The 72,089-nt window shown below is 39.6% G+C and overlaps 1 protein-coding gene across 1 annotated transcript; it reads right to left on the reverse strand.

Moving 5' to 3' along the window:
* Nucleotides 1–6,824: 6,824 nt before the first annotated feature.
* On the reverse strand, nucleotides 6,825–52,810 carry LOC149139078 (G-type lectin S-receptor-like serine/threonine-protein kinase SD2-5). Its single transcript, XM_089450585.1, has 3 exons — nucleotides 52,723–52,810; nucleotides 8,151–8,389; nucleotides 6,825–8,108 (listed from the first exon to the last, which is right to left on the reverse strand). Exons 1-3 carry the CDS (start codon nucleotides 52,808–52,810, stop codon nucleotides 6,825–6,827), a joined length of 1,611 nt encoding a protein of 536 aa, XP_089306711.1.
* Nucleotides 52,811–72,089: the final 19,279 nt, after the last annotated feature.

Genomic DNA, 72,089 nt, shown 5'->3' on the forward strand with positions numbered 1-72,089 from the left:
TGGACAGATTGTTCAAAAAGGTTACAATTTTTTCTTTGAGAATGATGTATGCACCATCATGGATAGAGCATCCAGCAAACAATGCATTGCTGAAGTGAAGATAACAAGGAACGGGATGTTCCCTCTTAGAATAAGGGTAGATTTGAAAAATAAAGAAGAAATTGCAGCAGTTACCCAAGAGGCTTTCCAAAGCCAACCAAAAGATGAAAATTGGTTGTGGCACTTGAGATTTGGACATCTCAACTTTGGAGGTCTTAACTTGCTGAGCAGAAAAGGAATGGTAAGGGGATTACCATTGATAGAGAAACCTGATAGCCTTTGTGAAGGCTGCATATTGGGGAAACAACATAGAGAAAGTTCTCCTTCAGGGAAAAGCATAAGGGCAAAGGCACTCTTAGAAATTTTCCACTCAGATTTGTGTGGATCGATGCAAAATCCATCTTTAGCTGGCAACCGATATTTTCTAACATTTATTGATGATTTTACAAGAAAGACTTGGGTTTATTTCTTGAAAAACAAAAGTGAAGTGTTTGAAAAATTCCAAAATTTCAAAGCACTTGTGGAAAATCAGAGTGGGTTGTGCATCAAAGTTTTGAGAACAGACAGAGGAGGTGAGTATATCTCCAAGGAATTCCTACGGTTTTGTAGAGAAAATGGAATACACAAACAGTTTACAGCAAGGTACACCCCACAGCAAAATGGAGTTGCTGAAAGGAAGAACCGGACAATTATGGATATGGCGAGGAGCATGTTGAAGGCAAAGCATTTGCCAAATGATTTTTGGGCTGAAGTTCTAAACTGTGCAGTATATATTTTGAATAGGTGTATTACAAAATCTATGATGAACAAAGTGCCGAAAGAAGCATGGAGTGGGAGAAAGCAAGGAGTCACCCACATGAAAGTTTTTGGCTGTGTGGCTTATGCACACATTCCAGATCAGCTAAGGAAGAAGTTGGACAGCAAAGGGGAGAAATGTATCTTCATCGGATACAGTGAGGAATCCAAAGCTTACAGGTTGTATATCCCATCTACCAAGAAGTTCTTTGTGAGCAGAGATGTTCAATTTATTGAGGAGGAAGCTTGGGATGGAAGCATAGAGAAAACAGTTAATGTTAAAAACTGTTTGTCTCATGATGAAGATGATGAGGAGATCGCTGAAATACATCCCCAAATAGCAGCGCCAACAAAAGGACAGCAAGGATAACCCTTGAGGAGAAATGAGAGTGCTTCTCCAAGCACACCACAAGGAGGAAATTCAAGTGCATCTTCAAGAACTTGCACACCAAATTAAAGAGGTAAGAAATTTAGAAATCTAAGTGACATTTATGATGAAGGAATGAATTCCTTGTTTGCCTTGTATTGTCATGTTGATGATCCTATTCATTTCGAAGATGCTATTAAAGATAAGAAATGGATAGAAGCTATGGATGAAGAGATGCAAACCATAGAAAGAAACAAGACATGGGATTTGGTTGAGCTACCAAAAGGTAAAGAAGTTATTGGAGTTAAATGGGTCTATAAGACCAAGTGCAATGGTGAAGGCAAAATTGAAAGACACAAGGCAAGGCTGGTTGTCAAGGGATACAAGTAGCAGTATGGGAGAGATTATGAGGAGACTTTCGCACTGGTTGCAAGAATGGAAACCGTGAGAGCAGTGTTGTCCATTGCAGCACAGAACAAATGGAAAGGTTACCAGATGGATGTGAAGTCGGCATTCCTAAATGGAGTGTTAAAGGAGGAGGTTTATATTGAACAGCCTCTAGGCTATGAGAAGAAAGGCCAAGAACACAAAGTTTGCAGATTGAAGAAAGCTCTTTATGGGCTGAAGCAAGCAGCAAGAGCATTGTACAGTAGGATAGATTCCTATCTACTGGAAAATGAATTTGACAAATGTGAGGGAGAACCCACTGTCTACATCAAAGAAAAGGATGGTAAGATTTTAATTGTAGTCTTGTATGTTGATGATGTTATTTTTACAGGTAATGATGACTACCTCATTGAAAACTTCAAATCAGTCATGAAAGAGGAATTTGAGATGACTGACATGGGTTTGCTGAGATACTTCTTAGGAATAGAAGTAGATCAAAATGAAAATGGAATTTTTATCTCTCAAGCAAGATATGTAAATGAAGTGTTGGGAAGGTTTAATATGCAAGAGTGCAAAGCAGCAATCACTCCCACGGTAATGGGATTAAAACTCAGCAAAGTGGACAGTAGCAAGGGTTTTGATCCTAGCTTATATAAGAGCATAGTTGGCAGCCTTATGTATTTAATTGCAACTAGGCCTAACATAATGTTTGTTGTTAGTTTGATTTACAGATTCATGGAGAGGCCAAAAGAGGAACATTGGCAGGCAGCAAAAAGAATTCTGAGGTATGTCAAAGGTACAAAAAGATTTGGCATTTTGTATACCTTTTCAGAAAGTTCAGATTTAGTTGGATATACTGATAGCGATTGGGTTGGAAGTGGAGATGATCGGAAAAGCACATCCGGTTATGTTTTTCATATGGGTTCAGGAGCCATTTCTTGGGCTTCTAAGAAACAGCCTATCGTGGCGTTGTCTACAGCAGAGGCAGAGTATATGGCAGCTACAGCAGCAGTGTGTCAAGCACTTTGGATGAGAAGAATGTTGAGGAGCTTAGGCCACGAGCAGGCAAAAGCAACAGTGATTTTTTGTGACAATAGCACAGCTATTGCATTATCAAAGAATTCAGTGTTTCATAAAAGAACGAAACACATTGACACTAGGTTCCACTATATCAGAGAATTGGTAAGCAATGGAGAAATCAGTTTACAACATTGCAGGACTCAAGAACAAGTAGCAGACATCCTGACAAAGCCATTGGATAGGAAGAGCTTTGAATTTTTGAGGAAATGTTTGGGTATGATTGAATGCCCAACAGTTGAAATTAAAGGGGAGTGTTGAAAATGTAATTTCAACTGTGCAACAGTTGAGCCATGTAGCAGCATGAAGACAATAACCATGCGCTTCACCAAGGATCCGAAGGCAAAAATACTCTAAAAATCAAAATTACAGGCTTAATGATCCACTTTAATCTCGGTCGTTGGATCAGGCCGATCAATGGTCTAGATCGCGTCGGCGTATCAGCAAGTCGGCATATCGGCAGGTTGGAGCATCGGAGGCAGGCAGCGGTAGCGATATGAAATATCGTTGATGAGCGATCGCCGATATCGCATCAGCGTATCACAATGGAGGACTTACAAATGGTCTTTGTTATTGTGCGATGAGCGATCGCCGATATCGCTATTGGCACATCGCTATCGGCATTTCCAATGGAGCATGGGCATTTCGCATATATATAGTCGCGATCCAATGAGACAGACCCGACAGGTATTCAACATTTTGTTTAATGTTATTTCAGTTCCGTAAGCGGCCATTTTCCCATGTTTTAATGTCTTTCCAAGCATATCTTATAATATATTGCATCGGTGGATATCGCATCAGCATTTCGCTATTGGTGAAACCAAAGGAGCAAGGCTTTTGTATAAGGCATGTATCCGACCCGATGGGTTTCCAAAGCCAATTTGCATAATGGTTGAAATCCGCTTAAAGGCAAATCTTTGTATTTTGCAGCGTTTTTGTATTTTTTCAAATATATGATGAAACAGAGGATCGGTCGACTGCGATATGCAATGCAACCCGAAAGGCGAACCTGATAGAAAAGTTTTGCAGGCATTGACCTCTGAAGGCAAAGGGGGCAGGATTTCTCAATGGCGCGGAGCCAGTTAAAGCAAATATGGAGCAGTACAGCGCAGCAGGCAACTGCTTTCAATTTACAGTATGGGCCGAGAAGAAGCAAGTTGCAATCCAACACTTACACATTGAATTTTTCAGCTACCGTAGTTAATATACCACTCAGTCAAGGACGAGAAGGACAACCTCGAGCAGTTCTCAGTATGGGACTCCATTTGTGTTCATTAATACCATTCAGATTGCGTATGTAAGTGGTTGTTCATTTTGGATGGTAGTTTTGTCGTTGTTGTCTGTTGACAGTAAGTGTGATAGTGTAGAAGCACAGCAGCGCAAGTGAATGAATGTTTGTAATATGCAGCAACATAGAATGTAATTGGAACTAAACGAATAGAGTAGCACTGTGTTTTCCTTTTGGTGAATCCCTCTGAGTGGAAGAGGAAGAATTTTTGTATCAAGCTTTTCATTTTAATGAATACAAATCTTTTTTATGTGTGTAATACTCTATTCTCGGAAATAAATTTTTAGCCTTCTGCTGTGTCAAGATCCTGGACACCAAAACAGAGCATTGTCCCTGTGTGCTGTTTACGTTGTTTTTGGAATTTTGACAGATAAATCCCCGACAGGATTGATAGGATATTTCATCCCCTGAGCAATTAATTTTTTGCGAACATTATAGTCCCCTTCATTTCTGTCCTCAAGCAATGATATATTCTGTTGCTTCACACTTTGTGCCCCTTCCTTGATGTACTAGAGGTATTTTCTGACATCTTCGATACACTGATATTTTGACTTCTGCAATTTGGCAACCATTTTTCACTAATAGTTCCTTCTCTAATGGATAAAGAAAATGATTTCCTTCTTGCCTCTGCTGCCTTTATTTCTACAACTTCAGTTCCAACTTCAACCATGGGAAGAATGTGAATCAAGAGTGGCATAAAAGAATCAATATAACTCTTATACCCCTCAGCTAGATTTTTTATAACATAAACTACAAAGCTTTCCATTGCATTGGCTGAGCAGGTTTCAAGTAAAATCTGGTGAGCAGTAACTGCTGAAAGATGTCTCTGAATCAGTTCCTGAACCTTGGACTGCAATACTCTCATGTTTGGTATAAGTTCATAGCATCTGATGGAAATGCATCAAAGATCATTTTAAACAAAGTACATAGTGATTTCCCTATATCTAATAGCTTCTTGTTGAAACAAGGTTCTAGTAATTGAGTTATCTACTGAACATTGTTTCGAATAAATAGCTGCACATGCCTTTCTAAAACCTCATTCATGACATCAAGGCCCTGTGCAAGAGCTACTGAAGGATCTTTGTTTTTCCCTGAAGGTTGCAAATTGCTAAGTAAACTTTTGAGATAAATAAACTTTACATTAGTTTTTGGCCAAACATCTAACCCCTGCGATAGGAGCTCTAATAGTTGTTTGTTGGAGACATTTCTTTATCCTTGGGTGTTGTAACTAAAGAAACCCTTATAAGAAAGTTAATAGTCATTTCCTCCATTGCTTCATTTGGTTTGTACTCCTCGTCAGATTGATCAGCTGACACTGGTGTATCGATATTTGGTGTAGAAGTGCTACCTAAATTAGGGAGGCCATTTTCATTTTTAACTCTCTTGATGAAAACATCCTCAAGACTTGAGTCATCAGATGGACATTTGGAATTATATCTCATCTAACCAAATCACTTTCTTCTTCTGGAGTCAAACTTGGCATATCCATGGATTGAACAAGTCCTTCTGTATATGAAACTAGCCTTACCTTTGATTGATGTTGTTTCTCCCATGCGACAATAAGACCAACATAGGAAGAATCAACACTTTATTTGTAATGACTAAGCGCTCCTTTGTCAGTTCCTTGGATCAAATTAAATTCATAGAGTGAACCAGAAGTGCTTGCTTCATTTGAGGATGGTATCCTTTACAACCTCAGTCATATAGAATTATTTTAGAAAAGTGTAGTCAATGTGAGTTCTGACCAAGGAAATTGATAACACACCAAATAAAACACCAACTTCATTTTAATCATGTCTTAGATAACTTAGAAAACACTTGATAGGTCTCTTGCTTTCTTTCACCTATTTCAAGTTGAGACTTTATTCATGATGTATATGGCCTTGTCTAGAACTAGATTTCTGCACGAGAACTAAAACATCAAACGCAGAATGATTAATGTACAACCAATCTGGCGTCAATCTAACCAAAACTAACACCACTAAAATTCCAGCAACCTTAGCTGCCAACTTGATCGGGCAACCTTCAAATATTGCAGAGGAAACTTCGAGGATTCTGTCACCATGTTTTAATAACACAGTTTAATACCATATCAGAAAAAACCTTCCATGATCCATTGCACAATATCCCCCCTTACAGAAGAAAGGTGTAGAATTTGGTTGGTCGTTGTAATTGCCAACATCGCGAGGACTTGAAAATGCCCTCTCTAGCTATTCGATACTTTCTGTAGTATCTTTCAATTCTGAGAGAAGATAGTTTTCATAGCACTGAAATTCTCCAATTCCAGGGAACTTCCAACCCTAACTTTCCGGGTATAATGGATATCGGAATTCACCTGCTGAACCAAGGACAACTTCTATCTCAATTATTGTCCAAGAATCCAAAAAGTAAATGTAAGATTTTTGGGATACACAGATCTAGATCTGCAAAACAATAAACAAGCTTGCAAGAGAAGGAAGGAAGCGAGCAAGAATTGAGAAAAGAATGAAAAATTGATTCTACAATATTAGTTTTAGAATAAATACATAAAAGCAACTAAGTTAAGCTTAGTTGTACATCCAATAACTAAAGCTAACTAAAGCTAAGTGTGCTTTATCTTATGTTAATGTGTACATGTGCCACATGCAAGCAATAAGTTTACTGGAGCTAATCTAGGTGCATGTACACCAACACAGCTAGTCTAAGTGCATGTACACCAACACCCCCCCTTAAGCATAACTTAGGTGAGTGTGATGCAAAATGAATGAGTCCCGGCAACACGGCCATTTTAGGTACCCATATACAATGCATAAAAAGGAGGAAAGAGGGAAAACCCAGTGGGAAGAAACCCCCCCCTCAAAATATAATGCAAAAGTAGAGAAAAGACAATTGCTAGGCAGTCGTGTCCTTCAAAACGCCTTCGTACACAGATCCGAATCCACCCGTCCCGAGCTTTCTGCTGAAGTTATCAGTGGCCTCCTTCAGCTCGTGATACGTGAACCTTGGCGGGAGCCCCGGGAGCGTCTTCAAGAAGGCTTCCTCCTCCATTTCCTCAGGATCTATCTCTTCTTCATCTGTCACCGACTCTCTTATTCGGCTCCTTCGCACGAATAAGATCGTTATCAAGCAGAGGAACAGAGCAGCGGCCGCCGAACTCAACGTGATCCCGGCAACGCTGCCAATGCTCAGGGAATTTCTAGACGCTAAGGTCACGTTACGAGGCAACTTATTGAGGACCTTAATATACGCTTTGTATGTCTGGTTCGCGGCCAATTTCAGGCTCGACAGCGGGCCATATGCAAGGTAACAGGACGAGGAACTGCTGCGGAAGAAGGCGGCTGTGCAGGAGCAACTGGAATTGCACAGGTTCCTGCATTTTTCGACGGTGGAGACGTTTGCTTCAGGCTTCAGGTAGTCGTTCGCATAGTAATCCACACCGTCAAGGCTCATGAAATGCTGAGCTGCAGATGGCTGGCTGCACGTCGGCTCGCCCTGGCTGCTATAACATCCCTGCGTCACATCTAAGTTCTGGATTTGATTGAATTCGTCAACTGTTCCGAAGCCCGGGCAGCTGCACTGGCCATTGTCACAGATGCCGTAAGGTCCGCAGGCTGTAGGCAGTATGCAATTCTTATTAGATGGGTCCAGTTCGAAGTCGGTGCTCCAGTCTTTGACATCATCCTGTCCAGGCTTCGGAGAGAGCCGGTAGACGCGAAGGCTGCCATCGCGATCAAGTCTTAGAAACCTGTACTCGTTTTCATCATGGAAACTAGGAGGAGCCATTGACAGCGATTGATTCCCATTAACGCAGGAAGAAGTAGACGACGATTTGCCGATAGGTCCACTGAGCGAAACCGTCAAATTCTGGCCCGTATAGACAGCTTCGGAGGTAAGAGACGAGGAATTATAAAAGCAGGGCTTGAGAATACCTTGGTAGTCCATCCCTTGCAGCCCCATAGACCAATAAGGCTCCTCGATTGAGCTTGTGTAGAACAAAACCAACCCTCCCGGTTCCATAACCAGCTTATAAGATCCAACACTTGTATTCGTAGCAGATGAATTTGAAACAAGCTTCTGTCCCCTTTTCAGCGCCTGCCCGGGCAGCAGAGTGTGCGTGGGATGATCCCAGTCAACACCATTACTGATATGGCTCCAGTTCGGTGATTGCAACCCATTCTGATTGACAGTTGAATAAGGTATCCTCTATTCGTTTGTTACATAGGAAGCAGCATGGGCGTAAGGTGGACGGAAAACGGGCTGATAATGACGATCTCTATCTTCCACTTTGGTGACAACAGCTTCGGTAGATTTGTTGAGTTCTTGGCCAAATATTTTCCAATCATGGGAAGGCTTTAGAGGTGGAGCAGCCTTGGCATTCACCCTCATTGGATTTGGGGGGAAGGGTACAACTAGAGAACCCTTCACTGCTTGTTGACCTCGATTTCCATCACAGGAATCTGATTGAGGAACAAAATCAGAAAATGTATACAGACGAGATTGATCATTTACCTTGCCAGATGCAATCTTCAAATTGGTTTGCATGTCATAAATGCTCACGGAATCTGGGGTAAATTCCACTTTCCTTCCGCTGCCTGTGTGTGTCATCTGATACACTGAGAGAAGATTCACAGAAAGCCTTGGAATATGCAAGACATTTTCAAAACTTCCATCTTCGAATTGCACTCTTCCTTGTCCAGTTGCTGCAACTGCAGAATTATCCCCCATGAGAATAGGAGGACCTGAGTGTGCATGTAGAGAAGAAAAGGATTCCTTTAAAGAAGCCATATGATGTGAAGGTCCTGAATCGATGATCCATTCTTGTGGTGCAGAATGAAGAGCAATCAAATCATGCCCGTTACCTCTTGGATCTGGTGCTTTTTCTCCAGAATTCTTCTTAGCATTCTCAGGAATGTGGTCTCCAAGATTGTGTTGCTGGAGTGTCTGCGCCATAAGATCTATAGTCTTCTTCATGCATGCAGATTCAGGATGAAAACCACGGTGGCAATAATTGCACATTGATTGCCCTTTCGTTCCTTTCCTTTCCTTTGAGCCAGATGATCCATCAGGGGGTTTGGGATTTGCCTTTCCTTTTGCATGCACAGTAAGTGCATGTGCTTTGGAATTTTTAAGTGTGCCCATTTTAATGAGCTTATCTTGCTCATGCATCAAAGACTGAATAAAAGAATCCAGTGAGGGCATCTTCCAATCTGCACCAGTTGCAGTTTTGACTGTGTGGAATGTAGAGATGAATACTGCATACTCTGGACTAAGTTTTGATAAAATGGAAAGAATCAACTGATTTTGTTGCTTGGATTTGTCGATCCCACATCCTTTCAGCTGAACCAACAAGGCTTTATACCTTGTGAAAAAATCTTGAATGTTCTCAAAGTTTCTTGGATCTAATGAGTTTAACTCATTTTCGAGAGTGTGACCTTGCATTTCATCCTGTTTTCCAAACAATTCTTCCAAAATTTTCCATACTTCATTTGGAGTTGAACATGATTCAACATGAAATAGCAGTTCTGGAGAAATAGATAAACATAGGATGCCGAAGGCCTCATCCATGCGATTGAAATATCTTGTTTTCTCCATTGCTGATGTTGGTTCAACTTTCGTTCCCATGGTTATTTGAAATAAGCCTCTACTTCTGAGATGAAGTTGAATCTTTGGCTTCCATTCGAAATAATTATATGGAGTGAGAATTGCCGATTGTGGAAACTCCAATTTAGACTCCATTCTTTGTTGTTGCTTCAATCTTCTGAACTTGCAAATAAAATTGCTTGTGCACTGAGTAAATCCCAAAAATATATCTAATATAATGCACTGCGTAAATCCCCCATACTTAAATTCAAAAAGAGTCAAGGGATCTCTTCTTGAATGGTTCATGAGGCACAATACTTGCTAAGGTTTTGCAAATGGGGTAGCAAGCTAAGTGGGCTTGATTGTGGGGAAAACTCCACAGTTAAGCGCGCTTGAGCCAGAGGAGTTCTGGGATGGGTGACCTCCTGGGAAGTCCTGGTTACCGGGTGCAAGCCCCGGAAGTGATGATTGATGCTATGTGATTCGTTCTCCACATTTCACTAGTTTCAATCCCACTTCTTCACCCCTGTGAGCATCACCCGATGCAATGAGTGCTAAGTGAACTATTCAAAAATCATGAGAAATTAGTCAGTTACGACTACCTCTCATGGAAATGGTCATACGTTTGAATGACTTACTTAACGCACTTGAATCCCAAAAATATATCTAATATAATGCACTGCGTAAATCCCCCATACTTAAATTCAAAAAGAGTCAAGGGATCTCTTCTTGAATGGTTCATGAGGCACAATACTTGCTAAGGTTTTGCAAATGGGGTAGCAAACTAAGTGGGCTTGATTGTGGGGAAAACTCCACAGTTAAGCGCGCTTGAGCCAGAGGAGTTCTGGGATGGGTGACCTCCTGGGAAGTCCTGGTTACCGGGTGCAAGCCCCGGAAGTGATGATTGATGCTATGTGATTCGTTCTCCACATTTCACTAGTTTCAATCCCACTTCTTCACCCCTGTGAGCATCACCCGATGCAATGAGTGCTAAGTGAACTATTCAAAAATCATGAGAAATTAGTCAGTTACGACTACCTCTCATGGAAATGGTCATATGTTTGAATGACTTACTTAACGCACTTGAATCCCAAAAATATATCTAATATAATGCACTGCGTAAATCCCCCATACTTAAATTCAAAAAGAGTCAAGGGATCTCTTCTTGAATGGTTCATGAGGCACAATACTTGCTAAGGTTTTGCAAATGGGGTAGCAAGCTAAGTGGGCTTGATTGTGGGGAAAACTCCACAGTTAAGCGCGCTTGAGCCAGAGGAGTTCTGGGATGGGTGACCTCCTGGGAAGTCCTGGTTACCGGGTGCAAGCCCCGGAAGTGATGATTGATGCTATGTGATTCGTTCTCCACATTTCACTAGTTTCAATCCCACTTCTTCACCCCTGTGAGCATCACCCGATGCAATGAGTGCTAAGTGAACTATTCAAAAATCATGAGAAATTAGTCAGTTACGACTACCTCTCATGGAAATGGTCATACGTTTGAATGACTTACTTAACGCACTTGAATCCCAAAAATATATCTAATATAATGCACTGCGTAAATCCCCCATACTTAAATTCAAAAAGAGTCAAGGGATCTCTTCTTGAATGGTTCATGAGGCACAATACTTGCTAAGGTTTTGCAAATGGGGTAGCAAGCTAAGTGGGCTTGATTGTGGGGAAAACTCCACAGTTAAGCGCGTTTGAGCCAGAGGAGTTCTGGGATGGGTGACCTCCTGGGAAGTCCTGGTTACCGGGTGCAAGCCCCGGAAGTGATGATTGATGCTATGTGATTCGTTCTCCACATTTCACTAGTTTCAATCCCACTTCTTCACCCCTGTGAGCATCACCCGATGCAATGAGTGCTAAGTGAACTATTCAAAAATCATGAGAAATTAGTCAGTTACGACTACCTCTCATGGAAATGGTCATACGTTTGAATGACTTACTTAACGCAGTTGAATCCCAAAAATATATCTAATATAATGCACTGCGTAAATCCCCCATACTTAAAACTATTTTCAGTTGAACCTCGAGGTAAAAGAATAACGTTTTGGTCTAAAGATTGAAACTGCAAACCCAATTTTGTTCAATATTTTGCTTCCCCACAACAAAAATTCATTGCTACCATTTTAATCTCTAACCCAACAAACAAATAACAATATCCAAGAATATAACTTCACAAAAGGACCCTCTAAAGCGATTGTTGTTGTCCACATTTTTTGGCATAGGTTAGGCTTCGAATTGGTGAATGATTTAGTTTTTATGTAGTTGGCTTAAAATGGCATCAAATCAGTGTTGACAACATAAAATAGCCCATGGACAAGGAATGTTTAGACATTCCTACATAAGAAGATACATTCCAGAGTGTTTCCTCTCTAGGAAGGATATCTCCCAGATGTCCCATGTTTGGAATAGATTCCCTAAGAGGTGGATTGCATCACCAACATCCTCCAAGGTGTCCACTCATCGCCAATACCAAAAAACATAGGTGATGATTCCTTCAGGGGTGGTAGCATATCTAGAAGTTTGTCATCGGTATTAAGAATTTTTATTTGTAACCAAATTATATTATGATGTACACTCCCCTCTATCTAAACATGATTATTCCCACTTCATGCACTTGCCTCACATTTTTTTCATCCCATTAGCCATCATAAATTCAGAAATTACAACCTCTAGCTCCCCTCCCTAAGTTTCACATTATACATTTCTCTCTAATTGTTAATGCATGTAAGAACCTCCCTCTGAAGTAGAGGACCCACCTACATTCTCAATAATCTAACAAGGTGGTAAAATTAACATTATTTTAATTCATTTGGGAGGGACTGTCGAAGTCTAGGTTTCTTAAGATTCATATTCTAATTCTCCAAATTTGGGTTTGTAGCTAAACCTATAGCAGCCATGTGAAGCATGGTCATTTCAATTCTTTCTTGAAATGTGCAGAGGCATGCCTTCATTCAATAATTAAGTATTCCAACAATATGATGATATATTGTAGTGCATATACCCTTAAAAGGATTGCCACAAATATTGCATTTTAATTCCTCATAACCACCACTATTTCTTTTGTTCTTTGAGACTTCTCATAAACCGTGGAAAAGGTTTTCTACAATTGAAAATATTTGAGTTTGGGGTTTCCTATAGCTATAGTGGTCTCATTTCAGATTCAACAACCTGGTCATCTCCCTCCACTTCAAAATTATACCCTACAAAGTTGTGATCATAGAGAAGAATGTTAAGGAAAGAAAAATGCTTGCTACCAGAAATGAAAATGATTTCAAAATGAAAAAAATATTTTCATTTCAACATGGAGGTAAAATAATAACTTATTGGTCTAAGGATTGAAACTATAAACCCAATTTTGTTCAACATTTTGGCTGCCCACAAAAAAAAAAAGCATTGCTACCCTTTCAATCTCTAACCCGACAAACAAATAACAATATCCAAGAATATAACTTCAAAAAAGGACCCTCTAAATATATTGCAATTATCCACACTTTTGGACATAGGTTGGGCTTCAAATTGGTGAATGATTTAGTTTTTATGTAGTTTGATTAAAATGGCATCAAATCAGTGTTGACATTGTAAAATAGCCCATGGGCAAGGAATGTTTGGACATTCTTGCATAAGAAGAGACATCCCAGAGTGTTTCCTCTCTAAGAAAGGCATCTCCCAGATGTCCCCTGTTTGGAAGAGATGCCCTAAGATATGGAAGACATCACGAACATCCTCCAGGGTATACACTCCTCCCCAACACCAGAAAACACAGGTGGTGAGTCCTTCAAGGGTGGTAGCATATCTACAAGTTTGTTATCAATATTAATTCTCTTCATTTGTAATCAAATTATATTATGATGTAAACACCCCTCTATCTAAACCTCGTTATCCCCACTTCATGCACTTGCCTCACATTTTTGTCATCCCATTAGCCATGATAAATTTAGAAATTATAACCTCTAGCTCCCTTCCCTAAGTTGCACATTATACATTTCTCTCTAATTGTTAATTTATGTAACAACCTCCCTCTCAAGCAGAGGAGTCACCTACATTCACAACATTCTAACAAGGTGGTAAAATTAGCATTGTTTTAATTCAATTGGGAGGTATTATCGAAGTCTAGGTTTCTTAAGATTCATTTTCTAATTCTCCAAATTTGTGTTTGCAGCTAAACCTATAGCAACGGTGTGAAGCATGGTCATTTCAATTATTACTTGAAATGTGGAGAGTGTTGGGCAGAAAAGGTATGATTTCTCCTCGTAAATAGCCTAATTTAGCATTTGTCTTCACATGTTTATCTTCATTTTATGGATAAAAATACAGAAAACAACAACAGAAGTTGGATAAAATCGATTAGTAACAAATTAGATAAATCTTGGCATGGAAAAATGATTGTCACTATCATTATATGCAGGGACGCGGATTGGACGATTACTGTTCAATTGAAAGAATAACAACAACCAGTAAAGGAAAAAGACAATGTCCTAAGCATGGAAGAAAGCATAAGACTAGGAGGACCAATGCCATTTTATGATGAAATCAGATCAATTATTGTGAAATCCTCAGTATCCCCTAATCCCGAGGATTCAGTTTTATATATTTACTTTTCAAAATGTTATATGAAGTTGTAAGGTGAACTGAACAACTAGTTTAGGAATTAACAAATTGTAACTATTCTTTTTGGACATATAATGATTTCATCTAGGTGATGCTATAACTCTGTTATTGATTTTAATGAAGAATATTGTGTTTAATTCATAATCGTATTCTGAATATCTAACATTGGGGAATTGTGGAGACTTTGGGCCGAGTGAATAGAAGATATACTATTTCAATTGGGTTGTAATCATTTCTGTTTATTCTTCACTGTTTATTATTGTTAGTTTTCAAAGTTCGTATCATTCTAATTACTATGAGGATTGATGATTCTAATTTGTGTTTGTTGTTCAGTCAAGATTCTAGACTTAGCTGTGTGATTATACATGTGTGTTTCTCTTCATTGAATTGGTTATGTTAACTCCAGATTGTTGTTCATTCTAAGGTAATGCTATCATAAATTTCAAAGCTAGAGTGATTGCTTTCCATAAGATGTTTATATGGTTATTTTTTGTTCAATTATCATAGCTTTCCTTCATGTTGAATGAGTTTGTTTCAATACCAGTTGGATTGTCAAGGGTGATTCTTTCTATTTGCATTCTGATTCAGTTGTTTGCAGAATAGATTAAGTAGATTTGAAAGTGTGTTATGAATTCCTTTCAGAAGTGTTTGGATTGAATTTAGAGAAACAGACACTAGCAATTGCAACAATTCCAACGTAAATTGATTGAATTTAGAGAAACAGACACTAGCAATTGCAACAATTCCAACATAAACTAACTTTTGAATTCATAGCATATATAGTGCTGACACTCTTGAAATAAAAAGACTTGCCCTGGGTTAATAATGAATGTAGGTATTAAGTTTGCTTATAATAAGACATCTTAGTGCACCAACATTTTGGTGTGATTTCGGGGGAGAGTGTTTCAAATTGATTTCCTTTTATCTTGTTGTAAGAGAATTGGGTTTTAAAAACGAGAGGTAAGAACCTGCATGACCAGCAAGTCAAGTGCTTGCTCATCAGCCTACTTTTCAGCAAAAGCATAGAGGTTAAATAGGAATAGTTTTTTTTATGAATGACTAGGAATAAAAAGATAGAAAAAGATCAGAACCCCCCACCTAAATCCACAAAACCCAAGGGATCGGCGAGCCTTGTGAGAACAGCTTTTATAGACAAAATCGTAAGAAAAGTAAAGTCTCAAGCATCACTAGGATTCTAGACTATCTCTGGAAATAATCCCTCATGCAGAAGGCTCACCATTTGCAGCCTACACTAAGATTCATAGCCAAATTGGAGGATCTGTATAGAGTTTTCAGGTTATAACAAATTTACATTCTGATCCTCTACAAGAGGGAAAATCGTGCAACTTAAGAAAAGGAGAGGGAGAAACCAATGGAACTTCTAAGGGAGGACCTCAGCTGTCTAAACAAGGATCTCCTGTGATCCCAGATCTAGGAGGTGCTGCAAATCGAACTCGAATTGTGAATCCTCCACTTACTCAAATAGCACAGCCTGAAATACCTAAAGGATATTGACACATTTTTGACCAAATGGCAAATCTACCACCTCAAGGTCAGACCTCGACATTGGCATACCCCATAGTTGACCAAGTGGTCAATGCCTCGATGAAAGTTATTCCCTTACAAAGCATCCCAAATTTTCAAGGGATAATCACAAACGGTTCGGATGTTTTCTTATTCTAGTTGATGTCCTCTGCAAAGGATATGACTATACCACCGACCCTCAAAAATTAAAATTGTTCCCTTGTACTCTAAAAGGAGCAGATTTGAGGTGGTTCATGGGTCTAGGTGGACATACTATTAACTCTTGGGATGACATGAAAACTTCTTTTCTCACAAGATACAAGGACTTTTGTAAAACTAGGGAATTAATAGATGAAATCTTTAAGATGGTTACAAAGGATAATGAAACTCTAGAAGAATATGACGAATGGTTTCACTATAATTTGCAGAGATCCGCTCACACCACTTTACCAAAAGAAGTCTTGGGAGCTATCTTAATTAAGGGAATGAAAGAAGAATGGATAGAAACTCTAAATTTGATGGGGAAATGAGATATTTATCAAGAATATTATGATGAAATCGTTCACTTGTGTATTAGGTGTTCATGAGGTAGCACATGCACAGGGTTAGGAAGCCGAGATCCTATGACCAGAGGAAGAAAAACACATAGTGGAGGTGTAACAAGAATGGAAATCGGTAACCTCCTGGAAGACTTCAAAATGAACATCCTGGGCACCCTTACAACGCAGTTGGATGTCCTGCAGGCTAAACAAAAACAAACCTTAGCATAATAAAATTTGGCTGTTTTCTACCCACGATGCCAGAAGAAGCAAAACTAACGGGAGTGTCCATTGGACATGGTCTAGACATGCACCATCTTCACCAAGAATCACACCACTAGAAAATGTCCATCACTTCCCAAGCTGAAAATAGTTTTCAAAGAGGCAGAAGAAGAGACAGAGCCAGTATACTTAATGAACCAGCATCAACAGTGGAAAGCCAAACCTACAGGTATGTCACAAGACACATCCCAATTATTTCCTTTTTAATCATTTAGTCAACAACAAAACCTTGGGGTAGCATGGCAAGGCTAGTCACCTTACTCAAATTGGCAATCCCAAGCATTCCTTATGATACCCTGGCCAGCTCAGTCCCTTCTGGGTAATGGCTGGCCAAATTTTCCTTTTACTCCTGTTTGGCAAGGTAATCCATATCCATCCTAGTGGCCTTCATCTACTTCTCAAAATCCAAACTGGTCTCCAAATTGGCAGCGACCTTTGGGGATATCAAATAAACCTATGGGGATAGGTAGTCAACCTCAACCTACATTATCAGCCCCATATCCATTACAGCAAAATCCTCATCCTCTTCTGCGTCCTCAATTTCCGGCTCAACCAAATCCAAATCCCAATAACAAACCAGTTTAGCTGGTGCAAATTGTCAAAAGCTCAGACTATGAGTTGAACAAAAAGAATGTAGTGAACTGAGGTTGAGGTCAAGACATATCATCACCCCTGGGGAAAACAGTGACTAGCCATCAATTGAGCTGGAATCCCCACCTTTACATTGACCATCAACTGTAATTGACACAAAAATAAAACAAGGAGAAGATACAGATCAACATAAAGATCCTGAGAAACTCATAGTGACTTCTCCCCCATTCCCCAAAAGGTTAACAATACCTAAACCAATTGTTTATCTAGATTTTGATCTTGTAGGGGAACTAAAAAGTGTTTTTATTAAAATTCCTTTCCTATAGGCCATCAAGATATTCCTATTTATGCTAAAATGATTAATTAACTATCTGTAAAGAAGCCTGTGAGGAAGCCAAAAACTTCACCCACCATTCATGTTGTAGGGACCTTATCTGATTTACTCTTGGGAGGGGAAACTTTGGTAAAGTATGAAGATCCTGGAAATCCCATAGTTATAGTTCAAATATATCGACGCTCCTTTTCAAACACACTAGTTGATCTGGGTGCAGCGATTAACATCTTAACAAAAGAAACCTATCAGACACTGGGTATTACATCTCTAGAACTAACCACCACCCTGCTAGAACTTGTTGATCATTCGGTGGTAAGGCCAGAGGGAACTTTACATGATATTACAGTTTCCATTGATTCATGGGAGTATCCAGTAGATTTTCTTGTTATAAACCCAAATAGTCGATTGAATGGGCACCCTCTAATTTTGGGTTGACCTTGGCTGGAAACAGTCGATGCTTACATAGGCTACCGAAAGGGCAACATGACTATTGCTAAAGGGGATGCTATAAAAAATATTTTTTTATATCCTCCTACCAAACTAAGTCTACCCATTGTAAAAATATGTAAACAACCACCTGCATGCCTGGAAGAAAGCATTTGTTCACCACTTACAGTAGAAGAGGCACGTGAATTCAAGAATTAGATTAAAGATGACCTCATCAACAACTTTATCAATCAGCTAGCCAATGTGAGCAATGTAAAATGTTAAATGTTAAAAGAAATTCTTGATAATGAAGCCTTGGAAGGTACTTTGAAAGACATTGATGATCAGCATATCTAGACAACTGTTTTTCATACCAGCAAGTCTGTTGAAATCGAACCAGGCAATGTTTTAAACATTAATCATAGCCTGGACAATGACCAACAACAAAAACTCATTCAGGTCTTGTAAAAATATAAAGGGGCTTTTTCCTGGGACTATCCTGACATGAAGGGTATAGACCCATAGTTATGGATGCATCATATCTACCCGAAAAGGATACTCATGCTATCCAGAAGCCTCAGCGGAGATTGAATATGCATCTCAAGGAGATTGTAAAATAAGAGCAACAGAAGTTGTTGGACGTGAATTTCATTTATCCCATTTCGGATAGAAAATGGGTCTCTCCATTAGTAGCTATCCCTAAGAAAAATGGGAAGTGGTGTATCTGTGTGAATTATTGGTAATTGAACAACGCAACATAGAAATATCACTTCCCTCTTCCATTTATTGATCAAGTCCTTGATACTATGGAAGGAAAGCAATTCTTTTCCTTTCTAGATGGCTTCACCAGCTACATTCAGATTCAAATCGCCCCTGAAGACCAAGACAAAACAACCTTCACCTGTCCGTGGGGTACATTCACTTACAGAGTGTTACCATTTGGCTTATGCAATGCCCCAGCTATGTTTCAAAGAGCCATACTCAACATTTTTGCTGACTTGATAAATGAAGGACTTGAAGTTTACATGGATGACTTTACCCTGTATGGGGATGACTTTGATCAAGCGCTACAAACATTAGAGAAGGTTTTGGAATGATGCATCGCTACTAGGCTATGTTTAAGCAATGTCAAGTGTCACATGATGATGACCAAAGGTGTAATCTTGGGACATTACATTTTTGCATCAGGTATACAGATAGATCCAGTAAAGATGCAGGTAATTCTTCTACTACCTACACCCTGCACTCAGACAGAGGTATGTAGTTTCCTTGGATATGCAGGCTATTATAGCAGGTTTATAAAAAATAAATCACAAATTGCTACACATTTATATGATTTAATTGGAAATGTTGACTTTAAATGGTCTGACAAATGTGACACAACTTTTACAGATTTAAAGAAAATAGTTTCAACGTGTTGGGTCCCTATAATACTAGTGATTACCCCATTACTATTGTAGTTATACCCCTTATTTATATTGTTGTGCCCCTATTACCCCCATATTGTTATTTCTGTGCCCCATAGAATCCCTCTATTGTTTTTTTTGTGGCTTTATATTATTATTGTTAGGTTGGCTGGATTATATTGTGACTCCTTAGACTCCTATATATAGAAAGGAGGTTTTGTCATTTGTATCATCCAAGAATTGTTCATTTATGTAATGTAAAGGAGGTTGCCCCCTCGAAGAGGCTGAATTCTAAGGCGTTGATCTATCTTTTCTATCTTTTCTTGAGCTGGTTTCATAACATTTGGTATCAGAGCTTTGGATTCTAGGGTTTCGCTGCTCCAAACAGGTCATCGTGGAATTTTCGCTATAACTTTTTTTTGTGATGTTTCAGAAGTCGCAAAAAAAACCCATTTGAGAAGAAATCGCGCTGAACCTTGGGTCCGAATTTCAGAGCTTTTAGCGCGATATTTGCGGAGATATGATCTGAGGAAGTTGGTCTTTTTGCAGACTCCTGAATTACATTCAAAACAGGTGACCTGGGGAAAATCGTCATAACTTTCTCTCTGGGGATCCGATTGAAATTTCGTAAGAAGGTATAGAAAAAGGACATACTTTAGCTTCTTGTGTGTGTGTTTCAGATTCAAAGGTTGAAACAGTGACTCGTGGCACGTCATACAAGTTCGCTCTACTGAACTAGTCTAAAAACAGTTCACTGTGGGAGATTTCACATAACTCTTCCTTGGAGAATCCAATTTGGCTCAGACTTGTGGCATTGGAAAGAGGACACAGGAGGCTACTACAGGTAGAAATTTTAGAATTGGATGATCCGAAATTACAGAGATACATTAGATTCAATATCAGGATTCTATAAAGTGAAAAAAGGTGTGTAGTTTTTTTTTAAAATTTTTGTGTAAACTTGGTTTAACGAAATTCAAAGGGCATAGTAAATCATTATTATCGGTAAATGATGCCCCGAGAAAAGAAAATGCAAACACCTAGTAAGGAACCTAAAAGCTCTAGCATGACCCATGAAGAAGAGGAAGAAATGCTACATGATATATCAAAATTACAAGAACAAGTGCAACAAATGTCACGCTCACAAAAGCTAACAGAAGCCAAGATAAGTGGCGTGGAATCTAAGATAAATGACGTGGAATCTAAGATAAATGACGTGGAATCTAAGATAAAGGGCATGGAAGCTAAGATGGATGATTCGAAGACAGATTTGAAGAGAGACATGGCAGATTTGAAGATAGATATGAAGACAGACATGGAAGAATTGAAGAAGTTGCTACAAGAAAGGGTCACTAATGGTGAAAAGGTAGTAAAGGAAACTCATGATGAGAACAAAAGAAATGTTAATCATGATTCCATAGACGCTAATGTTGGATCGAAGAATCACCATATTCCAAAAATCGATATGAGGAAGTTTGATGGCAAGGATCCCGCCACATGGATATTACAGATGGAGCAATTCTTCGATCTCAATAATGTGCAAAACACACAAAAGGTACGTATGGCAACTGTATATTTGGAACCAAATCAGTTTGTATGGTATCAATGGCTTTGCTCTCGTAAACAATTTATCACTTGGGCAATTTTTACGGAAGAATTGATAGCACATTATGAAGATACAAAAAGCAACACTTTTTTTAGCCAATTGATAAGTCTCAAACAAAAGGGTTCAGTAATGGAGCACATTGAGGAGTTCCAAAAATTGAACATAAGGGTAAAAGATATTCCAGAGGAGCATAGGATTGATGTGTTCATAGGGTCTTTAAAGGATAATATCCAACATGATGTTCGCCTTTGGGAACCTGATTCATTAGAGAAGGCATTCAGGTTAGCAAGAAAAATGGAAAGCAAAATTATGGCAACCAGGAAGCATACCACACACAACTATAAAGACGGAAGTGTTGTTGCCCCTAGTCTTCCACAACCTATAAGGTTGACACCACAAAAATTGGAAGAAAAAAGAGCAAAAGGGCTTTGTTACAGTTGTGATAGCAAATACACTAAAGGTCATAAGTGTGCTGAGAAGAAATTATTCTACATAGATTGTGAAGAGGAAGAAGAAAAGGAGCAAGAAAGGTCAAAAGAAGAAGATATACTTCAGGAACAAAGCCTAGATGAAGAACAAATAAATCCGACCATATCTTGTAATGCATTGGCGGGAATTACCACTCCTCAAACCATCAAGATAGAAGGACAAATCAAGAAGAAAAAGGTAATAGTGTTGATTGATTCAGGAAGCACCCACAATTTTATTCATTGTAGGGTAGCAAAAGAATTGAATTGCTTCCTATATCCAGCACCAGAGTGTCAAGTGATGATTGCAAATGGAGGAACAATAAATTGCTTTGGAAAGTGCCATAATATCAAGCTATCCATGGGAGAATATGTATTGACTAGCCCAATGCTTTCCATTCCAATGGGAGGTGCTGATGTTGTACTAGGAGTCCAATGGCTACAATCCTTGGGTACAATAGCTTTTAATTTTCAAGAACTTTTCATCAAATTTTCTACGGAAGGAAAGGAAGTTGAATTAAGGGGTATTGCAGGGAAACCAGGAAAGATAATCAGCTCTAATGGTATGACAAAGCTTCTAAAAAAGGAGCAAAGAGGTGTAATTGCACAATTATGCTCGCTAGATGTTTCCACATTGGAATCATCTATTTCTCCAGATCTCCAAAAAGTCTTGGACAATCATTCCAAGGTATTTGAGACTCCCAAGGTCTCCCACCTATGCGTGATCATGATCATGCTATTCATCTGATTCCAGGAAGTGTTCCTCCAAACATCAGGCCGTACAGATATCCCTATGTCCAAAAAAGTGAAATTGAACGTATGGTTGCAGAAATGCTAGAGGCTGGTATAATTCAACCGAGTCAAAGTTCTTTCTCAGCTCCAGTAGTATTGGTGCACAAGAAGGATGGATCATGGCGCATGTGTCGGATTATAGGGAGCTCAACAAGCTCACTATTAAAGATAAGTTCCCCATTCCTGTTATTGATGAATTACTTGATGAATTGCATGGATCAATTTACTTCACCAAGTTGGATCTTCGTTCGGGATATCATCAAATCAGAATGAAGATTGAAGACATTCCGAAAACAACATTTAGAACTCATGAGGGTCATTATGAATTTTTGGTCATGCCTTTTGGCCTTACCAATGCACCTTCAACATTTCAAGGTTTGATGAATTCAATTTTCAAACCATTCCTTAGAAAATTTGTGTTAGTATTTTTTGATGATATACTAATCTACAGCAAGTCTTGGAAGGATCATGTTGAACATGTTGACAGGGTGCTACAACTATTGGAGGAGAAACAATTATATGCAAAAAGATCCAAATGTTTCTTTGGAGTCCAGGAGGTGGAATATTTGGGTCATATTGTATCTCATGAAGGAGTTAAGGTAGACCCTAGCAAAATTAAAGCCATTAAGGAATGGAAAATCCCCACATCCATAAAGCATCTGCGAGGATTTCTTGGGTTGACAGGGTATTATCGCAAGTTTGTTAAGAATTATGGGAGAATAGCAGCACCTCTAACAACATTATTGAAGAAAGATTCATTTTCATGGACTCCGGAAGCAACAAAGGCCTTTGAACATCTTAAAGAGGCAATGTGCCAAGCACCGGTCTTAGCTACACCGGACTTCACAAAAACCTTTATTGTGGAATGTGATGCTTCAGGAAATGGAATTGGTGTTGTTCTAATGCAAGATGAAAGACCCATTGCTTTTGAAAGTCGTCCAATCAAGGGAAAGTTTTTAAGCAAAGCTATTTATGAGAAGGAAATGTTGGCAATACTCCATGCACTTAAGAAATGGCGACCCTACCTAATGGGAAGACACTTCAAGGTAAAAACGGATCATGATAGCCTTAAATACTTTTTAGAACAAAGATTATCCTCTGAAGAGCAACAAAAGTGGGTCACAAAGATGTTGGGTTATGACTTTGAAATCATCTACAAAAAAGGGAAGCAAAATGTGGTGGCAGATGCACTCTCAAGAAAGGATGAGGATGTGGAAGCATTGTTGTGTGCCATTTCTATTATCCAACCAGATTGGATAAACGAAGCAAGGGAGGAATGGAAGAATGACGAAGAAGTGTGGGCACTTATTCGAAAGCTACAACAAGATTCCAGTACTTCTGATACATTTAGCTGGCAAAATGATTCGTTATGGTACAAAGATCGCTTATACCTCTGTAAGAATTCCCAGCTAAAACAAAAGATTCTTATGGAATTGCACACTTCTCCCTTAGGAGGGCACTCAGGATTTTTAAAAACTTACCACAGGGTTAAGAAGGAATTTTTTTGGGATGGCCTTAAATCAGATATTCAAAAGTTTGTGGCGGAATGTTTGGTTTGCCAGCAAAATAAAGTTGAAACAATTAAGACACCGGGTCTATTACAACCTTTATCCATTCCAAGCCAACGTTGGGAGGAGGTTTCAATGGATTTTATCACAGGTTTACCCAAGTCTGAGGGAAAGAGTGTCATCATGGTGGTAGTTGACAGACTTACCAAGTATGCACACTTTTGTGCATTATCACATCCATTTAAAGCCAGTACAGTTTCTACTGCATTTATGGAAACAGTTCAAAAGCTACATGGAAACCCAAAGATTATTGTAAGTGACAGAGATCCCATTTTCACTGGAAATTTTTGGACAGAATTATTTTCTTGTCTTGGTACTCAGTTAGCTCATAGCTCATCTTATCATCCTCAATCTGATGGGAAAACTGAGATAGTAAACAAATGTTTGGAAGGATATCTTCGTTGCTTTGTATCTGATAAACAGACACAATGGGTCAAATGGTTGCCTCTGGCTGAATGGTGGTATAACACTTCCTTCCATACAGCAACAAAAATGACCCCATTTATGGCACTTTATGGGTATCAACCACCATCCATCACATCATATTTAAGAGAAAATTCTAAGGTTCAGGCAGTGGAACATCACATCGAACATCAACAACAAGTCCTCCAACTCTTAAAGGATAACCTCGTGTTGGCACAAAATAGAATGAAACAACAGGCAGATCAACATCGCAGTGAAAGAAGTTTTGATGTAGGTGATTGGGTATTCCTACGGCTACAACCATATAAGCAAATGTCCCTAAAGCAAGCTAAGAAGGATAATAAATTATCACCAAAGTATTATGGTCCGTACAAGGTGTTGCAAAAGATTGGTACTATGGCATACAAATTGGAGCTTCCTGCAGCTTCTCGATTGCACCCAGTTTTCCATGTTTCATGTTTAAAGAAGGTTATAGGTGACAAGCTCCCAATTCAAACAATATTGCCAGAACTTGACGAGGAAGGAAAAATTATATTGGAACCGGAAGCAGTCACAGAAACAAGAACTCGACAGCTACGAAATCGATCAATTTCAGAGTATCTTATCAAGTGGAAGAACTTATCCGCTGAAGATTCCACATGGGAGGATGAGAATTTTATGCAGAAGTATCCAGAACTACTCAAGCGTTGAGGACAACACTTTTTTGAAGGAGAGGGGCATGTTGGGTCCCTATAATACTAGTGATTACCCCATTACTATTGTAGTTATACCCCTTATTTATATTGTTGTGCCCCTATTACCCCCATATTGTTATTTATGTGCCCCATAGAATCCCTCTATTGTTATTTTTGTGGCTTTATATTATTATTGTTAGGTCGGCTGGATTATATTGTGACTCCTTAGACTCCTATATATAGAAAGGAGGTTTTGTCATTTGTATCATCCAAGAATTGTTCATTTATGTAATGTAAAGGAGGTTGCCCCCTCGAAGAGGCTGAATTCTAAGGCGTTGATCTATCTTTTCTATCTTTTCTTGAGCTGGTTTCATAACACAACGACACCAGTATTACGTGGACCTAACTGGGAGTTTCCCTTTTACATCTCCACTGACATATCAAATGTGGCAGTAGGCACTTTCCTCATCCAAGAGGAGGACAAAAAACCTTATGTTATATATTATATCAACAAAAATTTTACTACTGTTGAACTTAATTATACAGTAAGAGAAAAGGAATTCTTTGCTGTCATTTATGCCATAAACAAATTTAGACATTATATAACTAGCTATCAAATTTTTTTGTATACTGATCATTCTTCCATTAGGTACTTAGCCAACAAACCTATTACAAATGGTCTAGTGACTCGTTGGTTGTTTCTTTTGCAGGAGTTTGATATCAACATCAAAGATCATCCAGGGAAGGAAAACCTATTCATCGACTTTATGTTTCGAGTTCCAAAGATAAATGATCCATTGGTAGTGGATGACCAATTTCCAGATGAACATTTGTTTGTCGTAGTAGTCAAAACACCATGGTATGCAAATGTAGCAAACTATCTGGAAGTAGGAAAGTTGTTCGAGCACTTGAAAACAAGGGAAAGGAAATAGATTGTCCAGCGCAGTGCCCGGTTTTCTTGGATTGGCGGATACTTTTTCACACATGGTCTGATATGCATATTCCTAGATGCATTTGTGAGGATGAAATTTATTACATCCTAAAGGCTTGCCATGAAGAGCCCTGCCGAGGACACTTCATAGATCATAAGATAGGGCATAAGGTACTACATATGGGCTATTATTGGCTCACTATTTTTAAAGATGTTAAGAAATATGTCTAGGCTTGTGATAGCTGCCAAAGAATGGGCCAACCTGGTCAATTTGATGAAATTCCACTGCAGCCCTAACTGGTAATAGAACCCTTTGAATGATGGGCATTGGATTTTGTTGGACCATTTCATCCGCCATCAAACCGAAAGGCCTATATACTAGTTGCCACATATTATGTAACAAAGTGGGTAGAAATAATAGATTTGCCAAGAGTTACAGAAGAAGTTGTAATTAATTTCCTTTTTGGGCTATTTGTGCAGTATGGTTTACCTCAGGAAGTGATAATGGGTGGAGGAGGGAAATTTGTAGGACACAATATTACAACCACTTTAAGGAACCACCACATTACACATAGAGTCACTTCCCCGTATCACCTGTAGGAGAATGGGTAGGCTGAAAGCACCAATAAGGTAATCGAAGCAATTCTGACCAAGACAGTCTCAACACATCTGTAGGACTGGGCTGCTAGATTGTCAAAGGCCTTGTGGGCCTATCACACAACTTGGAGAAATACTACTGGATATTCTCTGTACTAACTTGTATTTGGCAAAGAACCTATCTTTCCTATTCAAATTGAAATAAAGACTCTACAAACAACTGAGGAAGTGGGATTGGATCTCACAAAAGCCCAAACCAAGTGACTTCAACAAATAAATGAATTGGACGAGGCTCGACTACTTGCTCTATAATGCACCACAATTATTCAACAACAAAGAGCGAAGTGACACAATGGCCTTATTAAAAATAAGATTTTTCAAAAAGGAGATTGGAAACTTCTCTATGACTCTAGATTCCAAGACTTTCTAGGAAAGTTACAGACAAGGTGGCTTGGCCCTTATGAAATTAAAGAAGTACATAACAATGCTACTCTCACTTTGACTATCATTGATGGGTCTAGCCATTCTTTCAAGGTGAACGGGCATCAGGTGCATCTTTATCACAAACCATTCACCAAAGAATCTTTTTGTCAAGGGTATGTGATGACCCCACTATAAAAATTCTAGTTGCAGGGAGTAATGGCCTGGCAACTTTGCTCTTGTGAAATTATATCTTTCTTTAGCTGTAAATAATGTATATATTCTTTTACGATTGATTGCAATCTAGTTAGGCATCACTATGTAAATATGAGGATTTCTCTTGTCCCTACGTGTGTTTAGTGAGTGTTGTTCAATCAATTAAACGATTGTTATTCAATCAATTGAAAAACACTTATTTTTGTGTGTATGTTGTTGTTCAATCGATTCGACAATTGTTGTTCAATCGATTGAATGATTGTTGTTTAGTCAATTCAAAAACACTTACCTTTGTGTGTATGTTGTTCCTCAATCGATTGAACGGTTGTTATTCAATCAATTGAACATCACTTATTTTTTTGTTTGAGTTGTTGTTCAATCAATTGAACAACACTTATTTTTGTGTGTGTTATGTTATTCAATAGATTGAATGATTGTTGTTCAATCAATTGAACAACACTTTTTTTGTTTTGTTGTTCAATCATTTGAATGATTGTTGTTCAATCAATTGAACAACACTTTTTGTGTTTTGTTGTTCAATCATTTGAACGATTGCCGTTCAATCAATTGAACAAAACTTTTTATGCTTTGTTGTTCAATCATTTGAACGATTGTTGTTCAATCAATTGAACAACACTTACTTTTGCATGTTTCGTTGTTCAATCAATTGAACGATTGTTGTTCAATAAATTGAACAAAACTTTTGCATCTTAGTGTATTTTGATGTTCAATTGATTAAACAATTACTGTTCAATCAATTGAACAACACTTTTTATATTTTGTTGTTCAATCAATTGAACAACACTTCTTTGTATTTTGTTGTTTAATCAATTGAACAATTGTTATTCAATAAATTAAACAACACTTTTGTATTTTGTTGTTCAATCGTTTGAACGATTGTTATTCAATCAATTGAACAACATGTTTTCGTGTATTTTTCCATTCAATCAATTGAACAATACTTATTTGTTTGTGTATATTTTGTTGTTCAATCGATTGAACGATTGTTGTTCAATCAATTGAACAACACTTTTTGCATGTTTTTTTGTTCAATCATTTGAACAACACAATTTTTCTTTTTTTGTATTTGTTGTTCAATCGATAGAACAAATAACTGTGATTTATTTTTGTTGTTTTATCGCCAATCATTCTTTTTTCCATTTTCTTTCTCTTTTATGTTTTGAATAAAAACCATCCGGTTGGACATATGCCTAAGATAAATAGAAAAATAATGTTAATACCATTATGACCTATGAAGCCTTTTGATGGTCATCTTTACTCAAAAGCTGACATGGTGCATCTCTATAATGACTCGCTGAATATCTTCCCTTTGGACACATCATAAAATGATTTATTAGTTTAATACCATGTTGGTTTATCTTTACACTTTCAAATGGATAAATCCCTTTTATATGATGATATGGTGGTAAAAGAATAATTTTTATTGGCATTTTTTTACTTCTTACACCATTCCTGACTCTTAAGGAGTAAATGAGTCTCCCTCTTTCTACAATAAAAGTATCAAAATATGAAAATATAAAAATATGAAAATACAAAAAATATTGTTTTAAAGAGGATAGGGGATCTCAACACGAGCCACCCTACCATGATCATAAGGATGTAACAGGTCACATTCCATTATGGCCACCACACCAAGGTAATGAACTTCTTGATAATTAAAACTGCCAGAAGGACAGGGGGTCTCATCATGAGCCAACCTGATAACTTTCTTATATCCTGGTGAATGGCACTATGATTATCTGGTTACCATGGTAGCATAGTGGTCTCTTTATAGCAAATGAAAAGGGAGAATCATCTAAATACTAAAAAGAGGACTCTGGCTCATTTGTGGAGTTAAAAAGCAACCCTTTCGAGGCTATGAATGCCTACTAGGAGTAGTTGCTCTGCTTGTGGTATTGAGATACTATGTGACACTACCAAATGCTCTTTATTCTATTACCACCCATGGATTCATTTCTAAAGGAAAATTTCCATTTGAATAGAATTCCTAAAAGCCAACATGCATGGTAACTTATATCTTATATTCATTATATCATATTCATCCAATCACTTTACTACCAGTCATTAATATTTATCGTCAGTCATGCGTTTTCCACTTTGCCACCTAAGGTAAAAATCTATTGACATAATGGTATAAATCTCTGTTTTATTTCACAGGCATTTCAAATCTTTTGACATGTATTGCTTTGATTGTCATTGTCATATATTACGCCGCTTTTATTGATTGGTTGCCTACATTTATGATTTATCGGCGCTTTCTCCTTTATTTTCCATGCTTGGCAGGCATGGACTCCCTTTTCTGATTGGAGGGAGGATGGTCTGCAAATGAGCAATGTGTGTGACAATTTATTGATAGTTGTGTGATGATTATTAAATTGATTTTAGGTTAAAGTACTACATGATGATTGCATGTGTGTAATAATTATCAAACCATTTCTGATTGGAGGAAAAAAGGCAACCATTATGGATAGCATGCAAATTGATTATGGTCATGTGCCAAATATTGCCGATGAGACAAATGACTTAATTGTTTGTGATATTAATTCTTAAAACAACATCATTTTCCTATAAATAGCTTTAACGTTCTCTATTGTTGTTCCAAACTATGAAAGAGTGAGAGAAGTGCATGCAAGTGAATCAGCCACAAAAAAATAACAACCATGGGAGGAAAGGCCATTCGAAATGAACCCATAGTTCTCAGGGTATCAGACCAGGCTCCTGCGATTCTTAAGTGCATTGGTTGGCTATAATATATGACTAGATCACAGGGATTTCATGAGGAGATAACACTTGAATTTTTGTAGAATTCATAGAATGGCCACACCATGGTGAGAGGTAGTAACATAATGGTCTTTGAAGCAATCATAGCTGAAGTTACTAGACCTCCAGCGGAAGGACCAATATGGATAGACAAACATGTTCTTCTGCAGGAAGCAGTCATAGTATTTCAGGACCCAAATGAGCAATTGATGTGAAAAGGAAAAGGGGTTCACCCTACAGCTTTGAGACAGCCATGGTAGGAATTGACAACCATTGTGTAGAGGTACATCACATGTGCCAGATGACAGGATGTGGTAAAACCTCACCAACTTAAATTATTAGCCATTTTAAAACAGAAAATTATAATTAACTTGCCATTTTATTTAAATTATGTATTACATGATGTTGCTCGTCGGGTGGGAAAGGGAAAGAACCCACATACAGTCATCAACCATCATGGGCTGATCAAATTAATCATCATTCATGGACGCGCCAAGCAGTAGCTAGGCTGAGATAACCTTGTGAATCCTACTCTGGCCCCACCTGTAGAAAACACAACAATTGAATAGCAAGGGCCAAGAGTGAAAGGTCCAAAATGGACATAGAAAAGGAAGAATCCATTGGCATTATGATACAAGTGTTTTCCTTGATGGCAACTCACTCAGAGGTATGATACAGGTGATGGCAACTCAATCAGAGGACATATCTTAGGACAGCAGGTCAAGAGAGAGATATACGCAGGTTAACCTTGATGAAAGTGTGTATACACGCGGGTGAGAAGAACAAAAGGTGCGTATACGTACACACGCATATTCACAGAATGAAAGGCGCGTACATGTCGGAAAACTAAGTTTTGGTCTATGGTATTTGGTCCATGGTATTTTGGTATCGGTCCATGGTATTTGGTACAAAGTGTTGACCCCAGGTATTGGGTCCAAGGTATTGGTTCAACATGGTTTTGGACCATGGTATTGAGAGAAGCCTAAACCTATATAAAGAGAAGATCATTAGGCCAAGGGGGAAAGGTGTGCAAGTGTTGAATATTTGATGAAGTGTGAGATCTAGGATGATGGCTATGGCTTTGTGATGTGTGCTTGATCTGAATCAAGCATGCACCTATGCTGTTGATGATGGATGATGGATCGGGATCATAAGGCTTGGAATGTATTATCATTATGTGGTTTGATTATGGATAGACTAGATTTGAATTATTGACACATGTTTTATTGTATGAATGTTCTGATCTAGGTATGACTGATGTCTGGAACAGCTACAAAGTTATGAGTAAGTATTTGCAGATATGTACACAGGTTGGCTTTGGTAAAAGCGCACATGTACACTAGTTTGATGTTTCATAGTCACGTATACATTATGAGATATGATATTTGAAGTTGCAGTTGGATCTAGTTATTGTTGCAGAGTTTTATTGTCTGTTCTGTGTTCTGGTTTCAGTGGTTCAGTATTGGGTGATTCAGAGATTGATGATGCAGCTATAAGTTGATGATTGTGTTGCAGTGGTAATTGTTTTGTATTTATGGATCCAGTATGAAAATGTATGAAATGTGGTCCCTGGAAGATCGTAGTGCTCAGTGGGCCGGCCCCTACATACTGGTAAACATATCGGCCAGTACAAGAGCCAGGGGGTTGTAGCTCCCTTCCAGGAGTAGTTGGAAAATGAGTGAAGGTTGGAGCCTTTAGTAGGTCAGTGCCTATGTACTAGTAAATGGATCGGCTAATACAAGAGCTAAGAAGGTTGTAGCCTTCTGTAGGTAGAAGCCTACGTACTAGTATAAGACTGCACCAGTACCATTGTAAAAAGAAGTTTCTTATTAAAGGAAGATAGAGACGAATTGCAGCAGGTGGTTTTCACCCACATTGGGTTTCCACCTTATATCATGGTGTTCATGTGTGCTCCTTATGTGTGATGATCTGTTCTGTTTTACTGCACCTGTTTACTGTTATTATGGTTAATAATGTTTTGATGCACTCATTGAAGATCAACTAACTAAATCATAAGTTTACTGGATATACGCTAGTTTCATTAAACACAGTTGTGTATATACGCAGGTATCCTTAACTGAAGTAGCGTATATGAATCTTAATATGGAATTGAAAAAGTTTTATTGATTTGATAATACTCATTCACCCCCTCGTCTCAGTATTATTTCCAACAGAATCCCTCTTCGGCCTCAAGCACAGCAAAGCCAATATGCTCTGCAATAGTAAAGTCATAGAGACACACCCCAATTCAAATAGACAAGGCAGGGCCATCTCACATACCCCCTCCAAGACCACAAGATGTCTCTCTGCAAGACTATGAGGAAGAGGTTGCTCGAGTGTTGGAGAATATGGGGATATCTGGTGAAGGAAGGGAGAAATACGGGAATTCTAAAGGGCAGAATTATGCCCCCAACCGGTCCGCCCCTACTGGCAGTCCTGGTCATGATTAAACCCTATTGTTTATTGATAATCTCGAAGAATAGAAGGAACTAATTCCTTCTATGGAGGATCCCCTTAAAGTAGAAGTGCATGCAGAGGAAACCATTAGGGAAGGAAATCAAGCAAAAGCTACTGGTCTAGTGGAACCCTCAGCTAAGGAAAACCCTATAGAAGAAACCCTGGAAGGTGAAAATAAACTAGGGAGCACCATTATTATGAATTCCCCAGACAACGAGGTCCATCTTGAAGTATACCCTAAAAATGATAATTTCTCAGGAGACATGGTCCCATTAGAACCCCATCCTGATGTTGACACAATTCCACCTGAATAGGGACCTAAAGTAAATACAAAGCTACCACCACCGGTCAGAAGCCTCACAACAAAGAAAACATACAAGGATAGACTCAGGAAGATGCTTAAGAAGTATAGGAGGAAAAAGAAAACAATTAAGCAGCTAAGACAGTGGTTGAAGGAAGAAATTAGGGTTAAGAAAGTGAAAGCAGAATTGGATACCACAGGGACTCAAACTAAACATTGTGGTTGGGAAGAAGTTGAAACCCAGATTGAGACCCTGTTGCTTTATTCAAAAGAAACCTAAATAAAGCCATGTCTTTTAGAAGACATTGGAATGCAGATAGAAGATACTTGTCTTTGACCCCAGGAAACCCAAACAGACTTCCCCGCAGTTGATGTTTCCATTCAAACTGATACTAAAGAAAACACCCAAGTTGATTGTTGCATGATTCGATAAGCGACTGAGGCTACTGTTGAGACTAACCCTATCGAAACACAAGATGATGAGGTCCAAAAAGAGGAGACACCTACCTACATTCCCCTGATAAGGGAAGTGATCATTAGGAAATTGCAGAATGAACTAGTCAAGACTCAACAGGAATTGACTCGACATAAAGAGGAAGTAGTGCCCTTGCGAGTACACCAGGAGATATGAAAGAAATTTGAGGCACTCATGGTAACAGAGGATGAGACATTTGCTAATTACAAGGAAGAACAAAATAAAGTCGAAAAAGCATAGGTCAAGTTGTAGAAAGCTAAAGAGCAATTGGAGACTGTTTGCTCTCTTTATTCAGATGCCTTGTCATGCTGAGCTCCTGCCACCAACTATGCATTATTCTTACTAGAAAGATATCTCTTATTGAATGTCAAAGCTGTTAAAGATGGAAAGTCAGTGGAAATTAAGACCACCCCAAATTTTGTCAAGTGTTTCAAGCAATATAATGAATAGGTACAATGCTTCCTATGTGAATTGTACATGCATAATCCATTTTTAGAGGATGACTTAGACAACAATCCTAGCCACTTCATAGGGGATATCAAATTCTAAGATTTTCTTTCCTTTTCCATTAACCAGATCGAATGGGCTAAGTCCCATAATACTTTTAGGAAGCGAGAATATGACATAGACTTATGCGTTATGGGAGAGCCTACAAAACCCCTGCGCCTCTCTGTCCAGCACAAACAATTTATGAAACGAATGGGTGATGTGGGCCAATTAGGACCATTGCAAATAGATATCATATAGGCAAGGAAGGAGCACTTCCACGAAATCAAAGAAGAAGCTTTATCTGCAGCCAGTCAGAGATGGGAAGCCTCCAACAATACTATCAGGAACAAAGAAACATTTGGATTCAGGAATTTCAAATTTGCCTCCACTTTCTTACATAAATACAACAACATGGTCTTGAGCATGGTCCCTGAGTGGATAGGGTGCCATTATAGAAGTCTAATTATATGGTATCCCGCAGATGGGTACTACAATGATTATAACTTGACAAATCAACAAGTGACCCAGGATTTTGTAGTGCTTAAAAATAGAAATGGTTTCAATTTGTGTAAGGAGGAAGTAAATCCAACCTATTCCTTAACACAACTACACCTTAACCATCTAATTGCATGAGCACATGCAATAAGGTAAGCAGGGGAGCATGTTGGGTCGAGGAAAAGGTATGTTTTCTCCTTGTAAATAGCCTAATTAAGCATTTGTTTTCACATACTTATCTTCGTTTTATGGATTAAAATAGAGGAAACAATAGAAGAAGCTGGGTAAAATCGATTAGTAACAAATTAGATAAATCTGGGCACAAAAAACTGACTTTCACTATCTTTATATGAAGGGATGCGGATTGGATGATTATTGTTCAATTGACAGAACAACAACAACCAGTAAATGAAAAAGACAACATCTTAAGCATGGAAGAAAGTGGTAGAACAGGAGGACCAATGTTATTTTATGATGAAATTAGATTGAGTATTGTGGAATCCTCAGGATCCCCTGATCCTGAGGATTCACTTTTATATATTTACTTTTCCAAATGTTATATAAATCCGTAAGGTGAACTGAATAGCTAGTTTAGGAATTCATAGATTGTAACTATTCTTTTTGGACATATAATACTTTCATCTTGGTGATGTTGTAACTCTGTTATTGATTTTAATGAAGAAGACTGCGTTTAATTCATAACGTATTCTGAATATCTAACAGTGGGGACGTCTGGAGACTTTGGGCTCAGCAATAGAAGATCTACTACTTCGATTATGTTATAATCATTTCTGTTTATTCTTCACTATTTATTATTGTCCGTTTGCAAAGTTAGTATCATTCTGATTACTTCGGGGATTGATGATTCAGATTTGCATTTGTTGTTCAGTGAAGATTCTAGATTTAGTTGTGTTATTATACATTCATGTTTCTCTTCATTGAATTGGTTATGTTAATTCCAGATTGATGTTCATTCTAAGGTAACACTGTCATAGATTTCAAAGATAGAGTGATTTCTTTCCATAAGATGTTTATATGGTTATTTTATATTCAGTTATCATAGCTTTCATTCATGTTGAATGTGTTTGTTTCAATACGGGTTGGATTGTCAAGGGTGATTCTTTCTATTTCCATTCTGATTCAATTGTTTGTAGAATAGATTTAGTAACTTTGAAAGTGTGTTATGAATTCCTTTCAAAAGTGGTTGGATTGAATTTAGAGAAATAGACACTAGCAATTACAACGATTCTAATATAAATTGACCTATGAATTCACTGCATATATAGTGCTGACACTCTTGAAATAAAAAGACCTGCCCTGGGTTGATAATGAATGTAGGTATTAAGATTTCTTATAATAATACATCTTAGTGCACCAACAGAGAGGCATGCCTTCATTCAATAATTGATTATGCCAAGAGTATGATGATATATTGTACTGGATATACCCTTGAAAGGATTGCCACAAGTATTGAATTTTAATTCCTCATAACCTCCAATATTTCTTTTTCTCTTTGAAACTTCTCATAAACTATGGCAAAGGGTTTCTACAATTGAAAGGCTTTGAGTTTGGTATTTTTTAGTGCAAATACCCTTAAAAGCATTTCCACAAATATTGCATTTCAATTCCTCACAACCACCACTATTTCTTTGGTTCTTTTAGACTTCTGATAAACCATGGCAAAGGTTTTTTACAATTGAAAGGATTTGAGTTTGGGGTTTATTATAGATATAGTGGTCTCATTTCATATTCAACAACCTTGTCATCTCCCTACAATTCAAAATTATACCCTGGAAAGTTGTGATCGCAGATAAGAATGTTAAGCAAAGAAAAATTCTCGCTACCACAAATGAAGATGATTTCAAAATGACAGAAATATTTTCAATTGAACCTCGAGGTAAAATAATAATTTTTTTGTATGAATATTGAAACTGCAAACTAAATTTTGTTCAATATTTTGGCTTCCCACAAAAAAATTTGATTGCTACCCTTTGAATCTCTAACTCGACAGAAAAATAACAATCTCCAAGCATATAAATTCAAAAAATGACCCTCGAAAGCTATTGCAGTCGTCCACATTTTTGGACTAAGGTTAGACTTCAAATTGGTGAATGATTTAGTCTTTATGTATTTGGCTTAATATGGCATCAAACCAATGTTGACGCCATAAAATAGCCCATGGACAAGGAATGTTTAGACATTCCTGCCTAAGAAGAGACATCCTAGAGTGTTTCCTCTCTAAGAAGGGCATCTCCCAGATATCCCGTGTTTGGAAGAGATGCCCTAAGAGATGGAGGGCATCACCAACATCCTCTAGCATATCTACATACTTCATAGTTTGTAACTCATTTTTAATCTTGTACCGTCATCAATCATCTTAGACCATGTCACCAATATGGATCTTATTAAATGTATTCATGATAAGAACTAGAAAACCAATTTGTACGTGACACAGATCATGATATAGGATCCCTAACACCAAAAAATTTGCATCCACATCCACATGCATTGTAATGAGAAACCCATCGACACCCCATAAGATATTTCTTTTGTCTATTCTCTAGTTTTAGGATCCCTTAGGGCAACTTCAAGTTTGTTCCCATCAACTTTGTAATCTGTATAACAATAAACTGCCATCTTCCAAGAGAGCATTGAATCTATAAACTTTATAACTAGGATAATGTGTCTGAGCATTTAAATTTCATGTGCCCTCTTTATTACATGGTTCTTAGATAGTATCACTGTTTACCTGGAAATTCACATGATTCCTTTAGGAATTTTATACAATGAAGGAAACATATGTCTTGCTCCATTCTTATAGGAGATTCCATGTTCTTGGCAAAAAATTCACAACATTAGATCCTATCAATTGCCAACTCTAGACTCATCACTTTCCATTTTCAAGCACCAAATGATTCATGGCATAGGAAGTCATGTGAACAAAAACAACAATCAGCAAATGTGGATCTCGTATGTCCACCAACTTTTAACACAAATTTCTTCACAAACATTTTCCAATATATTACGAGAGCCATGGGTTGACATTGTATTTGACATATCTTTAACCATCCAAGTTATCTCTTAATTTATTGTATTTCTTGTGCAACTTGTTTTATGTGATCTTTATACATAGTTGAAAATAATTATTTGTTGGAGACAAATTGGATATTCACAATGAAAAATCTAATCAAAGTAAATTTTTTAGTCCTATTGGCCACCCTTACTAACCAAAATGACAATATTAAAGAAATTACAATCAAGACATACAATTATAAAGTGCACATGTTTTTCATCGGCTACAAGTTTTAATAGTAGGTTGAATGCTTGTAAAGTGAGATGAAACATTTGAGAGGCCTCTTTAGCATTTTTGTATTTCCTGTCCCAGTTGAAATAGATGATTATTCTTATTTTCCTACTAAATATTTTCTATTTAATTATTTTGACAATGTTTCCAATATAACAATTTATAAAAAGCCAAGACTTTTTAGTATTACAATCTTCTTTGGCATGCACTTTACCTATTCCTCTCCAACATTCTTGTTTGAATTTTCCTACACAATTCCATCCTTTCTTGCCCTAGATTGTGGGAACAAAGAGACTGATTTACGCCTATACCCATCCATATTAGGCACAAATTTGACAGTTTTCCCAACATCAACACCAATGCCAGGTTGAGCATCAAAAGAGGAATTGATTCTAAAAGGTTTTACATAGCGCTGAAACATGTCGAAAGCTTGTCTGATGTGAATTAATATTGGATATTCACCATATGAATAATTGTCATAAGGAAACACAACCTCTGATTATTCCCTCAATCGGCTAAAATCAACTTCACGGTCACATTCACCTCCATGGTTGACTTGTTGAATGCCTAAAACATCATGCACACTTTCTCTCCTTGTAAGTAAATATGCCCCCATACAATTCTCCAATTGATGACCATTAAAACTCATTAACAACAAAACTTCAGAGTCTAAAACAAGGGGTCTCAGCCACTCCGAAAACCCTGCTTTTCCAATGTCCTCCATTTCCCCCTTTTGTCACCTCACAAAGCAGGTGGACCGATGAGGTCAGTGTATACCCATACTTCACATCCAAATAATTATTTTCCATTTTCACCTTATAAAACAAATGACAACAAAACCTAAGAAATCACTGCAACAACTTCAGTTACAAGGAGGATCATGACATGATAGCTCCAACATATAAACCCTTGCCCATATCATTAAGTTTTAGTGTGAGAAAACAAATGATGGAGAAACGGTTTGATTTTTCACGGTAACGAACAAGACCTAATTGTGAACAAAGTGTCGTCAAGAGTTGCTCTGCCATTTCTCCACCTGCAATGCCTCGCTCATATGGATTGGATTTAAATGGATATGTTCCTCCTAAATTTTTTATCAAATTATACTTGTAGATCATCAATTGTACTTCACCATTTGTTGTATCAAAGACCACTTAATTTTATCTCAGTTTAAATTTATTAGTAATAATATTTTTTATAGATAAATCATAGTTGGTGGTAGAGTTAGCACGCTTTTGCTTTCTCTATGCATTGACTCATTTTCATATTTCAACCCTATGTCGTGTAAAGATGAAAAAGTTTTATGTTGTAAAAAAGATTTTAAAATGTTAAATCAATGGAAAGAATATATATATATGTGTGTGTGTGTATATCTATATCTATATCTAGATATCTCTCTCTCTCTCTCTCTCTCTCTCTCTCTCTCTCTATATATATATATATATATATATATATATATATATAGATAGATATATTGAAAATATGCATTATATAGCGTGTTTTTGAACATTAAAAAGCATAGTGTCATAAAGGTCAAGAGTTTGGATCTAAAACACTTTATAATAGTTGAAAGTGGGAATATTATTTTATATTGTAGCTTAGATCCATCGTAACTTAGGATCTACCATGCTTTAAAAATGATCAAATTTCTTGAGATGCAAACTTTATTGAGAGTGAAAAGATATTTGATCCATCTAGATACTTGGTAAATCCAAACTTAAGATGGATATTGGCTAGTTTATATATATATATATATATATATCAAAAACTAGAATATTTTTCCTGAATTTTATTTTATTAATTTTATTTTTATTTTTATGTAGTTTGACTAAGTCAAAATGTTTACATAAAAATAAGAATGACCTAACAGGGTATTACATTATGTCTTCCATACTAGGTTGGAGAGACCCTTTCGATAGAAAAATTCAAAATTATTTAGTAATGTATAAAGTTTCTGGCAACTTGTTAACCAAAACAAAATTTACATTCAAGTACCAGATTAATTTTTTGATTTTGTTGTCGATAAGCCCTTCTTTTCCTCTCGTCCTCTATTCATATGTTAAGATCTAGGAGCACATAGGAACCTCCATGTAGCTTATGCTTTTGCACATGATGATATTCTAGTTCTTTAAGTAATCAAACATTTATTTTTATTTATTTATTTTGTAACTAGGCAGTGCCTAGGCCAAGGTCAACCTTCTTATTGGTTGGAAGAAGACCGATCTCTACCAGGATTGTGTGAGGCTTTCATCAAGCCTGGACGCCCCTTGGGAAGTTTAATTCCCCCAAAGTTTCTTACACTCCTTAGCCCCTTCCCATGAGGTTTGAACCTGTGACATAGCGGAGAATAAACCCTACATAAGCCAACTTGTTTACACCTCATACGTTGTACTTGTTAGTTGGTCATATTTTTATTCTTGGACTATAGTAGTCATTTACGTTAATCGTTTCTAATTTTTTCACTTATTATCTAGTCATGTTTTTTAAAATTTGACTAAACTAGTCATTTAAGTTAGTTTCTTTTAGTTGAGTCACTTAATATCTAGTCATATATTTTATCCCTAGACTAAAATAGTCATTTAAGTTAGTCATTTTTAGTTTGGTCACTTACAATTGCTTAAATTTAGTAGTAATCCACTTGAAATAATTGTGGTGACTAATATTTTTAGTCACATAGTCACTTATCTCTCATTTTGTACTAGTGATAGATTCGAACCCCTAACCTCCAATCCAACAATGAAGTGCCTTACCAATAGGCCCAAGCAATGGTTCTTAATATGCATGGAACCGAACATGTATTTGAACTTTACATTAGCTCTCAATGGAGGCTAGGTTCGGGCTACTAGCCACGACCCCTAGTCGTGTTAAACCATATGACCTTTGGCGTGTTGGAAGGGGGCCAAGGGTTGGCTCTTGGCACCCAGTCATATCCCTAGCCATGTGCCCACGAAGCAATAATAGAGAGGGCTCGAGGTTCAGCCCAACCCAAGGTCACAGGTTATGACACTGGACCATAGGCCAAAGGTTAAAGAACTAAAGGTGTGGGGGATTAGTAAAAGCCTAGCCCTTGGTCACGACCTTTCCACAGGACCATGGCTCTGGGTGGAAGGCAAAGGTGCTAGGAAGTGGAGACCAACCCGATGTCCTTTGGACCCCAACATGACCGCGTGCCAATTTTTAAGGGGCCTGGTGGGAAGGGTGGGTAGTTAGCCCAACCCTTGGACCTGTGTCACCATATCTCACCACATGTCGGAGATTTAGGTTCTCGGCCGACAAGGCTGGCCGTTAAGGCCCAACCCACAGCCTTATGTGCCAATGTGACCCTATTTTCTGGAATTAAGGGTTACTGGAAAAATTAATGTTCTAAAAAGTTTCACTGGTGGAGAGCGAATTTGTCGCCCACTTAGCGAAAAACATGGTGGATTTGTAAGATAGTTAGACTATTGGTCTGATTTGTAGGATAGTTAATAGTAAAACTCATATGAGAGCTTGGGGAGCCATATCTTTCTCAGTTTTTCGACAAATTGAGCTCATAAAGAGTCCACTTAGGGGGTTTTTGGATGTTCTAGATCCATTGGTGACCTCTAATTTTTATTTGAGCACATCTAAGTAGAAATTTTGAAGGTTTGAGACTAAGGGTGTATGGATCAATCATGGTTTGGAAGTAGTTTTGGAAGGTGTTTAAGCATGGAGAAGGCCTTGTAGGGGTTTTCTCACCTTCAAAAGTCTACTGCAACAGATGTTACTTGCAGGGTTTAGATTAAGTTTACTTTTCTCACTATGTTATGTTGAGGGAAGTTTTGTTTATGTTCTTCAACGTGGAATTGAATTTCTCAAATGATCATTTTAACTCATTTCAGCTGGATTACAGAATCTTCGTAGGAGATGTTTTATGTTGTTGTTGAATGTGAGAGTTATTTGTAGGAGAACATTACCCTATAGGGGTAATAGCCACATATCTCCATCAGTAAACATTTATGTACTTCCTTTTTCTACTGAATATATTAGTGGTCTAGCTATGTTGGCAGACCCAAAGATGTGGCCTAGGAGGGGTGAACTTCATCAACAAATATTTTTTTATGCTATTCATTATGCATGTAGGATTTATGTGCTATTATGTTTCTTATGTCAAGTTTACATGTGAATACTAACTCATGACTTTAGGAGACATTGGAAATGCATGTCTTGTATCAAGACCCAGTTTACCTTGCAAAGCATCAAAACAATCCTATTTTTATTTTGTTTGATGGTGGAGAAAAGGAAGAAGACACCTACTCCATTTTGAGATTAGGTTGGTATCAAAGCACCAATTGACTAAGTTGCAAGAACAAGTAGCAAAAAGAGTCTCCAAGAGCTAGAGGAGTAAAATTTGGCTCTTTTGTATGGATAACATAGAGTTGAGAAGGATGCTAGAGATGGATGAAGAGGAGAGTAGGCACATGTGACTTCAGTTACGACATTTATTGGAAGAACAAGTTGCTAAAATTTATATTCGTGTGCCAACAAGAGAAACCTCTAGAATGAAACCAGCATGTGGTCATGGTTCAAAGAATGGTTATGGACCATATGAGGAATATGATGCATGTGCATTTTGCAAGCATATTCAAGAAGCACACCATATGCCAATTGATAAGAGTAGGTGACTAGAGCCATCTATAATATCGTTGTCATCATCATCAGAAGGTGAAAAGATGAATGGAAAGTTTAAGGAGGTAATTAGCATTTCAAGTAAAATTCCTTCTACTTATGTGCATAACACCTCTTTTGCAGCATTTGAGTAACATACCAAAGGCAAAGGTATGAAGTTTCTTTCCAAGATGGGTTATAAAGGTGGAGGCCTCGACATAAATGACCAAGGTATTACCAATTTGATCATGGTTGAGGAGAGATTGAAGTATCAGGGATTGGGATATAGTCGAAGTGAGTTTGGAGAATTCTCTAAATGGCTTGAGGCACATCGACCATATAAGGATGAGATGTCACCACCTTGTGACAATGTTCATTCATCTCCCAAGTGAGATGAATGCTTGAAGGGACCTTTCATGGCATCGTCCAATCCACTCCGTCAAATCTGCAGCCCTAGAGACAAGTATAATTCTCATGGGTTTTTTCCATTACGTGGTAATTTTGACTATGTGTGGAATAAGTACCCTTGTATTTTTTGTGATGCATTTGACCATTGGGTGGTTGTATGTGAGCAACATATGATAATGGTCAAAATAATGGATCAGATTCTACGCATCAAGCATAATGATTCTCATTTTCATGAGAAAACTTCTATGTCGACAAACAAGTTAAACTTCTTCTGTACCCATTACAAGATGCATGGGCATAGCACTGGATGATGTTGGAAGTTACATACAGAGCTCTGTTCAAAGAAAGGATAAGAGATTGTGAAACATAATGCAAGGGAAGAAAGAGGTGGAAAAGAAGACTAGAAACAATCCTAATAAACCTTCAATGCAAAGATGATGCAAAATGAGAACCCATAAGCCTAGGAGAGGCAAAGTTTGGGTAGACTTATTGTAATGTTTCTTTGTAAATTTTGTAATTACTTGTTGTTGTTTACCTATTTATATACTTTTGTAAAGTGAATAATCATTTTCACTATTTTCAACAAGTATGTTTTTTTCATTGATGTATGTATTGGCTTGTTTACAAGTGCACGTGTTCAAGTACTTTCTGTGAATGTACAAGATTTTCGTTCAAAGTTGTATACAAGTTTTTCATGTGTTCACTGATGCAAGTATTCAATATCAAACTTGTGTGAATATAATTTTTATTTCCAAGATTGTACAAGATGACTATGTTTTATAGACAAGGCCGATTATATCATTGCAAAAATTGTAGTAGTGTACTTTTTATATACAAGATCAGTTTGAAGACGTTAAAGCAAGTTTATGTTTCTTATGAACTCCAAGATGGAGTCAAGTTTGTCTTCAACAGTTTAACTTCAAGATGAAGTGTTTTTTGGTCATGCAAAGATGAGATTAAAGAGAATGTTTAGATTCCACTCATCAATATTTTGTTCCTACATCAGTAATAAGAATGTTGGCTCAATTATTAACACGACAGTAGGTCTTCACAAAGAAGATAGGGAAAGTGCCTTGATTGGGGATTGAAGGGAACCAATTGAAAAATATACATTTCAGATTGAGTTTGTGGGTATTATTGAGTTTCAGCCCCATTATATTGACTGGGGAAGTAAACTTTGGGATTCCAAAAGTTCCTAGTGAGGAGGTGTGACGAGGTGATCAATTTTTAGGTAAAAAATGAGAGTTCCCATTAAGTCTTAAAATTGGCGTCAAGTCAACGTTCTCATCATTTTGAATCCAATAACATTCATTTCACCTCAATCTAACACCGTATGTTCAAGTTATCACATGCTGACAGTTTGGCCCAATAACTAAAATTTGAGCAGGTCCATTGACTAGGCAGTTGACAGGGTTGATTGTACTGCTGCGTCAACAAGCTAACTATGTAGGGTATGAGCAAATGAGAGGCTGCTAAGTGTCATCCTCTGGTTTGTTCAAATTTTGGTGCATTTGATTGGTTTTGTGTCATTCTAGGTGGACCAGTAAGATGGTGCCATGTGGCACTCCAATAGTGGAGAAATTTTTTGTTATGGCTTTGGGTGAGGCCCGAGGGATTTAAACCTATGACCTCCAATCCAACAATGGAGCATCTTACAAATAGGCCCAAACAGTGGTTCTTAATATGAATAGAACCGAACTTGTATTTGAACTTTACATTGACGCTCAATGGAGGAAGGGGTCGAGTTTCCAGCCCCAACCCCTGTTCACATTAAACCATATGACCCTTAGTGCATTCAAAGGAGAGGGGCTTGGGATTGGCCCTTGGCACCCGATCATATTCCTAGCCATGTGCCCATGACACAACAGTGGAGAAAACTTAGGCTTCATCCTAGCCCAAGGTCACAGGTTATGAAACCATACCACATGCCAAAGGTTTAAGTGCTAAAGATGTGGGGACTTTACAGAAGCCTATCCCTTGGTCATGAATTTTCCATAGAACCATGGCTCCAGGAAAAGGGTGGAGTGTCTACAAAGTGGGGGCCAGCCTTAGGTCCTTTGGACCCCAACATGACCAAGCAGCAATGTTTAAGGGGCCCAATGGAAGGGGCAGGAAATTAGCCCGGCCCTTGGGACCCTAGCACCATATGTGACCAAACAATGGAGATTTATGTGCTAGGTTGACGAGGGTGGGCGTTAAGGCTCAACCCACGTCATTATGTTCCAATGTGACCCTATTTTTCGAACTTGAGAGTTATTGGAAAAACTAAAGTTCCAACAAATTGCATCGGGGTAGAGTGAATTTGTCATTGAGTTAGCGAAAAACGGGGTGGATCTATAAGACTGTTAGACTGTTGGTCCGATTTGTAGAACAGTTAACAATAAAACTCATATGAGAGCTTGGGGAGCCATATCTTTCTTAGTTTGTGGAAAAATTAAGCTCCAAAAGAGTCACTTAGGGGTTTCTGGATGTTTTGAATCCATTGGTGACCTCTAATTTATGATTTGAGCACATAAAGGTAGCCTTTTTTCCATATTTGATATTAAGGGTGTATGGATCATTAGGGTTTGGAAGCATTTCTAGAAGGTGTTTGAGCATGTAGAAGGCTTTGTAGGGGTTTTCTCACCTTCAGAAGTCTACTTTAGCAACTGTTACTTGTAGGGTTCAGCTCGTGTTTAATTTTCTCATTAAGTTATGTTGAGGGAAGTTTTTTTTACATGCTTCAATGTGGAATTGAAGTACTCACATGCTCATTTTAGGTCATTTTAGGTTGAGTATCGAATCTTCATAGGAGAGGCTTTGTGTTGTTGATGTATGTGAGAGCTCTTTGTGGGATAAGATTATCTTATATGGGTAATAGCCACATGTTTTAATCAGCAAAAATTTATGTACTTCCTTTTTCTATTGAGTATATGAGTGGCCTAGCTATGTTGGTAGACATAGAGATGTAGCCCAGGGGGGGTGAACTCCGTCAACAAATATTTTGTTATGCTCTTCATTATGCATGTACTAGTTATGTAATATTATGTTTCTTATGTTAATTTTACATGTGAAGACTAAATCATGACTTAAAGAGACATTGGAAAAACCTGTTTTGTATCAAGGCCCATTTTACCTTGCAAAGTGTCAAAACAATCCTTTTTTTATTTTGTTTTACTGTGGAGAAAGGGAAGACACCTACTCCATTTTCAGATCAACAGGGCTTATGTACAAGTGTAGTACTTGGAGAACATAAGCCTAAAGAGAGGGAAATAAAGTGGATCAAAGAATAAAGAGGAAGAGGATGCTTATAAGGAGGGTAATAGGAGGTGGAAACAGGGAAAAGATAACACTATGCTAGCCACAACACATGAGTGAAAATATCCTAGCAACCATTGCAACCACTGTAGCATTTATGGTGATATAGAGGACTGAATGTAGGAAGTTGCATTCAAAGCTTAACCCAAAGAATAAAGAAAGAAATATAATAAGAAGAAGAATCTCATGGCCACTAATTCAAGGAATGGGGTTGAAAGAAAATAAAACATGGATGAGAAGATAATTTATATATTAGTGTAGAAGGAGGTGAATCTAGGTAGCCTTCATCAACATGAAGAGAATGAAAAGAACAGGCTCTTCCATATAAAAATATAGGTTAAAGATGAAAATCCCATATCAATTGGGATGGGTAAATAAGGATGCAAAGATAAAGGTACCAAAACAGTGCAAAATTATATTCCTCTTCAATGTTGATTTCATTAATGAAGTAGAAAATACGTAGTTCCCCTTGATGTATATGGAGTGGTGTCTAGAAGCCCTACATGTACATTTGGGATGCAATCTTCATGTGGAGAGATAACTATTAGAAATTCATGAAGGATTGAAAATAATTCTCCATCGATGTGTAGTGTTGTTTTAATCAATCCTAATTGACCATGACTGCAACATTTAATTCTCAACCCAGGGTAGGTCTTGCTGTTTCAATGGAATTCACACTGTTTGTCCTGATACACTACAACCAAGAATGAGAAAATGGAGAGAACAGTGAAAGATGTTGAATCAAATTTCTTAGTCAAATCATTCATATATAAATAAAAACACTCCAAAGAATTGAATCACACTTCACAACAACCAAAGTAAGGGCGTGCCACACAGTGAATAATATCTACTCCAGCCAGTTACTACAATTTTGTTGATTAACTCAGTGTAACAAAATAATATAAATTGGAACACCATCGAATGTAATTCATAATTTTTACATCAAAAGGAAGAAACCATATCACAATTAGTGAAACCAAAATGTACACTACCTCTATCACTACAGTCCCTACAAAAGAGGAGAGCCCTTCCCCCTTACCAGGGCTTAGGAATAACACAAAAGTAATTATAGAATCAGCTAAAGAGTAGTAACAACATCACCGTAATGATTAATATTAAAAATAATTAAGAGTTACAAAAGCAGAGTAACAATATTCTTCTATATGTCGTGTCCTTGTACATACGAAATCAAGTTTCTTTAATAGTTATTACATACCCGAAATTAGAGACAGAAAAATCATGAGAATCTCACAATTCTCATGCTGATAAAAAATAAATGTAGTTACAAGCTATTTCTAAATACAAATATGCATTAGTTAGGATTGCAACCACTTGGGTTCGTTCCTTCCAAAATAAACAATTCCTAATGCCGACAATTGTTATGTGGAATAGTACCCACACTTGCAAGCTCCAGTGAAATAATATCCTACAAGTGAATAGCAGTTTGGGATGTTATGACAATCGCTGGTGAAAACACCCTTAGTGTAACAGCAGACCTCAGTATCAGCGCGTAGTGTAACATCATCTTGTAACAACATTCAATGTGTAACAGAAACCTGTAACAGCATACAAGGTGTAACAGTGAACTTCTCTACCCTGCTCTGTAATTGATCAACACTATCTGTATACTCCATAACCTTGTTCCCACGAGCAACACCTGAAAAGGAGAAGAGATTCCCAAAATACTCCTCCAATGCTCACCCTAGTTAGCCACAAAAAGGAATAAAGTATGGTATTATTCAATAAAATACGGAAAAATAACATGACAGTAGAATAGGCTATAAAAGTGAGAAAAAGGGGGATTAATCATGTAAAGTTCATAGGCCTTGAGGATAAGAGGATCAAAACTGGGGAAAGAAGGTGCAGAAAATAGGTAAAAGGTCACACCCAACATCTCCCCCCGACTGAAGCAACTGCATGTCCCCATGCAGAATCTCAACTTCTCCTACTATACCCCCGATGCAAGTCTGTAAAATTGTAAGAACCAACAATGTCTTCACCAAGAGATTTGTACCCTTGAATGCTCATCAACTAACGTGGCCAGGATTCTTCTTCATAATCACATAGATGGTAGTCTGGTTGATACTCTTCTACTGGCAACCAAATCAAAGGAAATTTAAATCTGAGCCCAATCTAGAACAACCCTAATGTCTACATGGTTCGAGCATACTCAGGCACCTGTGTAACAACGACCAAAAAATTTTTGTATTCAAAAGGATCCCCTTCTTGCAACTCAGCGCTACAGGCCTCGGTGCATTTAAGACATCCTGCTAGCGCTCAACTTTTCATATGTGCATGAAAATTGAGGTAGATCCTCACAATCCTTTTCCTATAAATGGTTGATTATTCCCTAATCTCTGGAGTGCTCAGGAATAGCTTAAACTCATGCCTAAGTTCATAAACCATCCCTAGTTCTGCTTTGACCCACAATGTTGTCCTTTCTTCATTACCATCTGTTGATTTCATGGCCATATGCCACTCATTTTGGTTCCTCATAAACGAAAGGAATGCCCGCAACTCCAAATGTCCCATATATGAGAAGGCACTTGCTACCATTTTTGTGCTGACATACTCACACATGATATTATGCAAAAATAGCTCGCAAAGAAAGCTCTATTCATCAAAATTGCAGGAGCGAAAAATCTCAAGAAAAGTCTGGGTTGAAGAATCAAAATAGGACCTATTCTCAAAAAATGATTTTAATTGAAATAAATAATATCGTTCCCAAAGGAACACTGGATACGACGGGGATGGCCACTTGCATGGTAGTAGGTTTAGGGCAAGGTCACGGAGCTTGGTCTTGTCATTCATCAGGTCCAAGACTTGTTGATGTAACTGATACAGTTGTTCATCCTTCTCTTTCATGGCTTCCTTATGCCTCTGTGCTTCCCATTCTCTCTCCCATTCTTCCTTTAACCACTTCTCCCCAATGTAGTCCATCATCCTTTTGTGTGCCTTGAGCGATATCACCCCCTCTTGTAGAGAGAATGCCTGCTGCTTCCATTTTTGTAGCTCTGGTAACAACAACATCTTTTCAGAACACCATCCTTCATTAGGACCCGGTGTTCTCCCACATGCACTATCAGTTGAGGGTGTAACAACCTCCCGAGGCTGAAACTGCTCCACTTCGGCTGCTACTTCTTTTGTAACAGCAGCTTCACCAATGGATTTTGTTACAGTTTCCTTATCTGTTGGGTGTGGAGCCTGATTATATTCTTTATTTAGAGGTATCGCCACATTGGACCCTAGTTCATAATGTGGTGGCAATGCCTCTCGTAAAATATATGCTACATGGGAGGTCCAGGGGGGTGGCTGCGACGTTTGGGAGTCCCCCTCTGGATGGGGGATCGGGGACAACGCCCCTGAAACTAAAAGTAGATTTAAAATTTCCTTGTAAAATGTTGTAATTTTGTAGTCAATCTAGGCCATTCATTAGGCGGAGATCTGACGGTAGAAGATATGTTTAATTTACGATTTTTTGCCCTAGAAGGAAATCCTTTGATATATATGAGTGAATTTTATTACATCTATGTAGATATGTATTCTGAGCGAGAAGAGAAAGGAGATTGAGCCAGAGAAAAGAGGGAATTACAACATATCTATTGTAGGTTGTATCTCTTCAGTTCGTTGGATAATATAAAAGGAAGGACTGGTTGTTTCTCCGTGGAAATAGCCCAAATTGGGTGAACCACGTATATTTGTGTCCGTCTTGTTTTATGCATTTTCTGTGTTTATATTTCTACAATATTTTATGTGATCCATTGCTCTGTAATATATAATTTTCTAACATTATCTCCGTGATCAGCTTCCATTCCCACTGCTGGTTCTTGTGCAACAGCAATGTCATCCTATTGATGGTGTTGGACCTGCCAACATGTTAAGGGGATCTCCTTGATAAGAAGTCCCAATTAAAACTCAGACCATTTGGTGTGGGATTCCCAACAGTGGGTCGTAAGTTAATGCCTTGAACACGATGTCACACAGAGGCAGGTAAGATAACGATCTCATTAGCAAGGGTGTGATTGTTGCAGTGAGTCAAGGAAGGTGAATGAAAGGTTCTAACACAAGTGGGTTGGGATGAGTGTGCCCCTTGACAACCTGTATCAGTACTCAGCTGGGAAGGGAACACACAAGCGAAGATGCATCACAAGCTGGAAAGCAGATCAGTCGAAAATCCAAAGTGATGGTTAAACCAATAACACATCTGCAACAAGATTCATATAATTGCATACGAAGCAGTTCATACACAAATACATAAGTTAAAAAACAGAAATCATTAAAGCAACTTGATAAATCCAACTACAATAACAACATATGCAACAAAATGTGTTGGCTCTCATTATATAAAGAAGTGTAAGTTCCAATTGTTATCACTCAGGTTGTCCTTAAGCTCCAGAAAGGATACGGCCGAGGTAACCACAAACCAACTTTGGACTGCAGGTTCTAGCCCACCTGCAATTGGAGAGGGCTCTCTCTTTATGATTTAGCTTTATTTGAAAGGATTTTAGGCTAGCTATTGAATTCAGGAGTTTTTGTTTTGATTTTGGTGAGAAGATTGATGTTTTCAGGTAAAGAGGCAGGTATAGTGTGAAAGTTTCAAACCATTGGGCATGGAGTCAAAGAGTAGGACTGTTGGTGCGTTTTCTTGGTCACAAGAGATATATGGAGCAAGGTAACTGCGCATGAAACAATGTTTCAGGTTTAAAGGGTGGAGTGAATGCTAAGTAATGAGAGGCAGTTAAGAATCTCTCAATCAGCTTAACAGAGGGAGGCAACGGAGCTCTACCTAGGGGCAGTAAAGAATCCCTAGATAATTGGCAAACACAGGTGAATTAGGGTAAATATGAGCCAGAAGGAATTCATATTTATTACAAATTCATTCAGATGAAAACATAAAGAAACAACAGAAATTGAGCATAGAGTGTATTTAAACAGGTTCTAGGCTAATCTTTCTTTCTGCTATTTAGATAGTGGTAAACAATGAACAGAGGTAAGATGCACTTATTGTTTCATGTTGCGGCGCAGGAATTCCATCTTTCAGTCTCTAGAAATCATTAATAACACGTCAGACAGTGTCTTCTCCAAGCTTTCAGCAATATTTGATTATAGAAACAATCTCAGGTATACAATGCGAGTCTCTAGTGAGAATTATCAATCAACCAACCCTTAAAACAGTACAGAGGGTGGTATATATAGGGAAGACTCTCTGAATTGCCTTTATTACAACCTGACCTAAACAGGTCTGAGAAATGATTACTTTTAACCTAATCCTATCCAGAAATGAATGCAAGAAAATATCTTGAGCTGCGCTGAGGGCAGCCGTATCAAAACTGAGTAAATGTGTTATCCTCGGTGGCTTGGTGCAGTGTTTCTGTAATAACTGTGCATGGGCTTCTGCTCCATTGTAGTTCGGTGGCTTTAAATGATTTAACTGTGATTTGAGAGCTGGGATGGGTTTGCACAACTTGATTTGACTTTTTTGGCTGCCATTCAATGTAACATGCTTTGGGAACTGAAGGTTTCCATTAAACAATTTAACTGGTACACTTTGCTGCTTCATCTCTCCTCTGATACTCTTTGAAAAATGAATTTGGTTGCGTCTCTCCTTCGCTGTGGGTGAAGTCACAAATTAATGGCCACTGTTCGGCCCCCTGTTTCTTTTAGAACTGTCTTCTGATCCTTTCTGCATGCTTCGCGAAGAAAAACGGGTCATTCGGTGCCTTTTGGGCTTGCTGGGGGCTCCGTAATAAGGGATTTTCCATTTCGGCTTTTTTCCCGTAGTCGCGCATGAAAAACTGCCTCAGAAACTGATTCCGGGCTTCCTAAGCACGATTTTCGCCTTTCGCTCCAAAAATTGATGATGACGTCAGCATGACGTAAGTGGGCGGGACCTGGTACGGCAGATGACGTCAGCATGATGATGTCAGCATGATGACGTCAGCATGTATGGTGGATGACGTGGCAGGGACATGGTGGCAGTGACGTGGCAAGGGTGACTCGGTAGGAGGACAACGTGTGCAGATGATGTGGCGAGGCCCTGGCGCAGTCGTCAGGGGGGGGGAACAGGCAGTTTATGGTTTTCATCAGACCACCTTTGGTACGGGGGCGGTTTCTGTCAGAGTGGCTCCGACACAATAGAAAGCAGACGCGCGTCCTCCTGTACGGGGAGAAAACTGCTACAATATCGAAGGCTAACGTCCGGATGCAGGGGGCGCTCCAAAATCGACGAGAGCCGTCGGATAGGGAGGGGCAGATTGGAGGGCTGTCGGGATGCGATGCCTGGGACATCTCCCCTCCCGTCCCTGTCCACGACCTCAGCCAATGTGTCTAACTCTGGGGTTCTTGCCTTTTCCTTCCCCTCTACTAGTTGTTCCCTTAACTCTCTATTTTCTTTTTCTAAATTTTCAATTCTTAATAGCAAGGATTGAGTTTCCCTCTTACCAAGTGAAGAAGGTTCCTCTGGCTAAGCCTGATCCTCATCCTTCTGCTCTACTACATCTTTGTTCTCCTTTGACATGGATGGGGACTCTGGGTGCCCACTAACACTTATCCTCTGCTTTGGACACCTATCAACAATTGGTTTGTTGACTGGCCTCTTACTAACACTTACTATTGAAGGCTGGAGCTACTCCTTTGTCAGTGCTGGAGCTTTCTCACACATCCCGGCTTGCCTCCCGCGTGTTGTCCTGGCCTTCTTCCTCATGAATTCTTCCCAATTTTTGTCCTCGTAGCTTAAGGCATCCAACACAATGAGCTTTCCCCACAAGAAGTAGGGATGATTGATCAGTTATCGATGCCAAAGGTGATTTAGCAATGAAAAGAGGTAATTGAACACAATTGTTGCTTTTCCCTCGCAAGTAATGTACTTCATGAGGTAAATGGAAACATCAACCCATGGCTGGGGAAGTGACAACCTATCAATTTCCCTCCCTTTCTTTACCAGTGACTCTTCCTCTTGGAGGAAATCCCCCTTCAGGGAGGGGTCATTAACCTTCCTATTAAACCACCTCTTTCCTTCCATTGGTAATCCTGTCACTCGAGAAATCACCTCTTCTGTAACCTCCAGCTTCAACCCCCTAACCTTCATCTGGTTTCTCTCTAAATTATTTTTAAATTCCATGGAAACTTCGCCATCTGATCCCTCCAACCTCTGGAAGAACTCAAACCAACCTGCGTCCTTGAAAATTTGGCATGCTTCAGGGAAATTCTCCAAGGCTTCTGTGGACCCTGGCTCATGCCAAATTGCTGCTCCACCCATTGCTACACAAATTCAGTGTTGTTTTTCTTCCTTTCCCTTTCCTTCAGAAGTTCTGGGGCAGTCGACACACTACTTAGCTATTTCAACCTTCAACTGTTATTTTCCCACCTCTTTGAGCACTATGAATGGGAATGCAATGCTCCAGCAGGGGTAAATGATAAGGTGGCGCAGGTGAGGATTTAAAATTAGGATTTTGCAATCATGGTTCATATTGCACAATAATATTTCCTTATTAATGCTGGGTTATGGGAGGTTGTGTTGAAGGTAAACATCCCCTTTTTGGTATGATCGGGCATTAAGTAACAATAATTACTAGCTCACTATGCCTTAATTGCAGTTTTTTTTTTAATAATCACAGGTCATCCCAAGGTCATGTCGCAATAGGATTCACTCCCCCCAGGCTTAAGTGTGACAATCGTCCTCGACTATAAAAGACATGTTAAGTTTCCATAATTACCAAATAAAGTGAATAAAAATATTACTTTTGTATGACGTACCTGGGTGATGTGTGGAGAAGTCATGGGTGGTGAGGCGTACAAACCTAGATTCAGTGGTGAGACACATGAACTTAACTCCAATGACAAGAACTGGTGGGCTCTAGTATTGTAGCAATAATGCTACAACTCCTGGAGCTTCCTATCTCTAATTTTATCAACCCGGTAGTTCGTACAAACTTGGAAGCGACGGTGCTGTATGCACAAGTACTAGCTCTTGTCGCAGCTGTCACTTGGTCAGCTGGCACAAGTCCGCTAGGGCTCAAGCCAACTTCTATATGCTCACAGACGAATTTTTATGAGTGATGGACGAAAGCTAACTCAAAGGAGGCTAATATACTTGCAGAAAGAAACTGAAAGCCAACAAAGCATGAAAACCCTAGTAAACCCTAATTTGACTAGCTAGGCCCTTACAATGCAAAACTGTGAAGGAAACTTCTACCAATGATGCCATTACTTGTAGTGAGATGAAATACATGCATCTAAGCTACTTGCATCTGAAAAGACATGTTTTTGTATTTTTTCATTAAGTGGTTGGATTTATTGTGATGATGCTTTTGATTAGGGTTTGACTGTGCAGGAGCGGTTCGAATGGAAGGAAAGCATGGGCAAGGTCAGGGGGGCTAGGAGAGGCCCTAGCGGATCTCCAGCATCAGTCCACAGAAGTCTACCATGTTCGGATGCTCAGCCACCGAGTTTGCAGGCTTCTACAGGAAGTCTGCAGGGGATCCTACAGGAAACTCAGGGGTTCTACAGGAAGTCTGTGAAATTCTACAGGATGTTCGACCGTGGGAGTTTTGGGAGATGGTGAAGTGATGGAGTGGTATGGGAGGATAGGTGAGATGGAGATGGAACTGGTGATGGCTCAGGAGCAGAGAAGTCATATGGAGAAAGAGTGCATGCAGTGGGTCGATGGCTGGAAGGATGGGATCAACGAAAGGTTAAGTAAATGGAGCTACGTGAGTAATGGAAGAGCTGGAAGGTAAACGAGCTGAACAGAGGTCGGTTGAGTGGCTTTAGGTGTGGTCGGAAAGAAGAGGAAGGTAATGGAATGGTGTGGAGCAGTGTAGATGAAACAAATTGTCTTTGAATGTCACCAAAAACGAGAACTCTTTAACCTACGTTAACTATGCTATTTTGAACCAATGAACAGTAGTGCAATTTGTGAAAGAAACTCGTGCATGGAAGTGGAATGAAGAAGTAATGATCAAGACCAAAGTGCATGGATGGATCTACGACTAAAGTAACTGTTGCATCTTGCATGGACGTGAAAAGAACTGCGTTTGATTTTGGTGGTTGGTTCAGACTACACCCCAATCCCTAACAGAGATGGCAGTGAGGTCCTTTCAAAGTTTTTCTAGAGCTCCAATGAATTATAAATATCCTCTTCTAACCTAAGCAACTGGAAGAAAATTCACCATAAACGAATCCTATTCAATCTCATAAAAACTAAATCAGCAGATTGTAAATTCGAATTGCATGTCAAAGTAAAGAAACGAAGTGCTGGAACGAAAGGCAAATAACATTACAACACAGAGGAGTTCTATTGCTCTCAGGTTGGGCCCTAACCTGAGAGCTATAGCTCCCTTAGAAACTCAGAATGAGATCAAAATCTGCCTGCCTTTATTCATAACCAAAAAACTGATGTCATGCCAAAACTGGCTTACAACAAGAACCAACACCGAGCTGTAGCTCGTACTTCAAAATTACAATGGTAATGCAAAAGTTCAAAAAATCCCCTATCAGAGGCTACGGCCTCAGTATTTATGCAAAATGATAATCCAACAGGTTTCCTTGATTTGTGGAGCTCGGCTGTCCAACTGAAGGTTAAACTGCTGATCCTGTAGAATAGTTGTAACTGTTGTTCCTGTAGAACGGTTGGCTGCCTCTAAGCTCGGTGGGGAGATTGGTTGGAGCTCGGAGCTATGGTGGGAATCACGAGGAAGGTCCCCAAGACTGTGGACATCCTCTCCTAAAAACCAGCAGTGCCACCTTACTGTCTCCTTGTCTCCTTTTTTGTGGTCTTTGCTCCCTTTTAATGCCAAAAACCTGAAATCATCATGTATTAGTCACGTAGATAGAATGCCTACCCTTCTTCCTACAAACAACACGAATAAACCAAGAAATGAATGCATGAGCAATGAAAGATGAATGGTTTGAGCAAAGCAAGTAGGCCAAATGAGCCCAAATTGTACCAAAAATTGGGGCTCATCACCCCCCAGCTAAACTCTTTGCTCATCCTTGAGCAACTTTGCTCTAGCTCCTCGTCTTTGGCCGAGAACTAGAGCCCGGAGCATGCTCTTCCTTTCCTGTTCTTGGTGGCCCTGCCTTTTCTGCCCGTGGTGGTGACGAGGGTGGCGCTTCTTCCCCCTTTTCCATTTCCTTGAGCCGGGCTTCGGAAGGCGATTGGCCTATTTTTCGTGTCCAGGAAGTTATTTTTGGGCTTCCCCTCTCGGGGGTGGCTGATGTTTTAGAGGGGGTTCTTGCACTGGGTGAAGTAGGGACATCCCCTAAAATGGTTTGGCTGCTGGGTGGCGGCTGCGGCTTGCCCGTGTTTATCCTCTTACTTCTCCTGGCTTCAGATGGTAGAGGGGTCTCCCTCTCTCTCTTCTCCTTCGGCTTTGGAGGTGTACTGAGGGCGGCTAGCGTATCTGCTGCCTCCTTTTCGAGAATACCAGCCTTCTCTTTCTTGCATTTTGCTTTCTCAGAGCTCCTTGTAGAGGGCCCCTTCTTTTCAGATTTCGGGCTTCCTGTAGAAGACCCTGCTTTGCCCACTTCCGGGCCTTCTGTAGAAAATCCTTTCTTTACCAATTTTGGCCTTCCTGTAGAAGACCCGGTTTTAGCCACTCTTGGGCTTCCTGTAGAAGCCCCTGCTTTGGTAATTTTCGGGCTTCCTATAGAAGACCCTTTCTCTGTCTTCAGGCTTCCTGTAGAAGCCTGTTTCTTCTTTCCTGTAGACACAGGTGTCTCCACCTTTGCTTGCTTAGCTGCCTGAGTTTTTCTTTTTGCTTTGGTTGCAGGTGCTAATGAGGTACTTGGGCTGACGTGGACCACCTCAGCTTTGTCCATTCTGCTCTTCAGCCTCTTTTCTCTTGCTGACAAGATAGGTGTGCCACCTTTTTCTTTGTCATCCTTTTCCTCATGCTTCTTCTTTTGTTCTTTCTTCTGCACTATGCTCGGGGTATTCTGGCCTTTTCCTCTCTTTTCCTCGGCCACTGCTTCTTGTTCCTCACTGCTAGAGGACCCCGTTTCTTCGATCAACATTTTAATGTCTCCATCTCTTGTCAAATTCCGGAAGGATTCCCACAAGAGGGGAACCTTATATGAATGCAGCGCATCCTCCACAAGAAGCTTTATCAGCCCATGGTGGGCTATCGGATCTGGTATGCCCTCTTTTAGCTTGGTAGCACACTCCATTAGAGACTGCAATAGGAAATAAGGGATGCTCAGTTTTTGTTCTACAGGAAGATCAATCTGGTGCCTTAATTCAGTGAGCAACCGAAAGTGATATGCATACACGATGCTAAAACGGCCTTCACAAGTTATATATTTCATGATTTGCAAACTGAATTCATTCCATGGTGGCAACAGACTCGTTCTTCGCACCCCATTTTTGTCCTCCGAGAATTCCTCCTCAGGTGGAAAGAATTCTTTCTTTGCCTGCTGGCTCAACTTCCGTTCTTCCTTATCCCACGGCAGACCCATAGGAAGTTCTGTAATCTGACTGATATACTGCGGGGTGAGCTTGAGGCTTAGGCCCCTGAAGGTTACTGTAGCCAGTGTTTTGGATTTCGGCCTTAGAGCTTGCAGAAATTCTTCGGCCACTTCATCATCGTAACCCTGCAATTTATCACAAAAAGATATCCATTGAACCCGTGTGAAGAGTTCTACCACCTCCTGGTTTTCCCTTAACTTGGTTGAATCGGTGGGTTCCCGTCTAATAAACCCACCCGGCATGATGAACACGGTTGTTTTAACTAAAGGTGGCAAATGCGAAAGAGATTTGGTCTATTGAGACAGAGCATGCACATAATCCACAAAATTCAACACAGTCTAATTACACTGACATCCTGTAGAACGACAGTATAGGCACAACAAACAACAATTTCACCGATATCTTTATGACCAGACTGTGGACGATGATCCTGCCACCTTTGAAAACCAATTGCATGAAGAGTTTCAGGGTTACCTTTTTCTGCCACCTTTTTTTACGTGGGGAACCCGCCTTCCTGTAGAACTGCGTCCCTGTAGAGACTGTGTTCCTGTAGAAACTGTGTTCCTGTAGGAGCAGTGCGCAGATTTCGGGGAGGACTGTAGTTGGCCTGCGCTCGAGGTGTGCTTCACCGGCGTTCTGGTAGCCAAAAGCTCGGCGTATCAAAGTGCAGAAGAGATCAGAATAGCCACTCGAGTTTGAAGTGGTGGTTGATAAATGCATGTGCACAATCTAGCCGATTAGATTTTGAATCGGCGCAATCCGTGGCGCGGGGGGTGAGCTGTCCTCGCTGGACCGTTGGGCGACGTCATCCATCATTCACTTGCGTATTCACTTGCTGCCGCATCCATTCCCACAGATCTATCGCCGCCTCTTTCTGTTAAACTCATTGCTTCCGACAGGAGTGTTCTCACGTGTGTGCTGCTCATTCTCTTTGTCGTGGCCGCCACCCAAACATCCAACTATACCATAACTAGCCGACGTGGCCAGTCGACTGGCCATACGGTCGCTCAACCATTCACTTTTACACTGTGCAGACAATTCAAAGTAAAATTCATGCGATTTGATGGAAGGAAGGGTCGAGACACTTACCTGCGTGGCTGCACACGATTTTTCCAGTTTTTGGACGATGGTGAGTGGATCTACCTGCTGCATGCGAACTTACACAGACCCGAAGGCTCATGGTTACAGGCTGCCGACGATGGAGTGGATGCTTTAGTTGCATGCACCCGCGTTTCATTGCAGATGGCGGTGCTGTGAATGGTATCCACTCTAGCAGGTTTAACTGTTACAGGATTCCCGCGGGGTGTCTCGTAACAGTTCTTCCTCCTTGGGTGCATGCTGCACGACGGAGGATCTGGCCTTTCGATCACGCTCCCGGAGCTTCTAATGCCTGTGGTATGAGATCTCAACACTTTTTTATCTTTGAAAATGGCTTTTCCCGCGAGAACTCATCGATCTGCTTTGCTGGTGCAGGGAACTTGGTTGCATGTCGACAAGGATGGTGGAGCAAGGTAACAGCAATGTGCAAGGGTGCCAATCAGAGGCTTGCATGCGTCCAAACCGATCCTTAGTCGCTAGATCTCCTTTTAAAATGAATTCTGGGCCGTCCTAAACTTCTACAGGTAGTTTCCTGTAGAACACAGAGCTTCCTGTAGAAAGTTCGGGCTTCCTGTAGAAAGTCTGCATCTTCCTGTAGAAGATTCAAACCATGATAAAATTGCACATACCTTGAAAAAACATGGGTATCCTTGGAGGAGGTGCTGGTGAGGTCCCTTGACAGCATGATAAGGACCCTTGGCTTTGAGTTGAGAGGCTTCCTCTCCTCCATAGAACATCTGCAACCTGCATGCAATTTTACCATATTTTGCTTATTGTTTTTTTTTTTTTTTTGAAAGATAACAGGGGCGCCTCAAAGAGGTTTTCACCCGTGCCATCTGCCCTGAGCGCCTCAGAGAGGTTTTCACTCAAGGATCTTTTTCAAACCTTTTCCTTTTTTTTTTGAAAGACAATAGGGGCGCCTCAATGAGGTTTTCACCCCTACCACCTGCCTTGGGCGCCTCAGAGAGGTTTTCACCCAAGGATCTTTATTATTATTATTATTTTTTTTTATTTTTTTTTTTTACATCCTTCACAGTATGCCCAAAGCAGAGGCAGAACCCTTCTCTATGACCAATACAGATTTCTCCATAGTTTTGATGAACTCTTGTCTTGAGAGAGGTCTCCTGTAGATCTTCAATCGATGCCCATTGACAAGCATGGGAATGGCTTCCTCATCAATGGTTCGAATAAGGACAGATCCATTGTCATGGAATTTTTCCACTGCATATGGTCCTAGCCATCTGGTTCTCAGCTTCCCCTTGAAATCTTTGTATCTGGAGTCATACAACAAAGCCCAATCTCCCGGCTGAAATTGCTTGTCATGGAGATGTTGGTCATGCCACACCTTTCTCTGAAGTTGAACCACTTCTGAGTGAAGGAGGGCCTGCATTTGGTGCTCATCCAATCCATTCAGCTGCAATAACCTTTCTTGCTGTGCATGGCTGAGATCTAGGTCCAGCTGAGCTGCCATCCTCAAAGTGTTGTATTCAAACTCAATGGACAGCAAAGCTTTCTTCCCATAGACTAGCTCATAAGGTGTGAAGCCGGTGGTGGTCTTCCAAGTGGTGTTGTAAGCCCATGTGGCTTCAACCAGGTGATCTTCCCAGTCCTTTCTGCTGCTGCTCACCACCTTAGTCAAGATCCCTTCCAATGCTCTATTGGTGACTTCCACCTGCCCATTTGCTTGAGGGTGATAAGGGGTGGAAGTCCTATGCTTGATCTTGTGATGAGCTAGTAGATCTTCAACCAGGTTGGAGGTGAACTGGCTCCCTTGATTGGTGACCAGCTCTCTTGGATAGCCAAACTTATAGAAGATGTTTTCTCTTAGGAACTCGGCCACCTTTTCTTCTGTTGCTTCTTTGATTGCTTTAGTCTCTGCCCACTTTTTCAAGTAGTCAGTACACACAATGATGTAAGACCTTTGCCTCGAAGGAGGGTTGATTGGGCCCACAAAGTCCATGCCCCACTTCTCAAATGGCTCAAGAGTCACTTGAGGTTGGAGAGGAATCTCATCCCTTTGGGTCGGTTTCCCCATTCTTTGGCATTGGTCACACTGGCTGACATATCTTCTGACATCTTGATGAAGTGTGGGCCAATAGTAGCCTGCCTGCAGGATTTTGAAGGCAGTTCTCTTTGCTGCAAAATGTCCTCCACAAGGCCCATCATGACAAGTGAGGAGGATATCAAAGACTTCCTCCTCCCTTACACAACGCCTTAAGATCTGATCGGGGCCAAGCTTGAACAGATTGCCCCCGATCCAAGTAAATGAGGCACTTTTTCTGATGATTCTGCTCTTCTCTCTGGAAGATAGGTGCGGAGGGAACTGTGCTGAAACAAGGTAGTTTTCTACATCAGCAAACCATGGAGAGAGTACTCAAATAACAAACAGATGTTCATCGGGCATCTGGTCATCCACTGTTCCATCCTCATCTGCAGACAAATCCAATCTAGATAAAAAGTCAGCAACAACATTTTCTCTACCTGGTTTGTCAACAATGGTCAAATCAAACTGCTGCAATAAAAGTAACCATCTAATAATACGAGCATTCACATCTAGTTTATTCATTAAATATCTGATTGCAGCATGGTCAGTATGTACAAATGTTTGATAGCCAGTAATATAATGTCGGAACTTGTTCAGTGCATGGACCACAGCCAAGAATTCTTTCTCGGTTACAGTGTAATTCAGCTCAGCTTTGGTCAAGTTTTTGCTAACAAAGTAAATGGCATATGGAAGTTTTTGCTCAACTTGTCCTAAAGCTGCACCTATGGCTTTGTTCGAGGCATCAGTGTGGATGTGGAAAGGTAGGGCCCAGTTTGGACCTCTCAAGATTGGGGCTGACACCAACTTGTCCTTCAATTCATTTAAAGCCCTCTGACAATCGTCAGTCCAATTAAACTCCACATCTTTTGCCAACAGGCCAAACAATGGTGAGGCTAGCTTGCTGAAATCTTTAATGAATCTCCGGTAGTATCCTTTTAATCCCAAGAAACTCCGAACATCCCTTACCTTTTGAGGAGGTGGAACCTTCTTGATGAGAGCAATTTTGTTAGGATCCACCTGCAACCCTTGGCAAGAAATGGTATGGCCTAGCACGGTCCCTTCAGTCATTAGGAATTCACATTTTTCAGGACTAAGGGACAAGTTCATCTCGATGCATTTGGTTAGGACTTTTCCCAGATTGGACAATGCTTCCTGGAAGTTGGCCCCATAAGGAGTAAAGTCATCCATATAGATTTCCACTGCATCATGGACCAGCTCCGAGAAGATGCTCAAGACAGCTCTCTGGAAGGTAGCAGGAGCATTGCATAGCCCAAAGGGAAGGACTCGGTAGGCAAAGGTACCCCAAGGACAAGTGAAGGTGGTCTTATCTTGGTCTTCCGGGCTGATTTGGATTTGGTTGTACCCGCTAAACCCATCCAGGAAAGAGAAGAACTTCTTTCCTGCCAGTCCATCCAACACTTGATCTATGAAAGGTAGAGGGAAATGGTCTTTCTTGGTAGCTTTGTTCAATTCTCGGTAGTCCACACAGATTCTCCACTTCCCATTTTTCTTGGGAACCAACACTAGAGGGGACACCCATTCACTATCTGAGATGGGGTAGATGAATCCCGCATCCAACAATTTTTGCAATTCTTCCTTGACAATGTCCTTAAGAGCTGGATTCATTCTCCTCTAAGGTTGCCTAACCGGTTTACAATCCTCTTTGATGTATATGTGATGAGTACAAACCGAAGGATGAACTCCTTTCATCTCCTTATAGCTCCAAGCAAAAGCATCTAAGTGGCTGGCCAACAGGCTACACAGCTCCTTTTCCTGGGAAGGAGATAGGGAGGAGCTGATCTTTAATGCTCTCTCAGGGCCGAACTCCACATTCTTAACTCTGGGAGTGAAAGGGTTGGTTGTACAAAGATCCACTAAGGTGCTAGCTTGGGCATCCTCCACCAATTTCTCTAAGGGTAGTGCACTGGAAGGTGGATTCTGGATCAAGGTCTCGATCAAGTCATCCTCGGTTGGGGGGTCTCTTCTAGTGGTATCTAAGGTGCACAGAGGTGCTGAGTACACCTCGTCTTCCTCTCCTTCTTCCAACCAGAGAGGTAAGCCATGCTCTAAGGAGGGTTGGGCAGGGGGGTATAGGACTAGCTGCTTGGACATAGGACCATTTTTTATGGTCATATCTCCTGCACGACAACTAATGTAGGCATCTGCAGTGGCTAACCAAGGCCTTCCCAAGATGAGGGGATATCTAGTAAGCTTTGCCTTTGGTTGCAGAACCAGGAAGTCTGCAGGGTATTCCCAAGAGTCAATAGAGACCAAGACATCCTCCACAATCCCTTCGGGAGTCACGGTGGAGCGATCTGCCAATTGCAGTACTGTCGAGGTCTTCCTCAAGGAACCCTGAAGATTGAGTTTAAGCATGGTATCCCTGGTCATCACATTAATGGCAGCCCCCAGATCAATCAAGGTGTGAGGTATAATGGTGCCATTGATGTGGACATATACTACAGGACTTCCAGGATCTAGGTACTTTGGGCAGATGACTTGTCCTAACATAAGGTCAGACAGCTATCCTATGACATTGATAGTTGAAGCATCTTTCTTCCGTCTGCCTGGGTGTTTGAAACACTTCTCCTTAACCAGTTTTTTGTATATTGGCACATCCTTGATGGCTTGGAGAAGGGGTATTTTCACACACAACTGCTTGAGCTCTCCCAGAAGCTCATCCTCCTTTGGGTTGGGTTGTGTGGTGGCTGTTAGTCTCTCAGGAAAGGGTGGAATAGCCTTTGGTTCACTTTCCTGTTTATCTTCCTCATCCTCTGGGGGAGGAAGTTGGCGATCTGGTAGAGTCTTTCCAGATCGAAGATTGATCTCCTGGATCTCCACAGCATAGGTAGGGCATGAGGTTTCCCCAGTGTATACCTGCTGGGCCTGTCTATTGTTGGGGTTTGGGTTCAGTTGAGCAGGCATTTGAGGTTGCCTTGGAGGAGCAGGAGGTAATGGCTGAGGTTGAACTGGTGGTGGAGGCAAGATGGCGGGAGCAGTGTTGTATTGGGGCCTCCACCCCGATTGAGGTGCATTCCATTGAGGCTATGGCTGGGCATGTGAATGATATGAATGAGAAGTAGGTTGAGTAGGGTACTGAGGTGGATAAGACCATGGAGGAGGCATGGACCAGGAAGGATGAGCAAGGGGACCCCAGGAAGGCATAGGAGTTGATTGGTTGGGGCTATAATAAGCTTGAGGTGCCCCTTGCATCCCCTGCTGATAAGGTCTAGATCCTTGTGGCCTCCTTTGGTTGAGGTAATAGAGAGGTTCAGTGGGAGCTTCTGTCCCTTGGTACATGGCTTTAAACCCAGGTAAGGTTGGACACTGATTTGTGGGGTGGTCCTCCTCACAAACGAAACACACTTCAACCGAATGCAATGGACATTCGTTCTTAGGGTGTCTCCTTGTGCACCTAGGGCAGAAGACAGCCAAGGCTCTCTCAGCTTCTTCTTTCTTTTGCTGAATTCTGAATGTGTCCAGCTGCATGGCAATGGTCTGTCTCACCTCACTCTTGAGATCTTCTAATTGATTTGCAAGCTCATGTTTGGAGAAAGGGACACTAGTTGAGGGGAGGTTTCCTCTACCTCGTTTCCTAGCTGCCCTGGAGTGGTTTCTAAACACAGTCTTGATGTCCTCATAAGGCAGTTGGTAAATGTCCCCCCCAGCTAACATGTGAAGGGTATCTAAGAGGTCTTCAAGGACCCCTCGGAGCAGGACCAACTTGAGGGATTCAGGGTCAAGTGTGCACCTGGCCCACTTATAGCTTAGTTGGAACCTCTCCTCATAATCCTCTAAGGACTCATCATTTCCCATGGTCATCTGAAAGATTTCTCCCTTGGTTTCCTTAGACCTACAATAATCCCTGTACTTGGTATTGAAAGCTTGCTGCATCTGAGCCCAAGTGGTGATACTATTCCCAGGTAAGCCCATGAACCAGCGTAATGCTGCATCCTTAAGAGTGGAAGGGAAAAGTTTCAGCTTTTTCTCATCTTCAGTATAGTCATAGGTTCTACAAAGGACAACAAACTCAAACAGGAAGGTATCAGGATCTTCAATAGTCAGCCCATGGAAGTGAGGTAAAGCAGAGGGGCTAATGTTCTTCATTTTCATCTCTCCATTGGTCTCTCGGATGGGGAAGGCACCTTCTATTCTTTCATCTTCTCTTCTATTGTCAGCCATAGCTTCAGATGGAGTGGTCTCTAACTCTTCTTCTACTATAGGATCTTTGTATATCTCAGGATGTTCACCTATAGGTTCTTCTGGGTCACTGTCACCAAAGAAGAGAGAAGGGTGACTCAGTGATGTGGTGGGGGTGTTTGGTAGGAATTTGCCTGATCTATCTCGGTTCCTACGAGGCATGAAATGGAAAAGACTTTCTTTTTCTTTTGATTGTTTTTGCTTTTTTTCCTTTTGGTACCTGCAAAACTGAAACAGATTGATCTACAACTAACTATGAAAGATGCAGAATTAAACTGAAAGCAGGAAAGAACTAATCTACTTTGCTCAAATGAAATTGCAAGAATGGAAATGCTAGTCTATGCTTGCAGAAAGGAAATGCTAATCTATGAAAGCAGGAAATGCTAATCTATGAAAGCAGGAAATGTCTATGCTACTTTTGCAGAATGGAAATGAAATAAACTACTTAGCAGAAGGCAAGAGTAAGAAAATAGAAGAAAAGCAACAATTACTAATACTCTGACGCTTCCCCGGCAACGGCGCCAAAAAGATGGTGGGCTCCAGTATTGTAGCAATAATGCTACAACTCCTGGAGCTTCCTATCTCTAATTTTATCAACTCGGTAGTTCGTACAAACTTGGAAGCGGCGGTGCTGTATGCACAAGTACTAGCTCTTGTCACAGCTGTCACTTGGTCAGCTGGCACAAGTCCGCTAGGGCTCAAGCCAACTTCTATATGCTCACAGAAGAAGCTTTATGAGTGATGGACGAAAGCTAACTCAAAGGAGGCTAATCTACTTGCAGAAAGAAACTGAAAGCCAACAAAGCATGAAAACCCTAGTAAACCCTAATTTGACTAGCTAGGCCCTTACAATGCAAAACTGTGAAGGAAACTTATACCAATGATGCCATTACTTGCAGTGAGCTGAAATACATGCATCTAAGCTACTTGCATCTGAAAAGACATGCTTTTGTATTTTTTCATTAAGTGGTTGGATTTATTGTGATGATACTTTTGATTAGGGTTTGACTGTGCAGGAGCGGTTCGAATGGAAGGAAAGCATGGGCAAGGTCAGGGGGGCTAGGAGAGGCCCTAGAGGATCTCCAGCATCAGTCCACAGAAGTCTACCACGTTCGGATGCTCAGCAACCGAGTTTGCAGGCTTCTACAGGAAGTCTGCAGGGGATCCTACAGGAAACTCAGGGGTTCTACAGGAAGTCTATGAAATTCTACAGGATGTTCGACCGTGGGAGTTTTGGGAGATGGTGAAGTGATGGAGTGGTATGGGAGGATAGGTGAGATGGAGATGGAACTAGTGATGGCTCAGGAGCAGAGAAGTCAGATGGAGAAAGAGTGCATGCAGTGGGTCGATGGCTGGAAGGATGGGATCAACGAAAGGTTAAGTAAATGGAGCTACGTGAGTAATGGAAGAGCTGGAAGGTAAACGAGCTGAACGGAGGTCGGTTGAGTGGCTTTAGGTGTGGTCGGAAAGAAGAGGAAGGTAATGGAATGGTGTGGAGCAGTGTAGATGAAACAAATTGTCTTTGAATGTCACCAAAAACGAGAACTCTTTAACCTACGTTAACTATGCTATTTTGAACCAATGAACAGCAGTGCAATTTGTGAAAGAAACTCATGCATGGAAGTGGAATGAAGAAGTAATGATCAAGACCAAAGTGCATGGATGGATCTACGACTAAAGTAACTATTGCAGCTTGCATGGACGTGAAAAGAACTGCGTTTGATTTTGGTGGTTGGTTCAGACTACACCCCAATCCCTAACAGAGATGGCAGTGAGGTCCTTTCAACCTTTTTCTGGAGCTCCAATGAATTATAACTATCCTCTTCTAACCTAAGCAACTGGAAGCAAATTCACCATAAACGAATCCTATTCAATCTCATAAAAACTAAATCAGCAGACTGTAAATTCGAATTGCATGTCAAAGTAAAGAAACGAAGTGCTGGAACGAAAGGCAAATAACATTACAACACAGAGGAGGTCTATTGCTCTCAGGTTGGGCCCTAACCTGAGAGCTATAGCTCCCTTAGAAACTCAGAATGAGATCAAAATCTGCCTGCCTTTATTCATAACCAAAAATCTGATGTCATGCCAAAACTGGCTTACAACAAGAACCAACACCGAGCTGTAGCTCGTACTTCAAAATTACAATGGTAATGCAAAAGTTCAAAAAAGCCCCTATCAGAGGCTACGGCCTCAGTATTTATGCAAAATGATAATCCAACAGGTTTCCTTGATTTGTGGAGCTCGGCTGTCCAACTAAAGGTTAAACTGTTGATCCTGTAGAACAGTTGTAACTGCTGTTCCTGTAGAACGGTTGGCTGCCTCTAAGCTCGGTTGGGAGATTGGTTGGAGCTCGGAGCTATGGTGGGAATCACGAGGAAGGTCCCCAAGACTGTGGACATCCTCTCCTAAAAACCAGCAGTGCCACCTTACTGTCTCCTTGTCTCCTTTTTCGTGGTCTTTGCTCCCTTTTAATGCCAAAAACCTGAAATCATCATGTATTAGTCACGTAGATAGAATGCCTACCCTTCTTCCTACAAACAACACGAATAAACCAAGAAATGAATGCATAAGCAATAAAAGATGAATGGTTTGAGCAAAGAAAGTAGGCCAAATGAGCCCAAATTGTACCAAAAATTGGGGCTCATCAAGAACCATGATGATGCCTGTTGTTTATTGCAATAAAATATTTTATTCCACTTATTTCTAAAAGTCATCAGCTATTACAGGCGTAATAGCCAGGACGACTATTATATATTATTAATTTTTACAAAAATAGAGAAGAAACGATCATGTAACAACACTATTGTAATGTATTCTTTTATATAAAAAATGTTGTTACAAAGTGTGTAACAGCCACCACAAGGTGGTTTTCAACTGTTACAGGAATTGTCTTTCTACACCCGAAAAAGGTTTTCACAACTAGATTATATATATATATATATATCTATATATATATATATATATATATATATATATATATATATATATATATATATATATATATATATATATATATATATATATATATATATATATATATCGTTTTTAAGTTTGAAGGTGTAACAACTATCATCCGTAGTTTATTTTCAATTGTTACACTTATTGGAAAAAATAGAATTTTTGTAGCACAGGGGGGCTTTCCCCTGTTCCTGTAATCTGAAGATCTAAATTTGGGACAATGTTGACGAATGAATCCTTTGAAGTAGGTTTGTGATATAACCAAATACAGTGCCCATTTGCAAGAAATGGTGTCCTCACACTATCAATGGTCACCAAATTTACAGTCCCATTGTCAAAGACTGCATCTGGTGTCCTCACACTAACCATCTGGTGTGGAGCTTACCCTTGAAGTCTTAGAATCTTGATTCATATAAGAGAACTGAATATCCCTTTTGGAACTTCTTCTTCTTGATCAACCTGTCGTACCACTTAGCTCTCTTCTGCTGGATAATCTCTGTTTGCTAGATAGCACCTAACCGTTTCTCCTCCAATTCATTGAATTGGTTCAATCTCTGCTTTTGTGTTGTGTCCATATTCAAATTTACTCGCAATGCTATTATTAGTGTCTTGATTTTGAACTCAATGGAGAATAAGGGATTTTTGCCATACACAAGTTCATATGGTGAGAATCTCATGGTATTCCTCCATGTAGTCTTGTATGCCCACAACACTTGTGGAAGTTTGTCGGCCCAATTTCTTTGATGATTGGCCACAGTCTTAGTAAGGATTCCCTCAACAACTTTGTTAGTGCTTTCCACTTGGCCATTTTCTTATGGATGATAAGGTGTTGTGATTCTATGATGGATTTTATATTTTTCAACCAACTTCTAGATCATATGAGATGTAAACTAGGGCCCTCCATCTGTGACTATCTCCTTGGGTATGCCAAATTAGACAAAGATGTCTTCAAACAAAAAGTATGAAACAACCTGCTCCGTGGCTCCGGTTAGTGCCTTTACCTCAACCCATTTTGTGACATAGTCAGTGTAGACCAAGATGTAATATTTCTATCTAGATGAAGTATTAATTGGTCCCACAAAATCTAGGGCTCATTTCTCAAAAGGCTCTAAGATGATTTGGGGTTGTAACAACATATCATCTCATTGCAGTGGTTGTCCCATCCTTTGGCAACTGTCACATCCCTTCACAAACTTCTTGGCATCCTGAAATATTATTGGTCAATAGTACCTTGTTGAAAGGACTTTGTATCATGTCCACTTGTCTGTGAAGTGCCCTCCACAACGTCCCTCATGACAAGCTTTAAGGATGTTAAAGGTCTCATCTTCTCTAACACAACATTTGATCTGGAAATCTGGTCCAATGTGATAGAGATTCCAATCTATCCCGGTATAGGTAGCATTTTGCTGTATAATCTTTCTTTTCTCCTTGGAGGACAAATACTATTGAAACTTCCCTACAGCAAAATAATTGGCTATATCTTCATACCAAGGTGAGTAAGTAAAAACAAAAAAGAGATATTCATCAGGGAAAGAATCCTCAATAGGAATGTAATTGTCATCAATAGTTAACCTAGAAACAAAATCAGCTACAACATTATCTTTTCTAGGTTTATCGACAATTGTGATATCAAATTCTTGTAATAACAATAACCAGCATGTGATTCTACCATTGGTAATTGTCTTATCCATTAGAAAATGAATGGAAAAATGGTCAGTGTGTACAAATACTTGATACCCAGTGATATAATGTCTGAATTTATTGATGGCATGCATGACTGCTAAGAACTCCTTCTCAGTCACTATGTAGTTAAAATCAGTCGGGGTTAGGTTTTTTCTTATGTAGTAAATAACATAAGGATTTTTATCCTCCAGTTGGCCCAAAAAAACACCTACAACAATATGAGATGCATCTTTAGCTATGTGACACGACATTTCCCAATTAGGTCCTCGCAAGACTAGAGCTGTTGATACACAACATTTCAACTTTAAAAAGGCCCGCTCACACTTTCATGTCCACAAAAGGTCGACATCCTTCATGAGAAAGGAAAATAATGGCCATGCAATTTTTTAATTTTTTTCTATAAATCTCCTGTACTACCCTACATGCCCCAAGAAACTACGTACCTACTTTTGCATCTTGGGGGTTGGAATTTTCATAGTTACCTCTATTTTTTTGGGGTCTAACTTGATTCCTTCAACAAAAATGTAGTGTCCAAGCACGATCCCTTCAGTCATCATCATGTGACATTTTTCAGTGCTCGAAGCAACATTAGTTTTCACATATCGTTCCAACACTTTTTCCCGATTAACTAATTCTGTTTCAAAAGCATCTCCATAAGGTGTAAAATCATCCATGAAGATTTCAAGGGAGTGATTCAACAAGCCAGAAAAAATCCTCAGTATTTCCCTTTGAAAGGTCGCTCGTGTATTATAGAGTCCAAAAGGGAGTACTCTATATGCGAAGGTTCCCCAAGGGCAAGTAAAGGTTCTTTTATCCTAGTCCTCTGGGGCAATCTGTATCTGATTGTAGCCACTAAATCCGTCTAAAAATGAAAATAATTTCTTTCCGGAAAGTGTATCAAGGACCTGATCTATAAATGGCAAAGGAAAATGGTCCTTTTTAGTGGCCTTATTGAGTTCTTTGTAATATACATAGACTCTCCAATTGTCGTTCATTTTAGGAACGATGACAAGTGGTGACACCCATTGACTATCAAATATCGGATAAATAAAATTAGCACTCAGGAGTTTTTGTAATTCCTCCTTCACCACCTCCTTTAGTGCAAGGTTCATGCGACGTTGTGGTTGTCTGAGTGGTTTGTAGCCATATTTCAAGTAAATACAGTGAGTGCATAGGTTAGGGTGGATCCCTTTCGTGTCTGTATAGTCCCATGCAAATGCCTCTTTGTATTTCTGTAAGAGTTGTAACAACAGTTGGTTTTGCTTGGAAGTCAGGTTGGGTTTAATATTCAAAAACTTTCTAGGTTCTATCTCAATTGGATTACTATCAATATTCAGAGTGGTTCTCATTTATTCAAAATCTATATCTTCCACCTCTTCTTCGTCATTCGCATTTTTAGTAGAAGCGACGAAAAGTGAGTTACTAATAAAACCATTAGTGACATCATCTTTTGTCTCTTCTTTTAAATACTAAGCTTTCCCTAGAGTGAGGAGTGGTAGGGAAAGATCTGACTCAGGCTCAAACCCATCCCACCAAGGGTTGTATACATCCACATTTGGTTTTGGGGGGTAAATATTAAGGTTCTTTGTTGCCTCGCTATCCGAGATCACCACAAATCTAGATCTACATCCTATAAATCCATCCGCAGTGGCCAACCAAGGTCTCCCTAAGATCAAAGGATGTCCCCCCAAATTGGATTTAGGCTGTAAGATAAGAAACTCAGTTGGATATCTCTAGGAATCTATTGTAATAACTATATCCCCTAACACCCCCTCGGGTTTAACACGGGACCTGTCTGCTAATTCCAGTACAGTAGGAGTATGTCTAAGTCCCTGTAGCCCAAGAGTGATAAAGAGGTTCTTTGTCATTACATTAATGAAAGCCCCAAGATCAATCAATGTGTTAGCTATGGGCTAATCGTTAATGTAGACAATAACTATAGGATTTCCTTAATCATTATAGTTATTTAGAACAGTTTTTAGGCTTCCTCCCAAGTTTCTTGATGCAAACCTCTAATTGTTTTATCATAACTAGGTACTTCTTTAACGGATTATAGTAGAGGAATCTATACATGCAGATTTTGCAAATCCCTAAGAAAATCGGATTCAGTCAGTGAATTAATTCCAGGTTCAGCCAATCTCTGAGGGTACGTAGGGTCCTGAGTTATGACAATCGAGTCGGTTATTATAGGCGTATCATCCTTTCCTGGGTTGGTTGCTACAATAGTAACAATTCTTCATAGGTTGGCTATTACAGATGTAATAACTTCCTTTGTATCGGCTGTTATAGGCACACCAGCTGCCTTAGAACCTCTGATATTTTTTCTGGATGGTTCATATTCCTCCTCTTTAATGATAGCGTAGTGACTTGGTTTAATTACCTTTCCCGATTGCAATTGAATTTCATTCAGCCCCACAAGGGTAATAAAGTAGGTTTGGAAGGTAGTCAGAGCCTCTATGCCTTGAGTTGCTTTATTTTTTGGGTTTGGGTTAGGTTGCACAGGTAGTTGGGGTCGAATTGAAGCTATTGTTGCATGGGTAATCCATGTAATGCTGAATTCTAGGCATTTCCTCTCCAGTTTTGATTCCAAGGATATGGTTGAGATTGAGGATATTGGATAGAGGGAGATGGAGACCACTAGTTCCAGGGTGAAGGAAACTGTGCTAAAGAAGGAGTAGGATATTGCCATGGATATTTGTGAGTATTATATGCATTGTTCCACAAATTGAAAGAGGAAAAATCTTGACACATACCTGGAGGTCATGGTTGCCATGGCCTCCTTGGTGCAATGAAATAAGAGGACTGAACCTCCTCGCTTGACTCTCTAAGTATTGCCTTCAGTCTAGGAAGCTCCAGACATTTCCCTATCAAATGTTCCAGCTCATAAATATTACACAAGCTAATGTTGTTCAATTCGCATTCCCTCAAGGGATGATTCTTCTCGAAATTTAGACAGAACACGGCGAGAGGTGTATCAGCTTTTGCTTGTGCCTTTTTTATTTGTTTTGTTGTTATCTAGGCAAAGAGAGTACTGTGGATATCAGTCTTGAAATTCTCGAACAAATTCATGGTCTCTGCTCTAGT

Source organism: Pinus tabuliformis, chromosome X (assembly GCF_031772625.1).
Source record: "Pinus tabuliformis cultivar Carrire ecotype Pingquan chromosome X, CPIR1, whole genome shotgun sequence".
NCBI classification, from domain to species: Eukaryota; Viridiplantae; Streptophyta; class Pinopsida; order Pinales; family Pinaceae; genus Pinus; species Pinus tabuliformis.

What these genes read in the sequence shown, in the direction of transcription:
- LOC149139078 (XM_089450585.1), bottom strand. Translation starts at nt 52,810, where the DNA reads ATGGGTGGAGCAGCAATTTGGCATGAGCCAGGGTCCACAGAAGCCTTG. An exon ending in CCAAATTTTCAAGGACGCAG is followed by an intron (nt 8,390 to 52,722) that starts GTTGGTTTGAGT and finishes TTCCTCAATCAG; the next exon opens with ATTCCTGTGATGGAAATCGA. An exon ending in ACGCCCATGCTGCTTCCTAT is followed by an intron (nt 8,109 to 8,150) that starts GTAACAAACGAA and finishes ACTGTCAATCAG; the next exon opens with AATGGGTTGCAATCACCGAA.